The 72,089-nt window shown below is 36.4% G+C and overlaps 5 protein-coding genes across 5 annotated transcripts in view; all 5 read left to right on the forward strand.

The window, feature by feature from the left end:
- Positions 1-10,889: 10,889 nt before the first annotated feature.
- Positions 10,890-11,874, forward strand: LOC126935148 (olfactory receptor 52A5). Its single transcript, XM_050756349.1, has one exon. It carries the CDS (start codon positions 10,924-10,926, stop codon positions 11,872-11,874), a length of 951 nt encoding a protein of 316 aa, XP_050612306.1. The 5' UTR covers positions 10,890-10,923.
- A 15,055-nt stretch (positions 11,875-26,929) lies between these two features.
- On the forward strand, positions 26,930-27,843 carry LOC126935195 (olfactory receptor 52A4-like). Its single transcript, XM_050756396.1, is given in 2 exon segments — positions 26,930-27,704; positions 27,707-27,843. Coding segments are annotated over 2 exon segments (912 nt in total).
- Positions 27,844-41,352: 13,509 nt separating this feature from the next.
- Positions 41,353-42,270, forward strand: LOC126936477 (olfactory receptor 51V1-like). The gene has a single exon (XM_050759252.1). The coding sequence runs from the start codon at positions 41,437-41,439 to the stop codon at positions 42,268-42,270; it is 834 nt and encodes a 277-aa protein (XP_050615209.1). The 5' UTR covers positions 41,353-41,436.
- Positions 42,271-63,117: 20,847 nt separating this feature from the next.
- Positions 63,118-64,071, forward strand: LOC126935145 (olfactory receptor 52P1-like). Its single transcript, XM_050756347.1, has one exon. It carries the CDS (start codon positions 63,118-63,120, stop codon positions 64,069-64,071), a length of 954 nt encoding a protein of 317 aa, XP_050612304.1.
- A 7,007-nt stretch (positions 64,072-71,078) lies between these two features.
- Positions 71,079-72,089, forward strand: part of LOC126936478 (olfactory receptor 52P1-like) — a gene marked incomplete at its 3' end in the record, with an annotated part of 3,618 nt that continues 2,607 nt past the window's right edge. Inside the window, exon 1 of the mRNA XM_050759254.1 lies at positions 71,079-71,106. Coding sequence (XP_050615211.1) covers positions 71,079-71,106 — 28 coding nt within the window. The remainder of the gene's footprint in view (positions 71,107-72,089) is intronic.

The following is a 72,089-nucleotide window of genomic DNA, read 5'->3' on the forward strand; positions in this document are numbered from 1 at the left end:
ATATAAGCTGGCTATCCATATATTCTACATTTTAAAATATTGTTTTCTTTTTAATATTGATGTATAGTGTGAAAAAAGTACAAGTATGGGCAAATGTAGTATAAAGGACAGCAGACAGATGCCTCAAACAGCTTCCTTTCTGTAGAAAATGAAAGAAGCGTAGGGCTCTCTGAAAAACAAAACGTAATACATGAAGATGACTAGATGTTAACGTTACAATGCTAACTCTAGTGACTTTCTGAAACATGTCATATAAAAATTACCATATGTATATTGGAAATTTTAACTACTTGTCATTTGCATTACAAATATTTTTTGGTTTGTCTTGAGTTTGTTCATGGTCCACATCAGTTAGAACTTTTTATTTTGCAAATAAGAGCAACAACAAAAAACAGCTTAGAAAAGAGGATTGACTGAAAGTTCGAAGGTAGTTCATGGTCAGTTTGATTCAACCTTCAAACATTTTAGCCATTAATAAAAACATATTGGATAAAGCAATTAGAAAGTAAAGACATTTAAAATCTTTAACAATGTGCATGAGAGTTAATTGTTGCACTTGAATTGTGTACTTTTTTTTTTTTTTGAGATGGAGTCTCACTCTGCCACCAGGTTGGAGTTCAGTGGAGTGATCTCGGTTCACTGCAAACTCCGCCTCCCAGGTTCAAGCAAGTACCCTGCCTCAGCCTCCTGAGTAGCTGGGACTACAGGCACATACCACCAGGCCTGGCTAATTGTTTGTATTTAAGTAGAGACGGGGTTTCCCCTTGTTAGCCAGGATGGTCTCCATCTCCTGACCTCATGATCCGCCCGCCTCAGCTTCCCAAAGTGCTGGGATTAATCGGAAGGACACATGAATTAAGAGGTGTTCCAGACTAAAATAAATTAGTTACATAATATTTTATTACCGTAGGATAAAGATTTTTCTGGAGGGTGCGGTGGCTCACAGCTGTAATCCCAGCACTTTGGGAGGCTGAGGCAGGCGGATCATGAGGTCAGGAGTTTGAGATCAGCTTAGCCAACATGATGAAACCCCATCTCTACTAAAAATACAAAAATTACCTGGGCGTGGTGGTGGACACCTGTAATCCCAGCTACTCGGGAGGCTGAGGCAGGAGAATAGTTTGACCCTGGGAGGCGGAGGTTGCAGTTAGCTGAGATTGCACCATTGCACTCCAGCCTGGGAAACAGGGCGAGACTCTGCCTCAAAAAAAAAAAAAAATTTTTTTTCTATTATTTTATTGTTTTTTCATTAATATACTTTGGTTTTTGGATAAAATTTAGGTTTACAGAAAAGCTGAGTAGAAAGTACAAAAGATTTCCATATATCCCTTCTACCCAGAATAAAGATTTTGCATTTACATTTGAAGCTATGCTTCCTCCTTGTTTATCAAATTACATCACCATATTTATTTATCAGATCCTAATATTTCAAAACATATATCTAGTGTTTTTTTTGTATAGTATGTGTATACCATGCTAAGCCAATTATTATTTTTTAATTGTGATATAATTCGTATACCAAATAATTAACCTGCTAAAGGTGTACAAGTCAGTGGATTTTAGTACAGTTAGAAAATAATACAACTATCACCATCCTGTAATTTCAGAACTTTTTTTTTTTTTCTTATTGAGATGGAGTCTCACTGTGTCACCCAGGCTGGAGTGCAGTGGCATGATCTCGGCTCACTGTAACCTCCAGGTTCAAGCAATTTTCCTGCCTCAGCATCCCAAGGAGCTGGGACTACAGCCATGTGCCACTATGCTGAACTAATTTTTGTATTATTTTTTGTTTGTTTGCTTTATGTAGAGACAGGATTTCTCCATGTTGGCTAGGCTACTCTCAAACTAATGATCTCTGGTTATCTGCCCACTTCGACCTCCCAAAGCATTGAGATTATAGGCATAAGCCACCAAGCCCAGCCTCAGAACACTTTAATCACACCAATAATGGAATTCCATACCCACTGGCAGTCACTCTCCATTTCTTCCTGCTTCCAAATTCTGGTCATCACTCATCTACTTTCTGTCCCTATGGATTTGTGTATTCTGGATACTTCATATAAGCGAGTTTATACAACATGTTGCCTTTTATGTCTGGCTTCTTCCACTTAACATAATCTTTTCAATGTTCATCGATGTTTTAACATAAGTCAGAACTTCATTTCTCTTTATGATTAACAGTCCATCATATAGATGAGTCTACTCTTGAACTTAGTAGGCAATTCTCTGGCCAATATAAACTTCCATGATCCCTTCTTTTTCTGGGTGGTAAAGACATCCATCTTAATTCGTAAAATTCTACACATCATATACATATGGCCAGGCCTTTCTATTTTAAATTTTCATATTTCATTAAAACTTATTTCTTTTCACTAGATGAATTTTATCAACGATCCATAGTAAAAGCTATTCAAATTTTGTTTCTGTTATATTTTAACTCAAATGCTTTGTTTCTGCTTTTCTCTGGAAAATATGTGCAGATAGGAGTCTTTTTAAAAAAACACTTTTTATTTCCTATTACATTTTTCAGAGGTATACATTTCCATTAAAATGCTTATGCAAACAATTATTTTTATTTATTAGCATGAGTACTAAGGATCCATATCAGTCACCAAAGTAGTGAGTCATCTTGTGCCTAAAACAGAAGTTTACCCCGTGTTAACCAAATAGTATCTAGTAATGGGTTTTAACTAAATAGTATCTAGTAATATTTTTGTCTCCAGTGTTCTATAGCATTGTGATTCCTTGAGGTTCATACATTTTTTTGCATGTTTCCAAAAGTGTCTTTGGAGCCATTCAGTAGGTCTATATTTGTTAGTTACTCTATAAATAATAAAGTAGTATTTAGATTTCAAAAGTGTACAGATTTTACCTGAGCCTGCTTCATATCTATCTGAAAAGTATTTATCTTACTTTTCCCGAAGATGTTTCATTTTATTTGGAGTTCATATGTTGTTATTTGTGTCGGGGATTGTAATCCTTGTTTGCATTGTTTGTTCACTTTCCTGTTGTAAATACTCTGACCACGGCTGATTTCAAGCTACCAACATGAAGTCAGTGAAAGCAAAGCTGGAAAGAGATGCTTGAAACCAGCCCTTACAGGCATGATATGAGCTCGTTCTAGTATATAACTGTTCTTAATTCAATACCATTGGTTTTTCTAGGCTGGGTATAATTTTATGGGAAGTTACTGACAGGATGGAGTCACTTGCTTTTTACATGTAAAAAGAACAGGTCTCCTGAATAAGTCCAGATCCAATAACACAGGAGAAAAGCAGTGTGATTCCTGGTAAGAGCGTATCTCTCAGGCAGAGCAAGAAATACAGTCTTGTACCATGCAGAGAATGGGAATCTTTTCCCTCTATCTACTTTAGGCCAAAGCTATCAATCCCTTTTCCTTTTTCCTTTTTAATTGATGAGTAGAAATTATATAAATCTATGGTGTATAACATGATGCTTGATAAATGTATACATTATGGAATGATTAAATAGAGCTAACTATTAGTGACATGTGCACCTCACATATTTATCTTTTTTATTGTTGTAAGAACACTTAAAAACCTGCTCTCTTAGCAATTTTCAAGTATATATAATGATATGTTGATTAATTATAGTCACCTTGATGTACAATATATCTCTCGAACTGATTTTCTCCATCTAACTGAATTTTTTTTTGTCATTTCACCAACATTTCCCCAATCCCCCCATCTTCCAAAAGTCTGGTAACCATCCTTTATTCTTTGTATTTATGAGTTTAACTTGTAAAATCCATTTTGTAAGGCACAAACTTTTTTCAACTGTAAAATCAAGTTTAGCCTAAAGCTGCCTCCTTACATAATTTAATTTCGGCCCAAGGGTTTCTCTGTATATTGTGAACTATAGCAAGTGGAGGTATAAACAGACTGTAGTCTATACTTGTGCTAATCACTGAGTTTTTGTCAATCAAATATAGACAACCGCTCGAACCATGTTCAAATAAGGCAAATGCCAGCCTGTAATCAATTAAGTTGTTTCCGTACCTCACTTCTCTTTTCTGTTACCTCAGTTTCCTTTTTCTGTCCATAAATCTTCCCCCATGTGGCTGCGCTGGAGTCTCAGAGCCTACTCTAGCGGGGAGGCTGCCCAATTTGCAAACTGCTCAGTTAAACTTTTCTAAATTTAATTTGGCTGAAGTTTTTCTTTTATCACAACTAAGGAAATAAATGTTAAAAAATTCTAGTCTCCAATGCAAAGTTGATACAGATATTATGACTACACTAAAATTTTTGCAAAATACATATCATTGTGTCAGAATTCTGACATGACTGGGACAACTTGAGGAAGGCTGGTTTGTATATAAGAAAGATTTGTGTCACCAAAGCTCATGCACAAGAGGCTCAGAGAGTGACTGTGATTGGGGCCCTGAGGTACACTTTTCAAAGTCAGCCTCTTTCATGAACCTAATGAGAAATAATTGCCTGTCATACTGTAATTAAACTACAAAAATATTCCTTTAATTATCTGTCAGCATTTGTCTACACTTATTAGTCTGAATATTTCAAGACATTTTAATTTCTCTTTATTGGCTCATTATTTTTATAATTAAGTGCTGTGATGACATTGTCATCATGGTACACTGTCATCTCTTGTGAATTTGTAAAAGGGAGTTCATTTTGGTTCCAAGTCCTGAAGAGATTGAGTATTTTTGGTTTTGTTTTTATTTTTAGATACAGAGCACGATTAGTTAATGAATCTTGTGAGTTCTTAACCAAATTCTGTCTCTTGTCCCAAGTGGTCCTCAAGGCTGGCCAGAGATTTGTGAGACCCCAATCCCAAAGGGGCCTTTCATAATACAAAACGCTGAGGGCTCACTGCCTGAAACATAAAAAAAAAAAGAGAGAGAGAGTTCTACTCTATGACTTCTACTTATAAGTCCATTGATATCCCTGGTAAGTCTTTGAGCTTGAGATTCTGCATTGTATTTGGGAACTTGGAGAATTTATTCTAAAGAGAACATATATCTTCTGTGATTCAATATGCCAGAATGATAAAAATGCAACAGAATCTTAAAATAGTTGAGTGTTCAAACTCTAAAATGATGTCTCATGGTATCTCATGGTTTTCAGAATATTTACGGATCAGTTGATGAAATGCTGGGTGACAAATTTTAGAGTGAGATTTAATAATGGGAGGACATCTAGAGAATGATTATCTGGGCTGATAAGCAAATGTTAAAAGCCAAGAAAACTGAACGTGCCTAGACTGGGGAAGATTTAGGAGAAATGCTCACTGTGCCATCAAATATGTGAAGTTATTTCATGGGATAAGAAGGATAAAGTCTTATGGAAAAATAGCTGGTGCCAATTAACACGTTTTTGTTTATTTCTCAATATTTGAAATGGATTATGTCATTAATTTTTACAATCACTCTGTAATGTGTCTCTTTCTATTTTACCAATGAGGAAACTGAGGTAGTTAGAATTTCACGACTGGCTCAAGGGCATACAAAGTCAAGCAATAGCAGGTCTAGGATTTGACCTCTCTTGACTGGCTCCAGGTTCTGTAGAATTCACTGTCATAGACACTATGACTGGTGTCTATTATTAAAATGTAGATTTCAGACCTTCATGAGAAATTAAGAGGGAGGCAGTTTGGGGCTACGTATAAAGACCTAGATGAGGCTGGAAGCTGTACTGCAATGTGGCACACTATCTCAGAAAAAAAAAAAAAAAAGAGGGAGAGAGTTTTCTGTCATGGGAAGGTTTCAGGCAGAGATCAAATTGTGAACTTTAAAGATGATATAAAGGGATGAGATTTCTGATATTGTGGATAGTATGGATTAACTTTAGGAGGGAGTGTAAATTTAGACTCCTAAATCCCTTAGTACTTTTAGATCCTTGGAATTATCTTGTGTCAGAACTGGAGTGGTAGTTATTTAGGGTTTATTCACACATCCAAGATGTAAGTTTCTAGAGTGTTGACTTTAGCCCAGGAATTTCAAGGGGTTCAGGAAGCTTTCTTCTTCCTTTAAACATATGCATACTTGTGCAAACAAAGTTCTTCCCTAGGCTGCCTTTTCTCATCCAGTGCAGTAATTCTCAGTGCAAGAACATGTTTTGCTCCTCTCTCAATTTACCCTTACATCATGTGGGTGAGTCCTCACAGATTTTGATTTGTTGTTAATCCTTCACTATTGTTACATTACTTTATAATATTCCATCTGGACTATCACAAATACATTTCTAGCAAGATCTTACTGTGCCCTAGTTTTCACTCCCTTAAAATCATTTGCTAACTTGCTAGCAGATAAAATTTTTAAAAGGCCAAATTTCTGGCCTATGATCTACAAACTTTTAATTACTTGGCTTAAACTAGTAACTTTACATTTGATCCTTTCCCTTTTACATTTGACCAACTAATATTTCTGCTGATGAACTAATTTATGTAGTAAAATGTTTATGGATATGTATTTTCAGCATATGTTTCATACTTCTGTGATTTTATACAAACTATTTTGTTTTTAAGGAATGTCCTTCTCTGTCTCCTTTATCTGGCCAGTATCTACTGAAGAATTATTTCCCTCAATACCCAGTTTTATTCTGCCCAGTTTGATTTAAAATACATAAACTCATCAATCTTTATTTAATTAAGGGCTTCTTTTCCCCTCTAATATGAAGTATTAGGTGATAACTGCTAACGACCAGTGATATGTCCCTCTCCATGCATCCAAGGGACATCTGGCAATGCTTTAAGGCAGTTTTTATTGTTGCTACAAGGAAGTGCTACTGGCATTCAATGGATAAGAGCCAGAGATGCTTCTAAACCTTTTACAATACAGATGATATCTCCCACAATAAATAATTTATTTGGCTTAAAATGTCAGTGCTGAGATTGAGAAAGCCTGCCCTTGAAAAAGAAATTAGGCCTATTGGAAGGTGGAAGTGGAGGTGGAAATAGAAATGGAAATAAAAAACTATCCAGAAGAAAGGTCATTATTTTCTCAACCTGATCTATGGGCTTTTTGATTGAAGGCTTGCTTTCTATTTCATTTACTTGCTGTTTTGTTCACTTGCTTCATTATCTCTTTTTGCTGTCTTTTCTCTGACTACACAGTACATACTTTGTCAAAGCTCGAATTTGTATGTTACCTTTCAAGGAGTCTCCAGTGCAACTATTACTCAAGTGGCCCTGTTGAATTAATCAAGGCACTATTTCTGATAAAGGCAATACTAAATATTTTTGAGCCAAATTGGAGATTATTGCCCAGTATATGTGTCAACAAAAAGAGTCAAACTCTGTAAAATATTTGAAGAGATTTATTCCGAGCCAAATATGAGTGACCATGGCCTGGGACACAGTGCTCAGGAGGTCCTAAGAACATGTGCCAAGGTAGTCTGGGTGCAGCTTGGTTTTATGCATTTTAGGGAGAAATGAGACTTCAATAAAATACATTTAAGAAATACGTTGATTATGTCCAGGAATCAGGGGTGGTTCCAGGTTTGTAGGTAGGTTTAAAATTTTTCTAATTGGCAATTAGAAGGGAATATCTGAGTTACAATAAGAGGTTATGGAGATCAAAGTTTTATCATGCAGATGAAGTCTCTGAGTAGCAAGCTTGAGAGAGAACAGATTGTAAATGTTTCTTATTAGACTTAAGGTCTGTGTTGATGTTAATGCTGGAGAGATATAATGAGGCATGTCTCACCCCTACTTCCCTTCATGGCCTGAACCAGCCTTTCAGGTTAAATTTTAGAGTGCCCTGGATCAGTAGAAAGTCCATTCAAATGGTTGAAGGGACTTAAACTTTTATTTTTTATTTACATTCGGATGGTATGTTTTCAAGAAGTGGACATATATCAAACAGGTAGCATATAATAAACATGTTCTATACTGTGTGTCCTATACCTATGTGGTAAATTAAAGTGACTGAGGAGTAATGTCCATCAGAATCTTAACAAGTTCACTGATGAAAATAGTTGGTATATTTTTACATCACCCAGCCTGATGTAATTATACTCTGATACCCAGATCTTTTAATCCTTATTTATAGAATTATATTTATAAAATCTCAGAGGACACAAATTTGCATATTTTATTCTTTCTGGGTAAATACAGCATAAAATTTTGATCCAAGTATATTTACTTATAACAAGAAGTCCTAGGCTTTCATTAATATAATCAACTATATTAATATTAACATTAATATATTAATATAATCAATGGTAATTTCGTAAGTTAAGAATGGTAAAACAATGTAAAGTGTTTAAAGATATTAATTAAGTGATATTTAACACATATTTAATAAATGGTACATGTTACTTTTTGAAGTCCAAGCATTCAGCAAAATGTAGATAATTAATAAATATGGAATAAATAAAATTATCTTTGTTTCTCAATTGCTTCAAACAGTATTTGGATCATAGCGGATACTTAATAAATCTTTGTTAATTAAAATCATTAAATAATAAACATCTAATTTATTTCTTGGATAAGTTTTATGGAAAGAAAGAAAGAGATATTTCTGCAATTACTGGAGATAGCTTATATGTGCTCTTTCACTTCCCGGAAACAATTAAGTATATCAGTGGAAAAGGAAAAAATTAAACAAACAGACAAATGAAAGGTGATGAGGCTGGCAGATTGGTGGGATTTTTCCTTGTTGGCCTTCCACTACTATCTCTATCTATTTTGCAGTCTACTTAAATTACTTCAGAAAGTGAGTTTTGCAATTACTAAAAGAAAATACAGGTAATATATAAATTATTTAATATTTTACATATTTTGTGGTGCAAATATTTTCTTGAAATAGAGATTAATTCAGACAATAAAAAGCCATTGAGCTTTGGATGATGAAAAGGCAAAGCCACTCTACACTGAAACTTGTCCCCTGGTAACAGAGATAGGAGGCTCTGAAAGCCTAGAGTGTTACATGTTGGAGTTACCAGTGAAGGGCAGAGACAGAAAATGTGTTGAAATACTCCTATGCAAAATAATGTGCCAAAGAAAATTTTCACCTCTACAGAAATAATTGTATTTGAGTGGATAGAAGATGTATAGATATATAAAGCTTTATGTAAAGAAAAAAAATAACATTTTTCATGTAATTTCAAGTTGTTAAGAAGAGATGATGGTTCAGGCTTTGGGAGGTAACAATGCCTATTTCCAGGTAATGAAAATTAAAATGTATATGTTGGCAATTGATATTAAATACAAGAGATGTGCACATGGCAGAGCATGGTAGGTGAGAACAAGCTTTCATAGGAAGTGCTGAAGAAAAGACCCATGAATTCAAAAATAAGGAATTAATTTTGTTAGAGAATGCACAGGACTAGGTATACGACATATGTTTGGGTTTTGAGAAGACACTGAAAGTTTGAAAAATTAAGTTGAAAGAATTTTGAGTCTATATGAGAAGAATCAGACTATGAAAAAAACTAACCTGGAAAAAAAAAAAAAGGCAGTCAATGATTTTCAAAACTAAAAAACATTTCATTCAAACTTGTCTTCTGAATGTGACCAGAATGGTCTACCAGCACTGTGGATCCTTTCTTTTCTTCTTTTTTTTTTTCAAGACAGAGTCTAGCTCTATAGCCCAGGCTGGAGTGCAGTGGCACGATCTCAGCTCACTGCAAGCTCCGCCTCCCAGGTTCACGCCATTCTCCTGCCTCAGCCTCCCGAGTAGCTGGGACTACAGGCGCCGGCCACCTTGCCCGGCTAGTTTTTTGTGTCGCCCGGATAGTTTTTTGTATTTTTTAGTAGAGACGGGGTTTCACCGGGTTAGCCAGGATGGTCTTGATCTCCTGACCTCATGATCCACCTGCCTCGGCCTCCCAAAGTGCTGGGATTAGAGGCGTGAGCCACTGTGCCTGGCCTGTACTTTCTTAATAGTGTGTCTGATGACTAGAAATGTTCTTAATTTTAATTAAGTCCAATGCATAAATTGGCCTCCCAAAGCGCTGGGATTACCTGCATGAGTCACCAAGCCTGGCCATGGTGCAACTATTTTTCAATGTGTATGTCTTCATTATACCATGTGATTGAGAGATATTTTATATTTATAAACATTTAAATATAGTACACCGTGTGGTTGAGAGATGGTTCATGTTTATATATATTTAAATGCAGTCTCCACTGTATGCAGCTGTTTAATATATGTTTACTGAACACACACACTGATTATAGTAAATTTTTTTTTTTTTTTTTTTTTGAGACAGAGTCTTGCTCTGTCGCCCAGGCTGGAGTGCAGTGGTGCGGTCTCGGGTCACTGCAAGCTCCACCTCCCGAGTAGTTCACGACATTCTCCTGCCTCAGCCTCCCGAGTAGCTGGGACTACAGGCGCCTGCCACCATGCCCGGCTAAGTTTTTGTATTTTTAGTAGAGACGGAGTTTCACGGAGTTAACCAGGATGGTCTCATCTCCTGACCTCGTGATCTGCCGGCCTTGACATCCCAAAGTGCTGGAATTACAGGCGTGAACCACCGCGCCCGGCCTGTGGATCTTTTCTTTATGGCTAATGTAGGTGAAGTCTCATTTTAAAATTCTTTGCTTTGCATTAATTTTTTTTTTTTTTTTTTTTTTTTTTTACAATTTCAATTGGTAAGTCACAGAAAAAGCACATATGCTGAGTAACAAACATAAAATACTGTTGATCCAGTAGTCATGAATCAGAAAGAAGCGATCTAATCCACTTAATTTTGCCCACTGAAAATGATTAAGACATGGAGAAATAGAACCTGATGTTCATCTTTCAGTGACTTTGGTAAAGGAGAGAGAAAATTCGAGAAGATTAGTTAGAATAGAAAATATAACATGATACACTCCTAAAATAACTAAAGTATATTTTCCTAAAATAAATTAACATATTTTTAATTTTAATTCATCAAGGCTCAACAGAGAATAGAAGATGAAACAGCAAATCTACTACTTGATTCTGCTGAACAAATCATGCCGACATTCAATGGCTCAGTCTTCATGCCCTCTGCGTTTATACTAATTGGGATTCCCGGTCTGGAGTCAGTACAGTGTTGGATTGGGATTCCCTTCTCTGCCATGTATCTTATTGGTGTGATTGGAAATTCCCTAATTTTAGTTATAATCAAACATGAAAACAGCCTCCATATACCCATGTACATTTTTTTGGCCATGTTGGCAGGCACAGACATTGCACTTAACACCTGCATTCTTCCCAAAATGTTAGGCATCTTCTGGTTCCATTTGCCAGAGATTTCTTTTGATGCCTGTCTTTTGCAAATGTGGCTTATTCATTCATTCCAGGCAATTGAATCAGGTATCCTTCTGGCAATGGCCCTGGATCGCTATGTGGCCATCTGTATCCCCTTGAAACATGCCTCCATCTTTTCCCAGCAGTTCTTAACTCATATTGGACTTGGGGTGACACTCAGGGCTGCCATTCTTATAATACCTTCCTTAGGGCTCATCAAATGCTGTCTTAAACATTATCGAACTACAGTCGTCTCTCACTCTTATTGTGAGCACATGGCCATTGTGAAGCTGGCTATTGAAGATATCCGAGTCAACAAGATATATGGCCTATTTGTTGCCTTCGCAATCCTAGGGTTTGACATAATCTTTATTACCTTGTCCTATGTCCAAATTTTTATCACTGTCTTTCAGCTGCCCCAGAAGGAGGCACGATTCAAGGCCTTCAATACATGCATTGCCCACATTTGTGTCTTCCTACAGTTCTACCTTCTTGCCTTCTTCTCTTTCTTCACACACAGGTTTGGTTCACACATACCACCATATGTTCATATCCTCTTGTCAAATCTTTACCTGTTAGTTCCACCTTTTCTCAACCCTATTGTCTATGGAGTGAAGACCAAGCAAATTCGTGACCATGTTCTGAAAGTGTTTTTCTTCAAAAAAGTAACTTGATCATTAGTGACTCCTATAGAGATTTAGGGTTGGTTCTAAGTAAAAACCTAAATGTAATGAAAGTCACAGATCAATATTCTCAAACTACTAGCTCAACACATACCTGTAATTCTAAAGTACACCTCACTTTTTAGTATTTGCTTTGAATCTATATTTTGATAAATTTGGAATCATTTATGTGTCTTATCTACTTTATCTGAAATACTTATCAATATAAAAATAATATGAAATCAGTAATACCAACATCTGCAACATGAAACTTATGTAATTCAACCAATGACTATAAACACCAAGGAATGTACAAGGAGAGAATGCAAAAAAATTGAAAAATATTAAACATATTCACAAATATCATTTTTAGAAAAATAAAATCAGGGATCTGGGTTTACATATTAAATATCCTTCTAGAACCACACAATTTTATTGATTTTTACCTAATTTGAGTTTTACTCACGTTTGGAAGTTTAAGTTCAATAATTGAACATACAAATTCTGTTACCCACTGAAAGCATCTTGAGTACAGAAACTGTATCTTATTTACCCTTTAGAATCTTACTTAGAATCTAAGTAAAAATGACATTGAATAATGAACAGAGTAAACATTTTATTTGTGTCAATTAATGGTATTCAAAAGCCACAAATTTGGAGACTCTAAGGTAATATGCAATCTTACCATACAGAAAACCTGCATACTAGAGATTTTATTTCCATATTATCAGGGTAAAAGAAAGGTGAAGACTTGAAATAATCGTTATGCAAACCTGAAATAATATATTGGCTAAACACAGAACTGACATATAAGAAACCACCTCCTGAATAAGGACTTTAGTCAAGACAGAACCAAACAATTTTTTTTTCCTAAGAATCAAGTTGACAGAGAGAGTCATCTGAATCACTAATTTTGAAAAGATGCATGGTCGAAGGAATAAATAATACAGTAAAACGTTCTGATGTAAAAAATCATATCATTCAAGAGGCAGATATAGATTCATGTAATTTTGGGGAAAAATCTTGTCAATAATGTAGAAATAACTTTGAGTCATAATATGTTTGTTTGTTAAATAAAGTTTATGTAAACATTAACTGTATTTAGAAAGAATCAAAAATACAATGACAAAAGATAAAACAACATGTTAGTTGATAGGCAGACATGTTAAAAATTGTTGAATTATATAAGCAAAACTTAATCATGAAATAACCATTTTAATTCTGGATTAGAGCATTAAATATTTCAGTAGTTATGCCATTAATAATCCAGAAAGAATAATTAATGAGGAGTTATTCTCCCAAAATAAAAAAAAATCATAAATATATGAATTCTTTCAGAAAAGTTAGTATGCATGAAGGATAAAGAATAAAGATAATAAGCATGTGATATTCCTAAATAAGAAACCAAAACAAACAATATGATGATAACTACAGATTAATCACGAGTGAATGAAAAAACTGTATTTCAAAGTATCTGGTATAAAAATGCACCAAATTATATAAATGAAAATAGACAAAACACCCATATTGGAAAATATCAACAGAAAATAAAAATTCAACATAAGTCTATCAGAAAAAACACATTAAATATCCTAAAAAACACATGTTGTTTTTCCTTCTCTGGAGTATGAGGGAACACAAACAACAAAGATCATAAAAACGCACATTATCTAATGGAAAAAATTAAATGAAAAATTTGTGTCATAATTAGACTGTGGGTTGGCATTTCAAGTCATTTAAATCTGTAATTAATAAAAAGAACAATTACAGCGCATAATAATATTACTAGTTTCTGTAACAATGTTGTCCCTGTCCAGTGTTCTCTGCTAAAGAAACCCCAGCCAGTCTGCTGAAGCAATCTCCACATGGAGTACGGCATCTGGTCCAGCTGGTTTCAGCTAGGTGCCAGTCAGCACACAGATCTGTTTGACCTCTTGATTGCCTTTTGGTCTTCTTTACAGGTCAAATTTGTTCCGTGCTGAAGATCTGGGTTCATATTACCTTTTTTTAAGGTGTAAAAAAAGAGACCTGGCCTCAAAATGAGGTTGTGCACATATTTTCTGGGAGTCCGCTCCATTGCTCTTCAATTGAGGGCTCTGGCTAATTGGATGCAGAGTCTGAGGTAATGGACAGCCACTTATAGCAGCTAGAGGGCTGAGATATGAGTCAGACTCATATGCCCTGACTATGATGCAACGAACATCTTAAAAAGAGACATTTATTCCAAGAGTGAATTGTTTGAGGGCTCGAAGGGATTGCCTTAAGTTAAAGATGGATAAACAGGTATCAAAGCTAGGAATCAAAAAGGTCTGTGATTCTCCATTATCCTTCCTTTAACATTCTACCTACCCCTGGGCATGTTATTTCCTCTTCTCTACAATGGGGCTAACAATACAAGCCTCAGAGACTTGTGAGGAATATGTGAGAAAAGGGTCTTCAAGCATGTAGCACAGATCTAGGCTAAAACACACCTTAAACATGTAGGCCCAGGTGTACATACTCTGAGAATTAAGACTCAGAGAAAAATGATTTCAGGTTTAAGTGCAAAGAGACAGAAATGAATGGAGCAGAGTCCAGGATAGCTGTGTGGCTGACGATCCTCTAGCTGGAGCTAGGTCAATGTCTTTGGGCAGAGTGTGTGTGTAACATGCTCAGAAACATGCCAACTGAGACAACAGAATACCTTGGTGATCTTTATTCAACTGTTTATTTTTACTGAGATAGAATTCACATGCCATAATATTAGTAATTTTAAAGTATGCAATTTGATGATTTTTAGTGTATTATAAAGGCTGTGCAACCATCATCACTACCTAATTCCAAAATATTTTTGTCGTCCTAAAAAAAAATCTATACACATTAGTAGCCACACCGGATTACTTCTGTTCCCCCCATTTCCAGTCTTAGCAATCTCTAATCTCTTTTCTGTTTCAATGGATTTTCCTGTCTGGATGTTTTATATAAATAAAGCATTTCATATGTGAACTCTTCTATTGACTTTTTTCAATTCTTTTCAATTAATTCTTATATTAATGTAATATTTTAAAGGTTAATCCATGTACAATATATCAGTAATGCATTTCTTTTTAAGGTTGAGTGATATTCCATTATATGGGTATGCCACATTTTATTCATTTAGCCATCAGTTGATAGACATTTACAATGCTTTCACTTTTTGGCTATCATTAGCTTTCATTAAAAAACATCACTAAGAGACCCATTTGATGTTATTTGTCATACATTTAAAACCAGTCTCATCAACATTTTTCTTCAGTAAAATTCATTTTCAGGGAAGAAGGAATAGACAAAGTATATGTTTAAATTCAAAGATGAGATTAGATATGATGAGACCAGATGAGATAAACTAGTTGAATGGAAAGCAAAGAATGAAAGCAAGATCGTAGATGAACTGTGAAAGAAATGAAGCACAGCAGAAATAAGGTGAAATCAACAGATTTAATGTGTCTCATTCTGTCAAAGTGTTGTTGAAGTCAGACTGAGGAGAGTGAACTGGTAAAAATACAAAGAATAACATTAGAAATAATACTCTCCAGTTGTAGGATATTAATTATCTCTGGAAGGAGGGTGGGAAATATTGTGGAAGTGCAGAAGAAGTATGATTCAATTGTATTGAACCTTCCCTCAAGAAACAGTGTGATGGGTTACATGGGATTTTTAGTTATGCTTTATTTATTTTTTATATATTTTTATTGTATATATTTGGTGAAAAAAGATAAGTGAATATATTCCTGATGTAGTACTTGGCAAACCACTGAGTTTAACAGAAGATAAACAATATTTTTATATTCATAGTAAAAATATCTCCTAATGTGTTTTAGTTTCTTTAGCAAATATTTATTAAGATTATTCCATGCTTTAAGAACTATGATTAGAATTTAGGATAAAGGAATGTTCATGAAGGCAATGAACATAAAGGTGCAGCCCCGTTTCTTACATTGAAGTATATATTCTATGTGTCAATATGATGTTTGTAGAATTTTTAAAGCTTAATTATTGCCTTGTTTTTTCAGTTACAAAGAGAACTATGTTAAATTTTCCTATACTGTAGATTTTTCTTTTTTCCTTGGGGATGAATCAATGTTCTCTTTTCTTTTCTTTTTTTTTTTTTTTTAAACTTTATTTTTGGTTCAGGTGGTACAGGTGTAGGTTTTTTACATGGAAAATTTCATACCACTGGGGTTTGATGTACAAACGATTTCATCAAACAGATAGTGAATGTAATACCCAGTAAGTAGTTTTTCAGCCCTCACCCTTTTCCCACCCTCTGACCTCAAGTAGATGCTGGTGTCTCTTGTTCCCTTCTTTGTGGCCATGTGTACTCAAAATTTATCTTCCACTTATAAGTGAGAACATGTGTTATTTTGTTTTCTGTTCCTGCATTAATTCACTTAGGATTATGGCCTCCAGCTGCATCCATGTTGCTGCAAAGGATATAGTCCCTTTCTTTTTTATGGCTGTATAGTATTCCATGGTGTACATGTACTACATTTTCTTTATGCAGTCCACCACTGATGAGCATCTAGGTTGATTCCATGTCTTCACTACTGTGAATAGCATTGTGATGAACACAGAAGTGTATGTGTTTTTTCGGTAGAATAATTTACATTCCTTTAGGTATATATCCAGGGATGGGCTTGCTGGGTCGAATGGTAGTTCTGTTGCAAGTTCTTTGAGAAATCTCCAAACTGCGTTCTACATTGGCTAGACTAATCTACATTCTCACTGGCAGTGTATAAGCATCCTTTTTTCTCTACAACCTCACCAGCATCTGTTACTTTTTGACCTTTTAATAATAACTATTCAGACTGATGTGAGGTAATATCTTATTGTGCTTTTGATTAGTATTTCTCTAATGATTAGTGATGAGCATTTTTTCATATGCTTGATGGCCCCATGAATATCTTCTTTTGAGAAATATCTGTTCATGTTCTTTGCCTACTTTTTAATGGGGTCGGTAGACCTTTCTTGGATGCATATTTTGCAAATATTTTCTCCTATTCTATAGCTTGTCTACTTACTCTGTTAATAGTTTTTCTTGCTGTGCAGAAGGTCCAGAATAGTATTTCCTAGATTTTCTTCTTGAGTTTTTATAGATGGAGGTCTTATATTTAAGACATTAATTAATCTTGAATTGATTTTTATATATGGTAAAAGATGTTCAATTCAATAAATGGTGCTGGGATTACTGGCTAGCCAATACAATCTTCTGTAACAGATGCAGAAGATTGCATATGGCTAGCCAGTTATCCCAGCACCATTTATTGAATAGGACATCCTTTACCAATTACTCATATTGTCAACTTTGTTAAAGATCAAATAGTTGTAGGCATGCAGCTTTATTTCTGAATTCTCTAAACTGTTCCATTGGTTTATGTGTCTAATTCTGTACCAGTACCATGCTGCTTTAGTTTCTGTAGCCTTCAGTTGTTTAGCAGTTCTAGCAACCTCTGAGCAGAGACTATGGGGTTTCCTAGGTATAGAATCATATTGCAGGTGAAGAGAGATAGTTTAACTTCCCCTTTTCTTACTTGGATCCCTTTTGCTTCTTGTTTCTTTTTACTGTCAAATTGTTCTGGCTGGAACTTCCAGTACTTTGTTGAATAGTAGTGGTGAGAGTGGGCATCCTTGTCTTGTTCCATTTCTCAGGGGGAATGCTTGCACCTTTTGCCCATTTAATATGATGGGTGTAGGTTTGTAATACACAGCTTTTATTATTTTGAGGTATGTTCCTTTAATGCCTACCTTGTTGAGGACTTTTAACATGAAGGGATGTTGAATTTTATGAAAAACTTTTCTGTGCCTATTGAGATAATCATGCGGTTTCGTTTATAGTTCTGTCTATGTGATGAATTACATTTATTGTTATGTGTATGCTGAACCAACCTTGCATCCCAGGAATAAAACCTACTTGATCTTGGAGGATTAGTTTTTTGAAGTGCTGCTGGATTTGGTTTGCTAGTATTTTGTTGAGGATTTTTGACTCTATGTTCATCAGAGATATTAGCCTAAAGGTTTCTTTTCTTCTTGTGTCTCTCCCAGGTTTTGGTATCAGAACAAATCTGGCCTCACAGAATGAGTTAGAGATTAGTCCCTTTTCCTCAACTTTTTGGAATCATTTTAGTAGGATGGGTACTAGCTCTTTTCTATACTTCTTTGTAGAATTTAGCTGTTTATCTGGTCCAGGGCTTTTAATGGTCGGTAGGTTTTTTATTAGTGATTCAATTTTGGAACTTGTTATTGGTCTGCTTAAAATTTCAATTTCTTTCTGGCTCAACATTGACGGGTTGTATGTTTCCAGGAATTAGTCCATTTTGTTTAGGTTCTCTACTTTGTGTCGTTCTGCATTAATTAATTTTACATAAGGAAAAACTAAAAGCCAAAACATATATGCATTTTAAATTAAACTCTCTATTAAAGATATTTAAGAGTAGGGAACTTCTTGGGATCAACAGATTAAAAAAAAAGAAAGAAAGAAAAAAAAGGCCTGTAATTTACTTTTCTAGGAAGGACTGTTCTAATTTTCTGTCTCTTAAAATAGGACCAAAAATCATCTGTGCATAATTGATTTTCTTCCCTTTCTCTTAGCAAGTCTTAGTTCTTACAGGGATTACTGTATTCTAAACCCTGTTCTGCCTACCACTTCCAAACATACTCCTTCCTTCTATCACTGAAATGCCTTCTGGAAGTCCTTTGATGGTCAAGAGTAAATATAAGATACAATATTTGTTTTGTTTTCTACTCCTTTTCCTTAGCAAGCATACAATAACGCTGTCCAATTTGTTCAGAAATGAAATGGAGTCTCAATCGATGCATTGCCTTATTTTAGCGTCCTTTTTCTTTGTCACAAGTGAGGAGATAAACCCTATCTCTGGGGCTCTGAGAGACAGGAATGTGTTTTACTAACAGAAGATGGTTCAACACTGCCATCTCCTGGCCATACTAGATATGCCAGGCCCCCAGGGAATTGAGCAAGACGCTAACCCTTAGAAGTGGCATCTGTTCCTCTGGCTTTAAACTTCCATCTTTGCCCTAGGAAAAAAACAATATCTCTCAGGATTTGAGAGAGGCTAATAAAATTTTGGTAATCAGGGAAAATTATGTTACAAACCACAAATATTCCACAGCTGGGACCAGCAAAGAGCAACATTCCTCTGTGCTAGTCACTTCTCACTGCTGCTTCTGGATATTGAGTAAATTATAGTTAGGAATGTGTACAGCTCAAGTGGAGGTAAAACAGTACATCTTGAAGTATGAGTACAAGTGCAGCTAATGAATGTAGACTCCAGAAAAAATCCAAATCATAAACATGAAGAGTATAAGTATATTTTTGTTAGGGTCTGACTTTGAAATTCTATGAACTACAATTAAAGAAAAATAATGATAAGTTGAAGAATCTGCTTTGGAAGATTGAGATGTTAAGGGCAGTTAGGATCCTGCTATTGGAGAAGTAATTTAGACCTGCAGATGTTTTACCTGAAAGAGAGAAGGATCATGAGTGTATAGGGAAGTTCAAACTGTCCCTCTGAAGGTTCAAGTCTATGTCTGTTAAAATGAATTGACAAAAGACAAATTAACAGGAAAAAGACATAGAATTTTATTAACATGCATAAGCATGGAGAAATCTAAGGAGAATGATCACCTGATAGCTAAATTAAGGATAGATGCTTATATTTCCTCCTTTATAGAGGAGGGGAGAGATTGAATGGGACCTGAGAAGAGACAATAGTTTGAGATGAAGTTCATCTGGGTTCCAGGTGTGGTGTTTAGTTTTCAGTGTCGTCCTCTGTAATATGAGTTTTAATCTTCTCTGGTTAATGGAATTTCAGGGAAGGGATGGGAGGCAATCATGTTCCTCTTTAGGGGTCTGGTGTCTAGGTAGATAAGCGAACTTCAGATAATAGCCTCATCCCATGCTTTGGGAAAGACAAAGAAGTGAAAGACAGGAAGGCCTGGGGGATGTCAGAGAAACCTTGCGGTTGCTTCTTTAGTTCAGAATGTTAAAGTGCTATATTCAGGGATATTAGTTTTCTGGGCTCTAACAATATAATGATCTCCAAAACATTACAGAGTTTAAATCTGTGATAATTATGGTGATGGGGGCCAGGGAAGAACACAGAATAATATTTGGATGTGATGACTTGAGTTCTGGAGAGACATTAGAAATGCTTAGCACTCCACTTATAAAATTTATAGATCACGGGGGGCGGAGCAAGATGGCCGAATAGAAACAGCTCCAGTCTCCAACTCCCAGCGCGAGCGACACAGAAGACCGGTGATTTCTGCATTTTCAACTGAGGTACTGGGTTCATCTCACTAGGGAGTGCCGGAAGATCGGTGCTGGTCAGCTGCTGCAGCCCGACCAGCGAGAGCTGAAGCAGGGCGAGGCATTGCCTCACCTGGGAAGCACAAGGGGAAAGGGAATCCCTTTTCCTAGCCAGGGGAACTGAGACACACAACACCTGGAAAATCGGGTAACTCCCACCCCAATACTGCGCTTTAAGCAAACAGGCACACCAGGAGATCATATCCCACACCTGGCCGGGAGGGTCCCACACCCACGGAGCCTCCCTCATTGCTAGCACAGCAGTCTGTGATCTACCAGCAAGGCAGCAGCGAGGCTGCAGGAGGGCAGCCCGCCATTGCTGAGGCTTAAGTAGGTAAACAAAGCTGCTGGGAAGCTCGAACTGGGTGGAGCTCACAGCAGCTCAAAGAAACCTGCCTGTCTCTGTAGACTCCACCTCTGGGGACAGGGCAATAACAAACACAGCCGAAACCTCTGCAGACGCAAACGACTCTGTCTGACAGCTTTGAAGAGAGCAGTGGATCTCCCAACACAGAGGTTGAGATCTGAGAAGGGACAGACTCCCTGCTCAAGTGGGTCCCTGACCCCTGAGCAGCCTAACTGGGAGACATCCCCCACTAGGGGCAGTCTGACACCCCACACCTCACAGGGTGGAGTACACCCCTGAGAGGAAGCTTCCAAAGCAAGAATCAGACAGGTACACTCGCTGTTCAGAAATATTCTATCTTCTGCAGCCTCTGCTGCTGATACCCAGGCAAACAGAGTCTGGAGTGGACCTCAAGCAATCTCCAACAGACCTACAGCTGAGGGTCCTGACTGTTAGAAGGAAAACTATCAAACAGGAAGGACACCTACACAAAACCCCATCAGTACATCACCATCATCAAAGACCAGAGGCAGATAAAACCACAAAGATGGGGAAAAAGCAGGGCAGAAAAGCTGGAAATTCAAAAAATAAGAGCGCATCTCCCCCGGCAAAGGAGCGCAGCTCATCGCCAGCAACGGATCAAAGCTGGACGGAGAATGACTTTGACGAGATGAGAGAAGAAGGCTTCAGTCCATCACACTTCTCAGAGCTAAAGGAGGAATTACGTACCCAGCGCAAAGAAACTAAAAATCTTGAAAAAAAAGTGGAAGAATTGATGGCTAGAGTAATTAATGCAGAGAAGGTCATAAACGAAATGAAAGAAATGAAAACCATGACACGAGAAATACGTGACAAATGCACAAGCTTCAGTAACCGACTTGATCAACTGGAAGAAAGAGTATCTGCGATTGAGGATCAAATGAATGAAATGAAGCGAGAAGAGAAACCAAAAGAAAAAAGAAGAAAAAGAAATGAACAAAGTCTGCAAGAAGTATGGGATTATGTAAAAAGACCAAATCTACGTCTGATTGGGGTGCCTGTAAGTGAGGGGGAAAATGGAACCAAGTTGGAAAACACTCTTCAGGATATCATCCAGGAGAACTTCCCCAACCTAGTAGGGCAGGCCAACATTCAAATCCAGGAAATACAGAGAACGCCACAAAGATACTCCTTGAGAAGAGCAACTCCAAGACACATAATTGCCAGATTCACCAAAGTTGAAATGAAGGAAAAAATCTTAAGGGCAGCCAGAGAGAAAGGTCGGGTTACCCACAAAGGGAAGCCCATCAGACTAACAGCAGATCTCTCGGCAGAAACTCTCCAAGCCAGAAGAGAGTGGGGGCCAATATTCAACATTCTTAAAGAAAAGAATTTTAAACCCAGAATTTCATATCCAGCCAAACTAAGTTTCATAAGTGAAGGAGAAATAAAATCCTTTACAGATAAGCAGATGCTTAGAGATTTTGTCACCACTAGGCCTGCCTTACAAGAGACCCTGAAGGAAGCACTCAACATGGAAAGGAACAACCGGTACCAGCCATTGCAAAAACATGCCAAAATGTAAAGACCATCGAGGCTAGGAAGAAACTGCATCAACTAATGAGCAAAATAACCAGTTAATATCATAATGGCAGGATCAAGTTCACACATAACAATCTTAACCTTAAATGTAAATGGACTAAATGCTCCAATTAAAAGACACAGACTGGCAAACTGGATAAAGAGTCAAGACCCATCAGTCTGCTGTATTCAGGAAACCCATCTCACATGCAGAGACATACATAAGCTCAAAATAAAGGGATGGAGGAAGATCTACCAAGCAAATGGAGAACAAAAAAAAGCGGGGGTTGCAATGCTAGTCTCTGATAAAACAGACTTTAAACCATCAAAGATCAAAAGAGACAAAGAAGGCCATTACATAAAGGTAAAGGGATCAATTCAACAGGAAGAGCTAACTATCCTAAATATATATGCACCCAATACAGGAGCACCCAGATTCATAAAGCAAGTCCTTAGAGACTTACAAAGAGACTTAGACTCCCATACAATAATAATGGGAGACTTCAACACTTCACTGTCAACATTAGACAGATCAACGAGACAGAAAGTTAACAAGGATATCCAGGAATTGAACTCATCTCTGCAGCAAGCAGACCTAATAGACATCTATAGAACTCTCCATCCCAAATCAACAGATTATACATTCTTCTCAGCACCACATCGTACTTACTCAAAAATCGACCACGTAATTGGAAGTAAAGCACTCCTCAGCAAATGTACAAGAACAGAAATTATAACAAACTGTGTCTCAGACCACAGTGCAATCAAACTAGAACTCAGGACTAAGAAACTCAATCAAAACCGCTCAACTACATGGAAACTGAACAACCTGCTCCTGAATGACTACTGGGTACATAACGAAATGAAGGCAGAAATAAAGATGTTCTTTGAAACCAATGAGAACAAAGATACAACATACCAGAATCTCTGGGACACATTTAAAGCAGTGTGTAGAGGGAAATTTATAGCACTAAATGCCCACAAGAGAAAGCAGGAAAGATCTAAAATTGACACTCCAACATCGCAATTAAAAGATCTAGAGAAGCAAGAGCAAACACATTCGAAAGCTAGCAGAAGGCAAGAAATAACTAAGATCAGAGCAGAACTGAAGGAGATAGAGACACAAAAAACTCTCCAAAAAATCAATGAATCCAGGAGTTGGTTTTTTGAAAAGATCAACAAAATTGACAGACCACTAGCAAGACTAATAAAGAAGAAAAGAGAGAAGATAAAAAATGATAAAGGGGATATCACCACGTACCCCACAGAAATACAAACTACCATCAGAGAATACTATAAACACCTCTACACAAATAAACTGGAAAATCTAGAAGAAATGGATAATTTCCTGGACACTTACACTCTTCCAAGACTAAACCAGGAAGAAGTTGAATCCCTGAATAGACCAATAGCAGGCTCTGAAATTGAGGCAATAATTAATAGCCTACCAACCAAAAAAAGTCCAGGACCAGATGGATTCACAGCTGAATTCTACCAGAGGTACAAGGAGGAGTTGGTACCATTCCTTCTGAAACTATTCCAATCAAGAGAAAAAGAGGGAATCCTCCCTAACTCATTTTATGAGGCCAACATCATCCTGATACCAAAGCCTGGCAGAGACACAACAAAAAAAGAGAATTTTAGACCAATATCCCTGATGAACATAGATGCAAAAAGCCTCAATAAAATACTGGCAAACCGGATTCAGCAACACATCAAAAAGCTTATCCACCATGATCAAGTGGGCTTCATCCCTGGGATGCAAGGCTGGTTCAACATTCACAAATCAATAAACATAATCCAGCATATAAACAGAACCAAAGACAAGAACCACTTGATTATCTCAATAGATGCAGAAAAGGCTTTTGACAAAATTCAACACCCCTTCATGCTAAAAACGCTCAATAAATTCGGTATTGATGGAACGTACCTCAAAATAATAAGAGCTATTTATGACAAACCCACAGCCAATATCATACTGAATGGACAAAAACTGGAAAAATTCCCTTTGAAAACTGGCACAAGACAGGAATGCCCTCTCTCACCACTCCTATTCAACATAGTGTTGGAAATTCTGGCTAGGGCAATCAGGCAAGAGAAAGAAATCAAGGGTATTCAGTTAGGAAAAGAAGAAGTCAAATTGTCCCTGTTTGCAGATGACATGATTGTATATTTAGAAAACCCCATTGTCTCAGCCCAAAATCTCCTTAAGCTGATAAGCAACTTCAGCAAAGTCTCAGGATACAAAATTAATGTGCAAAAATCACAAGCATTCTTATACACCAGTAACAGACAAACAGAGAGCCAAATCAGGAATGATCTTCCATTCACAATTGCTTCAAAGAGAATAAAATACCTAGGAATCCAACTGACAAGGGATGTAAAGGACCTCTTCAAGGAGAACTACAAACCACTGCTCAGTGAAATCAAAGAGGACACAAACAAATGGAAGAACATACCATGCTCATGGATAGGAAGAATCAATATAGTGAAAATGGCCATACTGCCCAAGGTAATTTATAGATTCAATGCCATCCCCATCAAGCTACCAATGAGTTTCTTCACAGAATTGGAAAAAACTGCTTTAAAGTTCATATGGAACCAAAAAAGAGCCCGCATTGCCAAGACAATCCTACGTCAAAAGAACAAAGCTGGAGGCATCACGCTATCTGACTTCAAACTATACTACAAGGCTACAGTAACCAAACAGCATGGTACTGGTACCAAAACAGAGATATAGACCAATGGAACACAACAGAGTCCTCAGAAATAATACCACACATCTACAGCCATCTGATCTTTGACAAACCTGAGAGAAACAAGAAATGGGGAAAGGATTCCCTATTTAATAAATGGTGCTGGGAAAATTGGCTAGCCATAAGTAAAGCTGAAACTGGATCCTTTCTTTACTCCTTATACGAAAATTAATTCAAGATGGATTAGAGACTTAAATTTTAGACCTAATACCATAAAAATCCTAGAGGAAAACCTAGGTAGTACCATTTAGGACATAGGCATGGGCAAAGACTTCATGTCTAAAACACCAAAAGCAATGGCAGCAAAAGCCAAAATTGACAAATGGGATCTCATTAAACTAAAGAGCTTCTGCACAGCAAAAGAAACTACCATCAGAGTGAACAGGCAACCTACAGAATGGGAGAAAATTTTTGCAATCTACTCATCTGACAAAGGGCTAATATCCAGAACCTACAAAGAACTGAAACAAATTTACAAGAAAAAAACAAACAACCCCATCCAAAAGTGGGCAAAGGATATGAACAGACATTTCTCAAAAGAAGACATTCATACAGCCAACAGACACATGAAAAAATGCTCATTATCACTGGCCATCAGAGAAATGCAAATCAAAACCACAATGAGATACCATCTCATACCAGTTAGAATGGCGATCATTAAAAAGTCAGGAAACAACAGGTGCTGGAGAGGATGTGGAGAAATAGGAACACTTTTACACTGTTGGTGGCATTGTAAACTAGTTCAACCATTATGGAAAACAGTATGGCGATTCCTCAAGGATCTAGAACTAGATGTACCATATGACCCAGCCATCCCATTACTGGGTATATACCCAAAGGATTATAAATTATGCTGCTATAAAGACACATGCACACGTATGTTTATTGCAGCACTATTCACAATAGCAAAGACTTGGAATCAACCCAAATGTCCATCAGTGACAGATTGGATTAAGAAAATGTGGCACATATACACCATGGAATACTATGCAGCCATCAAAAAGGATGAGTTTGTGTCCTTTGTAGGGACATGGATGCAGCTGGAAACCATCATTCTTAGCAAACTATCACAAGAACAGAAAACCAAACACCGCATGTTCTCACTCATAGGTGGGAACTGAACAATGAGATCACTTGGACTCAGGAAGGGGAACATCACACACCGGGGCCTATCATGGGGAGGGGGGAGGGGGAAGGGGGGAGGGGGGAGGGATTGCATTGGGAGTTATACCTGATGTAAATGACGAGTTGATGGGTGCAGCACACCAACATGGCACAAGTATACATATGTAACAAACCTGCACGTTATGCACATGTATCCTACAACTTAAAGTATAATAATAATAAATAAATTTAAAAAAAAAGAAAACTGCTTAATCTCACTGAAAAAAAAATATATATAGATAGATCACCTTGATTTAGACCTAGACAACTCATCACTTGCATAACCTCTCTGCTCTCACTTTAAAGAAAAAAAATCACTGATGCATAATATTGTGTTATCAGCCCTGCAACTGAACCATAGTTATTTGCTGGTATATGGTTACTAGAAATCGTTAAGCGTCCCAGCCACAGCCTTTATATTGCAACCAGAATTTTGTTTTGGATGTTTCTCTATTTCTGCGGCTTCCCAAGGCACTTCGACCTCAACATGTTTGTCAATTATTTCCTATGGAATTTCTTGAAGAATTCTCAAATAGTCACATCCCATCATATTTTTCTTATGTCAACTTTCCCAGAAGATAAAAAAATAAAGCTTTCGACTTTCCTTCAGCAGTTAAGTATTTAAGTTAAGTATTTTAAGACTTTAAAAGTCTTCACACTGTGGATATCACTGAATGTGGCTGGATGATTTTGCTAAAGTGTAAACTGGTGAACCTTTCTATGGGTCTCTATATTGGCATTTTTTTCATTCATTTAAAAAAAGATAAGTAAACTGATGGTGTTGGTTCTCTTACTCTTGCTATTCAACAACTTTGTGATTGGATAAGCATAAAATATATAAAAGTACAGAGAATCACAGCTTGGCAAACTCTCTCCCCTTTCTAAGAAGACCCCTGAATGGCTCTGCCTATTACAAATGGTACCTTGTTCATGCCCTTTGTGCTGACATTTATTGGGATCCCTGGTTTGAAATCTGTACAGTGTTGGATTGGGATTCCATTCTGTGCTATGTACATCATTGCTCTGATTGGAAATTCTCTGGTTTTGATCATCATCAAATCTGAGCCAAGCCTCCAGGAACCCATGTATATCTTCCTGGCCATGCTAGGAGCCACAGACATTTCACTTAGCACCAGCATTGTGCCCAAGATGCTTGGTATTTTTTGGTTCCATTTGCCAGAGATATATTTTGATGCTTGCCTCTTTCAGATGTGGCTCATCCACACATTTCAAGGCATCGAATCAGGAATCCTGCTAGCCATGGCTCTGGGCTGCTATGTAGTGATCTGTTATCCTCTGAGGCATGCTATGGTATTCACTCGACAGCTAGTCACTTATATTGTAGTTGGAGTGACATTGCAGCCTGCCATTCTGGTAATTCCACGTCTATTGCTTATAAAATGCCGTCTGAAAATCTACCGAACCAAGTTAATATCCCACACTTACTGTGAACACATGGCCCTTGTGAAGCTTGCCACTGAGGATGTTTACATTAATAAGTTCTATGGCATCCTTGGAGCATTTATTGTTGGTGGGCTTGACTTCATTTTCATCACCCTCACCTATATTCAAGTATTTATCACTGTCTTTCACTTGCCTCTGAAAGAGGCATGACTTAAGGTATTTAATACATGTATTCCCCATATATGTGTCTTCTTCCAATTCTATCTCCTTACTTTTTTTTCATTTTGTACTCACAGATTTGGATCTTATATCCTATCATATGTACACATCACCTTGTCCAGTATTTACCTACTAGTCCCACCAATCCTCAACCCCTTTATCTATGGGATAAATACCAAGCACATTAGAGATGAGATAGTAAAAATATTCTGTTCCAAAGACGAGGCTTGAAATTTGATTGAAATAGTTTCTTCGAAAAGGTAACAGCTCATCTGTTACTAGACCTATGAGATCCAGTCAATGGTTTGGGGTATCATTATGATTGATGAATAAATTAATGTGTCTGTATACACACACACACACATATACACACACATATATATATTCATATCTGTGCAAGCATTTTTCTAGGTATATTAATAGAAATGAAACTGCAGTATAAAAAGTTTGTTCTGTTAATTTTTGATAAGTATTGTCATTTCATTTTAGACAATTTCAGTAGCTCATACTTCCATAAGCAAAATTCAAGTACTTGTTTCCCCGTGTTATATTATTAAAATTTAACCAAAAAATAAAAAAAAAGAGTCCATAATTTTGTTACTGAAAGTCACATGGTTTTATTTTGAGTTTATTTTTAATTCACACTGGATTTTGTTTTTGTGCAAAAAGTGAATTACACAGCTTAATGGAGGAAGCTTAATAGAAGAAACTCTATTTTGCTAAATAGCGTTTGTATTAAGCAATTTATTATCTTTCCATGTTATTCTGTGTTTTTTCGTTTAATATATTACCATAACTTTGTGTATTTTTCCTGTCCTTATTTTCTGACTGTCCTCATACCACCATGCTTTACTAGTTTAATTATTAAAGTTCTAGAATACTTTGATGTCGTAAAGAACAAGTATTTTTTTTTTTTTGACATTTTTGATTGCAGATATCAATTCTGGAGCCAAACCTAATTGTTTGTTTACTGATATCTTATTTTCCTGGAATTTTCCCTGAAGAAAAATTAGATAATAAGATAGAAATTAGTACTCCCTGAGATGTTTCTTTAGCCCTTGTAAGATTTATAAACAAATGTATGGGATACTAAAGTACTAATTTTAAACCTTATTAGACAGCTTTAGTGAAATTTCCTGCAACAAGCTTCTGTTAAGAAAAGCCTATCCTCCTTTCTCAACTTTTCTTTAATGATATGCCTACACCATCATGTTGTGACTTTGTTTTACTCAGTTCAAAGTTATCCAAGCAGCACAACACACAAAAATCAACTGGAACAAAAAAAGTAAATTTAGGCTGCCATTATTATTTACCTAACAGAACTTGCTACATTTATTTTCTTTTTCTTTTTCTTTTTCTTTTTTCTTTTTCTTTTTTCTTTTTTTTTTTCTTTTTTTTGAGACAGAGTCTCCCTCTGTAGCCCAGACCGGAGTACTATGGTGTGATCTCTGCTCACTGCAAGCTCCGCCTCCCGGATTCACGCCTTTCTCCTGCCTCAGCCTCCAGAGTAGCCGGGACTGCAGGTGCCCGCCACCACACCCGGCTAATTTTTTTGTAGTTTTTAGTAGAGACGGGATTTCACCGTGTTAGCCAGGATAGTCTCTATCTCCTGACCTCGTGATCTGCCCACCTTGGCCTCCCAGAGTGCTGGGATTACAGGTGTGAGCCACCACGCCTAGCTTATTTATTTTCTTAAAACAGAAATTACACCTTTTCTTTCCACTTGCCTTCCACAAACACCCACCATTAGACCCACTCACCCACAATAGTGTAGCTGGATGCTGCCAAAAGAGATAAGTGAAAGCACATTATAACCTGCAAACTATGATTCAGAGATTTCTCCTATCTAAATCCATTATTCAATGAAACCAGCTTCCATTTGCATGCTTAGGGTCTAGAACAATAAAACAAACAATAATTTCACACTAAACTAAGTAGTGTTATATGATATGTCTATATTTAAATCCTCCATCTAATTATTGGCTTCTAATTTTTCCATATCTCTTATCTCTCTTTTTCTTTAATTTTTAACTTATTTCAAATTATTATTTTTAAACGTTTCATTGAAGTATATCATACAATTAGAAAGGTGCACCAGTCCTAATACTACATGTTTCTTTTCTTTTCTTTTCCTTGAGCTCTACTCTCACTCAATTGTCCAGGCTGGAGTGCAGTGGCGCAATCATGGTTCACAGCAACCTGAACTGCCTGAGCTCAAGCAATTCTACTCAGCCTCTGGTGTAGCTGGAACTACAGGTGCATGCCACTAGACCCACCTAATTTATTTTTATTTTTATTTGTATAGAGAAGCTCTCTCTATGTTGCTCAGGCTTGTATAGACCTTCTGGGCCCAAGCTATCCTCCCACTTCCACCTTGCAAAGTGCTGGGATTACAGATGTAAGCCACTGCACCTGGCCACAAATTTTCATAGAATGGGCAGACTGAGCCAAAAAAAGCATCCAGATCAAGAAACACAACATGACTGTCAAAGCAGAAATTCTCCTTCACTTGTTTCCTTGTCCCTACCCACGCTGGATAACCACTGTCCCGATTGCTATTACCAAGACAACTTTGGCTTCTTGAGAAATGTACATAAATGAAATATTGAAGCAAATACTCATTTGTTTGCTTCAACTTTATGTTTTTAAGATTTATCTGTATTGTTGCACATAAAAATGAGCTATTTCTTCTCATTATGTTATAAAATTCAATTTTATGAATATACTACAATTTCTTTACATGTTATATACTTTTTTTGTGGGGGTGCTAGGTAATACACAATATTTTTCTATCAAAAGTAGTGTTGCTGTGAGCATTACTTTACATAGTATTGATAATATATCGCTGTATTAAAAGGAGTATATGTATAGAATTAGAATTGCGAGATAATATGATATTCCTAAGCTTAATATTAACAGATCTTGATAAAATTTTTTTTTGAAAACTGATTTTGCAAAAAAGTAATTGTAGCAACTTGTAAGATTACAGTGGATTTTTTTGCAGTTTTTATTGACAAATCATATTTATAGATATTTAGGTAGTAGATGAGATATTTTATTTTGATTTTGATTTTTTGAGACAAAGTCTCATTCTGTCACCCAGGCTGGAGTGCAGTGGTGTAATCTTGGCTCACTGCAAGCTCTGCCTCCCTGGTTCACGCCATTCTCCTGCCTCAGCCTCCCAAGCAGCTGGGACTATAGGCGCCCACCTCCAAGCCTGGCTAATTTTTTTGTATTTTTAGTAGAGACGGGGTTTCACTGTGTTAGCCAGGATGGTCTTGATCTCCTGACCTTGTGAACCACTCATCTCAGCCTCCCAAAGTGCTGGGATTACAGGCGTGAGCCACTGTGCCCAGCCTAATAGATATTTTCATACATGCATACAACATGTAATGATCAAGTAAGGATATTTGGGATATCCACAGCTTAAAACATTTTTCATTTCTTTGTGTTGGAAAGATTTCAAATCTTCTCTTCTAGCTGTTTTTTAAGTATGCAATATATTGTTGTTAACCATTGTCACCCTACTATAATATTGAACATCAGAACTTAAGGTGTCAAGATAAAGAAAGGTTGGGTAATGAGAACAACATACACCTAAGTCCTAGGCAAGCAATTTTTAAGTGTTCTAGTTGCTTCACATCTTTGCTAGCATTTTGTGTCATCAATCTTTCATTTTCTTGCATGTGTACAGTAGCATCATATTGTGAATTTAATTCAAATATTTTTATTTATGTCAAAGGAGTCATATGCATCATTTCTCACATTCCTTTGGCCTAAACCCAACCACATGGTCACAACCAGGGACAGGAGTGAAAAAAATGCAGTCTCTAGATGAGTGGCTATGAGATGAGCTTAAACTACAGGCTGGTGGAGGTGGAGAGGACTCTGTTACTGGGACAGAGACAGAATCCATACTGGGGGATTGTTAAAGTCTCTTCCACAGTGCAATGCTTTTGATACGAAATGCAAAAAGAGCAAGACATACTATATATTATGAAGAAACGTTGGTACTTTTGAAAATGTATTACACATCAAAATAACAGGAGTGTAAAATATGACTTTAATACATGTTATCAGAACTGTATGTACAAAATACCAAGGAGTTTAAAAGAAGAGAAAGGTCACATTGAATGCTAAGGTCAAGGATTTTGGGGAAAGACATGGTTAATGACGAAATATTTGAAACGTTCTTTGGAAGATAGATTGTGTGTGTGTGTGTGTGTGTGTGTGTGTGTGTGTGTGCGCGCGCGCGTGTGTGTGTTTTAAGTGAAGGTATTTCTTTAAAGGATAGTTCTGAAATAACTCAAGGAAAGACACCCAAGAATAAGAAAGGGATACATGCTGTTAAATTAAAAGCAATGAAGTTTAGAACTCAGTATGAGTAAGAGAGCATATATTGATGTAAAAACAAAGGTTAGAATGTAGAATGTTTGATTAAGAGGAAGAATTACAGTGGAAAGCAAATCAGCTTTGAAGTCAAGCATACCTGGGTTTGACTGTCAGCGCTTCCATGGACTAGTTTGATACTGTGAAAGTTACTAATTTCCACAAACCTCAATTTCTGCATTGGACATTTGAAGCAATTAAATCAAATGAGGCACTTAGCAGAGGCTGATAACAAATTTTATGCTTTTATCCATCCTTTTCTGCTGTCTCTTTTGTGTTCTTAAAATTCTGTGGCCCACAGGAAATTTCTTATTTTGTATGAATTTATTTTGATAATTTATTCATTTAATGTACCAAAGTAGGTATTCTAAGTGCAAGAGTATGGAGAGATCTGTAAATAATTGCTGGCATAATTTGTACCCTACCATTCAAGAAAGTGTTTCATGAGCAAGGCGAATTTATTATGTATATGGTTCTCATTCATTAATAGTAACACTTTCTACTGACAATTTTCGATAAATAATGATAAATAACTACAAGGCTGTGGGATCTGTAATAAGTTCTGATGAAGATATGTAGATGATTGGATATACCCTCTAGACTCAATAACCTTTTACTAAATATCAAAAGATCACTCAGATGAATAAGGTCTGGAGTGCACTCCCAGCAAACTGCAGCAGGCCTGTAGAAGAGGGGCCTGACTATTAAAAGAAAAACAAATAAACGGAAAGCAACAGCAGCAGCATCAACAAACATGTCCCCACAAAAACCCCATCCAAAGGTCAGCAGCCTTAACAGTTGAAGCTAGATGAACTAAATAAGATGAGACAGAATCAATGAAAAAATGCCAAAAACTCAAAAACCAGAGTGCCTTTTCTCCAAATAATTGCAACACCTCTCCTGCAATGGCACAGAGCTGGGTGGAGGCCGAGATGGCTGAATTGACAGAAGTAGGCTTCAAAAGGTGGGTAATAACAAACTTTGCTGAGCTAAAGCAGCATGTTTTAACCCAATGCAAAGAAGCTTAGAACCGTGATAAAACTTTACAGGAGTGATTAACCAGAATAACCAGTTTAGACAGGAACATAAATGACTTAATGGAGTTGAAAAACACAACAAAAGAACTTAGCAATGCAACTACAAGTATCAATAACAATAGACCAAGCAGAGGAAAGAATTTCAGAGCTCGAAGACTATCTTGCTGAAATAAAACAGGCAGACAAGATTCGAAAAAAATAGAATGAAAACAAACAAACAAACTTTCTGAGGACTATGGGATTATGTAAAAAGACCAAAACTACAACTGATTAGGGTACATGAAAGAGACGGGGAAAATGGAACCAAGTTGAGAAACATACTTCTGGATATCATCCAGGACACTTCCCTAACCTAACAAAACAGACCAGCATTGACATTCAGGAAATAAAGAGAACCCTAGTAAGATATTCCATGAAAAGATTGAACCTAAAACCATAATCAGCAGATTCTCCAATGTCAAAATGAAGGAAAAAATGTTAAGGGCAGCTAGAGAGAAAGGCCTTGTCACATATAAAGGGAAGTCCATCAGACTAACAGTGGACCTCTCAGCAGAAACTCTACAAGCCAAAAGAGATAGGGGGCCAATATTCAACATTCTTAAAGAAAGGAATTTTCAACCCAGAATTTCATATCCAGACAAACTAAGCTTCGTAGCAGAAGGAGAAATAAAATCCTTTTCAGATAAGCAAATGCTGAGAGAATTCATCACCACCAGGCCTGCCTTGCAAGAGACTTTGAAGGAAGCACTAAATATGAAAAAGAAAAACTGTTGGCCGGGTACGGTGGCTCACGCCTGTAATCCCAGCACTTTGGAAGGCTGAGGCAGGTGGATCATCTGAAGTCGGGTGTTCAAGACCAGTCTGACCAGCATGAAGAAACCCCACCTCTATAAAAATACAAAAAAATTAGCCAGGCATGGTGGCACATGCCTGTAATCCCAGCTACTTGGGAGGCTGAGGTAGGAGAATCACTTGTACCCAGGAGACAGAGGTTGCAGTGAGCCGAGATCATGCCATTGCACTCCAGTTTGGGCCACAAGAGCAAAACTCTGTCTCAAAAATAAACAAACAAACAACAACAGCAAAAACTACTACCAGCCACTACAAAAACACACTGAAGTACACAGACCAATGACACTATAAAGCAACTACATCAACAAGTCTGCAAAATAACCAGTTAGCATCATGATGACAAGATCAAATTCACACATTACAATATTAACCTTAAATGTAAGTGGGCTAAATGCCCCAATTAAAAGACACAGAATGGAAAGCTGAATGAAGAGTCAAGACCCATTGGTGTGCTGTATTTGAGACACCCATCTCACGTGCAAAGATACACATAGGCTTAAAATAAAGGGATAGAGGAAAATTTATCAAGTAAATAAAAAGCATAAAAAAGCGTGGGCTGCAATGCTAGTTTCTGACAAAACAGATTTTATACCAACAAAGATCAAAAAAGACAAAGAAGGGCATTAAATAATAGTAAAAGCTTCAATTTTACAAGAAGAGCTATCTATCCTAAATATATATGTACCCAATACAGGAGCACCCGTATTCATAAAACAAGTTCTTAGAGACCTACAAAGAGACTTAGGCTCCCACACGATAGTAGTGGGAGAATTTAACAGCCTGCTGTCCGTATTAGACAGATAATCGAGAAGAAAATTACCAAAATTACCAAGGATATTCAGAACTTGAACTCACCTCTGGATCAAGCGGACCTGATAGATATCTACAGAATTCTCCACCCTAAAACAATGGAATACACATTTTTCTCATCACCATATGGCCCTTACTCTAAAAGCAATTACATAATTAGAAGTAAAACAGTCCTCAGCAAATGCAAAAAAAAAAAAAAAAAAAAAAAAAAAAACCAAACTGAAATCATAACAGCATCTCAGACCACAACACAATCAAATTAGAACTCAAGATTAAGAAAACTCATCCAAAACCACACAACTACAGGGAAATTGGACAATGTGCCCCTGAATGATGACTCCTGGGTAAATAATGAGATTAAGGCAGAAATCAAGAAGTTCTTTGAAACTAATGAGAACAGAGACAATTTACCAGTATCTCTGGGACGCAGCTAGAGCAGTGTTAAGAGAAAAATGTGTGGCACTAAATGCCTGCATCAAAAAACTAGAAAGATCTAAAATCGACACCTTAACATCACAACTAAAAGAACTAGAGAAACAATACCAGACAAACCTTAAAGCTAGTAGAAGACAAGAAACAACCAAGACCAGAGTGGAACTGACAGAGGTAGAGACACAAAAAAACACTTCAAAAAATCAATGAGTCTAGAAGCTGATTTTTTGAAAAACTTATAAAATTATTAGATAGATCACTAGCTAGACAAATAAAGAAGAAAACAGAGAAGAATCAAATAGACACAATCAGAAATGATAAGAGAAATATCACTATTGACCCCACAGAAATACAGACAACTACCAGAGATAAACACCTTTATGCACATAAACTAGAAAATCTAGAAGACATGGATAAATTCCTAGAGGCACACACCCTCTCAAGACTGAATCAGGAAGAATTCGTATCCCTGAATAGACCAATAAAAACTTCTGAAATTGATACAATAATAAATAGCCAAAAAAAAAAAAAAAAAAAAAAAAAAAAAAAAAAAAAAAAAAGCTCAGGAGCAGATGGATTAGCAGCTATGTTCAAATGGCTGAATGTTGCTTTACTGGAAAATAATTATATTTGATCTGTGTGCCATACAGAGGACAAACCTAGAACCAGCAAGTAGGAGCCTATGAGATAGCACTTGTAAGAAACCCTGCTGTAATGCACAGCATGAGCCAGAAATGGAGCAGTGGTGAGTTTCCAATGCTACATGACAAAACAGTCACTTTAATCCAAGCACGGTACTGAAAATCAGACAGATATATTCAGTAATTCAGCAAATAGGTACTGTACATCTACTGTGGACAAGGCACAGAGTCTCACTCTTGTTGCCCAAGCTGGAGTGGGCACAATCTCGGCTCACTGAAACCTCTGCTTCCAGGGATCAAGCGATTCTCCTGCCTCAGTCTCCTGAGTAGCTGGGATTACAAGTGCCCACCATCATGCCCAGCTAATTTTTTGTATTTTTAGTAGAGATGAGGTTTCACTACGTTGGCCAGGCTGGTCTCGAACTCCTGACCTCGTGATCTGCCTGCCTTGGCCTCCGAAAGTGCTGGGACATGAGCCACCGCCCCCAGCCCCAAAATATTATTTCTTTATATATCCTTCTGCTGTGACTTTCCTGCCTATGACCACTGGTTTTTAATATTAACTTTCTTGGTCGTTTATTTTATTTAAATTAAATGAGTTTAAATTTCTATTGATGATTCTAGTCATAAGTGCATTATTATTTTTTATTATAACTTTATTCTTCTAATATGTATAACTGTTAAAGTGTTCTTCTAAAATTATCTGATGAATAAGGATCTTATTTTTATTTTTTATATTAACTTTGAAATGATGTCAGGAAACTGAATGATAAACTGATTTTATTTTAGTTAATATACTCTTCCGTCAAATATGCAGTTAATGGAACAATAATCACTTCATAATCAGCAATTATAATTCCATACCTATTATAATCCATACCTGAAATTTTCTATATGAGACTTTTTCCATAATATTTCATATATTTAGGATATTAAGTAATGCCCATAAGCTTATTGTTGTGACATTTTTAACTGCAAGTATATTGAATAAAAAAAATGGAGATTATAAAATTCAGCCTTTCTTACTATTAACATTAAAGTCAAGACCAAAGACATATGGCTATTTTGTGGCTGATTCAAAACTGAGCAGCCTTTGATGAAAAATATGCTGGGTTCTCAGCAACCTATAAGAGCAGGAGTAACAGCTAAGACTGGACAGCAGTAGTAGCTAGAGATTAAAAAAAAAAAAAAAAAAAAGGTAGTCAACAGTACAACATGCAGTCCCAAGAGGCATCATAAAGTAAGATTTGGAGATAGAATGTTTCACTAGTGAAGAAGGTAAAATTGTGTGGCTATAACACAGCTGCGTGAGTATATTCTCCATATCAATGGTTGGAGTCATCATAGTTCTGAATGTCCATGAATGATCAGTGGGATTCTAGCCAATGCCTAGGTCTATGAGAAAAGTCCCCAATCTTCTTGCGGTCAAGAAGAACAAAACATTAATATTCAGTGCACTATCAGACTGGCTTAGTGAGGGTCTTAGCAAGATTTTCCAGTATTAAGAGTCCCAGATGACAAGAGTAAAGTCAAAATGGAAAAGAAGAAAGGAAAGAGAAGAAATTCATCTGGTACCGCACATGTATAGCAATAAGACTCATTTCAGATGAGTCTTATATCTAATCAATCCAATTAACATATAAATCAACTCATATACTTATTTTTTGTGGTAATAACATTTGAAATTTATTTTCTTAGCAGTTATGATATACACAATACATTATCATTGACTATAGTCAAGATACTGTACAATAGATCTCAAAAACTTGCCCCTCTGGTCTAACTAAAACTCTGTACCCTTTTGCCAGTATCTCCCCATCACTGCCTACCTTCCTCAGCTCTGGTAACTACCATTCTACTATCTACTCCTATGAGTTCAGCTTTTTTGTGTTCCACATATAAGTGATATCATGCAGTATTTGTCTTTGCATGCCTGACTTATTTCATTTAACATGATGTCTTTCAGTTTTATCTCTGTTGTTGCAAATGACAAGATTTTCTTCCTTGTTAAAGCTGAATAGTATTCCATTGTGTATACATAGAATATCATATTTTCTTTATCTTTTCTGGATAGGTTGATTTCTTAGCTGTTGTGAATAGTGCTGCAGTGAGCATGGGAGTACAGATATCTCTTTGACATCCTGATTTTAATTCCTTTTGATGTATACACTGTAATGAGATTGCTGCCTCATATGGTAGTTCTATTTTTAGATTTTTCAGAAACCTCCATTCTGTTTTTCATAATAGCAATACCAATTAACATTCCCACAAACAGCATATAGGAGTTCATTTTTCTCCACATTCCCTCCAACATTTTTTCTAAAGACTTTATCGTTTTATCTTTTATATTATGATTTAAAATTCCTCTGGGATTAATTTTAGTATATAGTGCCATTGAGGGATTGAGATTCATTTTGTTTTTTTAATATACATGAGCTATTTTCATCACCATTCCTTTAAAAAATCATTTTCTCAAAGTAGCACACTGTCTTTGTGTGCTATATTAGTGGTTTGATTTTACATTGTCTATTTTGATTCATTAGCCTACTTGCTTATCCTTGAGTCAAACTACAGCAAATATGGTTCTGACATCTATTTAGTATCAATTTTGTATCTGGTTGTGTTTATCCCTCAGTGTTTTTGTTTTACAGGAAAACCTTCAGTATTTCAGGACCTTTACATCTCATATAAACTTTCAATGCTATTTGAAAATTTCCACAAAATGACTTTCAGAAATTTTTATTGAGATTGCATTGAATCTGAATATCTTTATAGGGAAAATCATATTATTTACAATATTGTGTCTTTAAATTCAATCATAAGTGTGAGTCTACCATTTATCTGAGTCTTCTTAACTTATCACACAGATTTCAAGGTAGATATCTTACATAATTCATTAAAGAGATTCATAGATGTTTGCATATTTAGTTGCTTGATTTTTAATTACAACGTTGATTTGTAAAGGATGTTCCCAACTAAAAAATAAAATGAAGTACATGATTATAAAAATAAATATTAGAATTTTTTCTAGTTTTATTACTTTGAACATGCTTTTATTTTTCACTGAGAATGTGTTAATAGGAGAGAATGAAGTTGTATAATAGATAACTTGCAGGACAGCAAAAGATAAAGCACATATGGTATCTGTTGTTCTGCTTTTCATGATTTCAGTATCCATGGCCAATCATGGCCAGAAAATAGGTGAGTAGAGTACAATAAAGATACTAATATTTTAAGAGAGAGAGAGAGAAAGAACATTCATATAACTTTTATTATATTGTCGTTAAGTGTTCTATTTTATCACTAGTTATTGTCAGTCTTTTTCTAATGCATTAATTAAACTTTATAATAACTATGCTATAGGAAAAATATAGAATATATATACAGGATATATGGGGCTAAATACTATTAGCAGTTCCAGACATCCACTGAAGGTTTTGAAACATATTCATTGTGGATAATGGGGGAATACTGTGTACCTTACTTGAGATAAACTGCATATGAATTATAGAGCTGTTGTATAAATTTGATTATAAATTTTATGTGCTGAAAATTATAACAAATAAATTAAAATAATGTCAATTTTTATTATTATTAGAAATGCTGCTAATTGGTAAAAATTAATTGTTGTCTCTGTTACTTATACCAATTAGCCGAATTTGGAATCTGATATTTTGCAATAATTTTATTATGCTTTAATAATAATAAAATTGATAATAGGCAATCATAATTGTTAATGTTTATTTAGTGTTTTTAAGAGTATAGAATAAAGACAGTAGATTGAATTAGGGCTATCTATATTATTTCTTTCGAACAGGATTATATTTATTGTCTTTGATGGTGTGCGCATCTTTTGAGGGTGTACACTAAAATCAAGAAGAAAAACAATCCTTTCTTCTCCTTCTCCTTCCCCTTCTTCTCCTTCTTCTCCTTCCCCTTCTTCTCCTTCTTCTCCTTCCCCTTCTTCTCCTTCTTTTCCTTCCCCTTCTTCTCCTTCTTCCCCTTCCTCTTCTTCTTATTCTTCCTCCTCCTCCTCCTCCTCCTTTTCTTATTCTTCTTTTAGATAATGTCTCACTCTGTCATGCAGTCCCACGATTTTGGCTCACTGCAGCCTCAAACTTTAGGGTACAAGAGATTCTCCCACCTCAGTCTCCTAAGTAGCTGGGACTACAGGCGTATGCCACCACACCTGGCTATTGTTTTTGTTTTTTGTAGAGATAAAGTCTCACTATGTTGCCCAGGCTGATGTCTAACTCTTGGGCTCAAGCGATCTGCAAACCAGAGCCTCCCAAAGTGCTAGGATTACAGGTGTGAGTCATCATTTCCAGACCCCATTACTCTCTTTCATGATTGGGAAAATACCAGTTTTCTTAAGGGAAATAAGACATAACATTAGAGTTACAAATCTAGTAATGATTATCTGGATAAAGTGACTATTTATTCTGTTTATAGCATTCTATAGTCTATAATAATTAACCACAATCTGTTATCCACAACAGATAGGCCCATCACGTAAGTGTTAACATAGGTTTGAGGTTCGGGCAAGGAAAATGCCATTTCAAATGAATATTGGAAGAATATGCAGCTCAATATGCATGGACTAAATGTGAACTCAGGAAGTCCTAGTGAATACAATAACCTAAAACAGTAGAGTAGTAAAGAACACGGGCACAGAATCAGACTTGCTGAATTGAATTCAAATACTGACTATTTATTAGCTTCATAATGTTGGCAAACTACTTAAGCCTGATTTGAACTCACATTACTAACTGTAAAGCCTGGATGGGCTTAGCACATCAGATGAGTTATGTGTTTGTCACATACTACAAATGCGCTGTCTGTAAATAATTCCCAACTGCAGTCAGATGATGTTTACTTTCATCTTTTGCTTTAAGAAGTAACAGAATGTCTCTGGGGACATGGAATAATGTTATGCCCAATAGTCTCTTCTCTGATAATATAAATCACAGCCCTAGAGTTCTCTCTTGATGCAAGAACTTAAAAAGATATAACCTATCTTTGTGAGACTAGAGAAGCAAATATGTCTTAGAGTTGAGATTTGCGCAACTGAGTTGAGATTTGAGCAACTGAGTTAAGATTTGAACAAGGATAAAAGAAACAGACTGAATTTCAGCGTACATGAAAAGGTGATAGGTAACTAGTTTTTCCAATGAAAATAGAAGTTTAATATGAATTTTAGAATCAAATTCTATCATAATCTTAAATTACTTGAGAAAAGGGAAAATTTGTTTAGATCACATTTAACTTTCTTTACTTTCCTTCTTTGCTAGACAGAAAGAGAGTAAGATTCTTAATATGGAGTTGTCCTTGGGTAGAGGATGTGAACATCAGTAAATGTGGCTTTGTAAACTAATCTAGAGAACTTCATATTATATGATCCCTCATCTTTGCTCAAATCTGTCCTGTAAGAAGAAAAAGGAGTTGTATGAAAGTGATCTACCAAATGGAAATAATTTTCGAGCCATAGAAATAACACTTTGAATTTGAAATGCATGCTTTTTCTGCTCACAATACCAACTCCTCAACCTTTCTCCTAACAGGCTTCCCCGGCCTAGAAGGAGAATATCCCTGGCTCTCTGTTCCCTTCTCCTGTATTTACATGATGGTACTTTCAGGGAACTGCCTGGTGCTGCGTGTGATTCATACAGAGCCGAGCCTGTGTGAGCCCATGTTCTACTTCCTGGCCATGCTGGGTCTCACTGACCTGTGCATGGGGCTGTGTACAGTACACACAGTATTGGGAATTTTATGGGGTCTCAGCCAGGAGATTAGTCTGGATGCCTGTATTGCTCAAACCTTCTTCATTCATGGTCTATCAATTATGGAGTCTGGAATCCTCCTCGCCATGGCCTTTGATCGTTTTACAGCTATCTGTAACCCTCTAAGGTATACATCTATACTCACCAATGTCAGGATCATCAAAATTGGGCTGGGAATTTTATTTAGGAGTTTTGCGTTCATCATGGCACCCATAATCCGCCTAAAGCTTTTTCATTACTGCCATTCCCATGTCCTCTCTCACTCTTTCTGCCTTCACCAAGATCTGCTGAGACTAGCCTGCTCTGACATCCGCTTCAACAGCTTCTATGCCTTGGCTCTGGTGATTTGTACGCTTTTGTTTGATTCTGTGTTAATTATCATATCGTACATGCTGATCCTGCAATCTGTCTTGGCTATTGCATCCCGAGAAGAGCGACTGAAGCCCTTGCAGACCTGTGTTTCTCATGTCTGTGCTGTCCTGGTCTTCTACATCCCAATCATTGGCCTCACCATGGTGCATCACTTTGGGAAGCACCTCTCTCCTGTGGTCCAGGTCCTCATGGGCAACATCTACATCATCTTCCCACCTCTCATGAACCCCATCATCTATAGTGTGAAGACACAACAGATCCGTGTCAGAATTCAGAGGTGGTTCTTCTTGAAGAGAAAGTAAAACACTTTAAATCAAATAGGGGTAAGTGTCTTCGATATGGAACAGTATGGCAGGTTAGGGAAAGAAATACGTTTATATAAGGAAGGTAAAAATAAGACAACAAAGAAATAAGACTTTATACAATATGGCATTGACTGTAAGAATTATATGGATCAAGCCTGGTTTTATTTCCCATGTTTTTGCCTTCACATATAGTGTTGAAATTTCTAATAGTAGAGTTATGCATCACATGTGCCTACAATTTCTGTGCAGGAAAAGATAATATTTCAATTGTCCATATGCATTTATCTTGTAAGAAATATCTACAAAGAAATCATCTAAACACAGAGTTTATATCCATCAAAGGAAGCACAATTTAATCACTTGATATTGTCTTGATCAACATGGATTAATTGATCCACAATTGGTCTCTAACCTCAAATGGATATCATCAGACTCTATGTTCATAGTTCACTCATGAACCATTCCAAAACATTATCACTCTTCTCACTAACCCGTGAACAGATGACTCTGTTACTTGCTTTGCAGAGGACCTTTTATCATCATCGTTTTAGAAATGAATTTTATTGTGTATATTTAAAGTATACAACATGATATTATACCATATATGTGTAGTAAATAACTACTGTATTAGAACAAATACACATACACATAATCTCATATAGTTACCCATCTGCAATAGCCCATGATGAGAGCAGATATACTTTATGCATTCAGCAAAAACCATGAATACAATACATTATTATTAACTATAGTGCTCATGTTGTACATTGAATATGTTATCTTGCTGATCCTACATATTTACTACTTTGCATTCTTTGACTTACATCTTTCCATTTCTTCCCCTGACCTTGACCTTTGTTACTATCGGTTTATTCTCTATCTCTATATATTTGACATTTTTTTCCTTTATAGATTCCACATATCAATGAGATTGTATTTTACATTTTACATTTCCATAAATAGTCACTAACATCACAATCTTAATTCTAGTCTTTCAGAAACTGGTATCATTCTACTGTTCAGAGTAAATGATCCACTTATCTGCATAGTTGTTACTGCTCATCTTTTCTGGGTTTGATAAATATCAGCAAGGCAAGACTTTTTCATATGGGAATTTCATGTATTTCTTAATAATCATTGAAAATAACAATGCGGGGATGAACGAGAGCTGAAGCAGGGTGAGGCATTGCCTCACCTGGGAAGCGCAAGGGGGAAGGGAATCCCTTTTCCTAGCCAGGGGAACTGAGACACACAACACCTGGAAAATCGGGTAACTCCCACCACAATACTGCGCTTTTAAGCAAGCGGGCACACCAGGAGATCATATCCCACACCTGGCCGGGAGGGTCCCACACCCACGGAGCCTCCCTCATTGCTAGCACAGCAGTCTGTGATCTACCGGCAAGGCAGCAGCGAGGCTGGGGGAGGGGCGCCCGCCATTGCTGAGGCTTAAGTAGATAAACAAAGCCGATGGGAAGCTCGAACTGGGTGGAGCTCACAGCAGCTCAAGGAAACCTGCCTGTCTCTGTAGACTCCACCTCTGGGGACAGGGCACAGTAAACAATAACAAACGCAGCAGAAACCTCTGCAGACGCAAATGACTCTGTCTGACAGCTTTGAAGAGAGCAGTGGATCTCCCAACACGGAGCTTGAGATCTGAGAAGGGACAGACTGCCTGCTCAAGTAGGTCCCTGACCCCTGAATACCCTAACTGGGAGACATTTCCCACTAGGGGCAGTCTGACACCCCACACTTCACAGGGTGGAGTACACCCCTGAGAGGACGCTTCCAAAGCAAGAATCAGACAGGTACACTCGCTGTTCAGCAATATTCTATCTTCTGCAGCCTCTGCTGCTGATACCCAGGCAAACAGGGTCTGGAGTGGACCTCAAGCAATCTCCAACAGAACTCCAGCTGAGGGTCCTGACTGTTAGAAGGAAAACTATCAAACAGGAAGGACACCTACACCAAAACCCCATCAGTACATCACCATCATCAAATACCAGAGGCAGATAAAACCACAAAGATGGGGAAAAAGCAGGGCAGAAACTGGAAATTCAAAATATAAGAGCACATCTCCCCCGGCAAAGGAGCGCAGCTCATCGCCAGCAATGGATCAAAGCTTGACGGAGAATGACTTTGACGAGATGAGAGAAGAAGGCTTCAGTACATCAAATTTCTCAGAGCTAAAGGAGGAATTATGTAACCAGCGCACAGAAACTAAAAATCTTGAAAAAAAAGTGGAAGAATTGATGGCTAGAATAATTAATGCAGAGAAGGTCATAAACGAAATGAAAGAGATGAAAACCATGACACGAGAAATACGTGACAAATGCACAAGCTTCAGTAACCGACTCGATCAACTGGAAGGAAGAGTATCAGCGATTGAGGATCAAATGAATGAAATGAAGTGAGAAGAGAAACCAAAAGAAAAAAGAAGAAAAAGAAATGAACAAAGTCTGCAAGAGGTATGGGATTATGTAAAAAGACCAAATCTACGTCTGATCGGGGTGCCTGACAGTGAGGGGGAAAATGGAACCAAGTTGGAAAACACTCTTCAGGATATCATCCAGGAGAACATCCCCAACCTAATAGGGCAGGCCAACATTCAAATCCAGGAAATACAGAGAACGCCACAAAGATACTCCTCGAGAAGAGCAACTCCAAGACACATAATTGCCAGATTCACCAAAGTTGAAATGAAGGAAAAAATCTTAAGGGCAGCCAGAGAGAAAGGTCGGGTTACCCACAAAGGGAAGCCCATCAGACTAACAGCAGATCTCTCGGCAGAAACTCTCCAAGCCAGAAGAGAGTGGGGGCCAATATTCAACATTCTTAAAGAAAAGAATTTTCAACCCAGAATTTCATATCCAGCCAAACTAAGTTTCATAAGTGAAGGAGAAATAAAATCCTTTACAGATAAGCAGATGCTTAGAGATTTTGTCACCACTAGGCCTGCCTTACAAGAGACCCTGAAGGAAGCACTCAACATGGAAAGGAACAACCGGTACCAGCCATTGCAAAAACATGCCAAAATGTAAAGACCATTGAGGCTAGGAAGAAACTGCATCAACTAACGAGCAAAATAACCAGTGAATATCATAATGGCAGGATCAAGTTCACACATAACAATCTTAACCTTAAATGTAAATGGACTAAATGCTCCAATTAAAAGACACAGACTGGCAAACTGGATAAAGAGTCAAGACCCATCAGTCTGCTGTATTCAGGAGACCCATCTCACATGCAGAGACACACATAGGCTCAAAATAAAGGGATGGAGGAAGATTTACCAAGCAAATGGAGAACAAAAAAAAGCAGGGGTTGCAATACTAGTCTCTGATAAAACAGACTTTAAACCATCAAAAATCAAAAGAGACAAAGAAGGCCATTACATAAAGGTAAAGGGATCAATTCAACAGGAAGAGCTAACTATCCTAAATATATATGCACCCAATACAGGAGCACCCAGATTCATAAAGCAAGTCCTTAGAGACTTACAAAGAGACTTAGGCTCCCATACAATAATAATGGGAGACTTCAACACTCCGCTGTCAACATTAGACAGATCAACGAGACAGAAAGTTAACAAGGATATCCAGGAATTGAACTCATCTCTGCAGCAAGCAGACCTAATAGACATCTATAGAACTCTCCACCCCAAATCAACAGAATATACATTCTTCTCAGCACCACATCGCACTTACTCCAAAATTGACCACATAATTAGAAGTAAAGCACTCCTCAGTAAATGTACAAGAACAGAAATTATAACAAACTGTGTCTCAGACCACAGTGCAATCAAACTAGAACTCAGGACTAAGAAACTCAATCAAAACCGCTCAACTACATGGAAACTGAACAACCTGCTCCTGAATGACTACTGGGTACATAACGAAATGAAGGCAGAAATAAAGATGTTCTTTGAAACCAATGAGAACAAAGATACAACATACCAGAATCTCTGGGACACATTTAAAGCAGTGTGTAGAGGGAAATTTATAGCACTAAATGCCCACAAGAGAAAGCAGGAAAGATCTAAAATTGACACTCTAATATCGCAATTAAAAGAACTAGAGAAGCAAGAGCAAACACATTCGAAAGCTAGCAGAAGGCAAGAAATAACTAAGATCAGAGCAGAACTGAAGGAGATAGAGACACAAAAAACCCTCCAAAAAATCAATGAATCCAGGAGTTGGTTTTTTGAAAAGATCAACAAAATTGACAGACCGCTATCAAGACTAATAAAGAAGAAAAGAGAGAAGAATCAAATCGACGCAATAAAAAATGATAAAGGGGATACCACCACCGACCCCACAGAAATACAAACTACCATCAGAATACTATAAACACCTCTACGCAAATAAACTGGAAAATCTAGAAGAAATGGATAATTTCCTGGACACTTACACTCTTCCAAGACTAAACCAGGAAGAAGTTGAATCCCTGAATAGACCAATAGCAGGCTCTGAAATTGAGGCAATAATTAATAGCCTACCAACCAAAAAAAGTCCAGGACCAGATGGATTCACAGCTGAATTCTACCAGAGGTACAAGGAGGAGTTGGTACCATTCCTTCTGAAACTATTCCAATCAAGAGAAAAAGAGGGAATACTCCCTAACTCATGTTATGAGGCCAACATCATCCTGATATCAAAGCCTGGCAGAGACACAACAAAAAAAGAGAATTTTAGACCAATATCCCTGATGAACATCGATGCAAAAATCCTCAATAAAATACTGGCAAACCGGATTCAGCAACACATCAAAAAGCTTATCCACCATGATCAAGTGGGCTTCATCCCTGGGATGCAAGGCTGGTTCAACATTCACAAATCAATAAACATAATCCAGCATATAAGCAGAACCAAAGACAAGAACCACTTGATTATCTCAATAGATGCAGAAAAGGCTTTTGACAAAATTCAACAGCCCTTCATGCTAAAAACGCTCAATAAATTCGGTATTGATGGAATGTACCTCAAAATAATAAGAGCTATTTATGACAAACCCACAGCCAATATCATACTGAATGGGCAAAAACTGGAAAAATTCCCTTTGAAAACTGGCACAAGACAGGGATGCCCTCTCTCACCACTCCTATTCAACATAGTGTTGGAAGTTCTGGCTAGGGCAATCAGGCAAGAGAAAGAAATCAAGGGTATTCAGTTAGGAAAAGAAGAAGTCAAATTGTCCCTGTTTGCAGATGACATGATTGTATATTTAGAAAACCCCATTGTCTCAGCCCAAAATCTCCTTAAGCTGATAAGCAACTTCAGCAAAGTCTCAGGATACAAAATTAATGTGCAAAAATCACAAGCATTCTCATACACCAGTAACAGACAAACAGAGAGCCAAATCAGGAATGAACTTCCATTCACAATTGCTTCAAAGAGAATAAAATACCTAGGAATGCAACTTACAAGGGATGTAAAGGACTTCTTCAAGGAGAACTACAAACCACTGCTCAGTGAAATCAAAGAGGACACAAACAAATGGAAGAACATACCATGCTCATGGATAGGAAGAATCAATATAGTGAAAATGGCCATACTGCCCAAGGTAATTTATAGATTCAATGCCATCCCCATCAAGCTACCAATGAGTTTCTTCACAGAATTGGAAAAAACTGCTTTTAAGTTCCTATGGAACCAAAAAAGAGCCTGCATTGCCAAGACAATCCCAAGTCAAAAGAACAAAGCTGGAGGCATCACGCTACCTGACTTCAAACTATACTACAAGGCTACAGTAACCAAAACAGCATGGTACTGGTACCAAAACAGAGATCTAGACCAATGGAATAGAACAGAGTCCTCAGAAATAATACCACACATCTACAGCCATCTGATCTTTGACAAACCTGAGAAAAACAAGAAATGGGGAAAGGATTCCCTATTTAATAAATGGTGCTGGGAAAATTGGCTAGCCGTAAGTAGAAAGCTGAAACTGGATCCTTTCCTTACTCCTTCTATGAAAATTAATTCAAGATGGATTAGAGACTTAAATGTTAGACCTAATACCATAAAAATCCTAGAAGAAAACCTAGGTAGTACCATTCAGCTCATAGTCATGGGCAAAGACTTCATGTCTAAAACACCAAAAGGAACGGCAGCAAAAGCCAAAATTGACAAATGGGATCTCATTAAACTAAAGAGCTTCTGCACAGCAAAAGAAACTACCATCAGAGTGAACAGGCAACCTATAGAATGGGAGAAAATTTTTGCATTCTACTCATCTGACAAAGGGCTAATATCCAGAAACTACAAAGAACTCAAACAAATTTACAAGAAAAAAACAAACAACCCCATCAAAAAGTGGGCAAAGGATATGAAGAGACATTTCTCAAAAGAAGACATTCATACAGCCAACAGACACATGAAAAAATGCTCATCATCACTGGCCATCAGAGAAATGCAAATCAAAACCACAATGAGATACCATGTCACACCAGTTAGAATGGCAATCATTAAAAAGTCAGGAAACCACAGGTGCTGGAGAGGATGTGGAGAAATAGGAACACTTTTACACTGTTGGTGGGATTGTAAAGTAGTTCAACCATTATGGAAAACAGTATGGCGATTCCTCAAAGATCTAGAACTAGATGTACCATATGACTCAGCCATCCCATTACTGGGTATATACCCAAAGGATTATGAATCATGCTGCTATAAAGACACATGCACACGTATGTTCATTGCAGCACTATTCACAATAGCAAAGACTTGCAATCAACCCAAATGTCCATCAGTGACAGACTGGATTAAGAAAATGTGGCACATATACACCATGGAATACTATGCAGCCATCAAAAAGGATGAGTTTGTGTCGTTTGTAGGGACATGGATGCAGCTGGAAACCATCATTCTTAGCAATCTATCACAAGAACAGAAAACCAAACACCGCATGTTCTCACTCATAGGTGGGAACTGAACAATGAGATCACTTGGCCTCGGGAAGGGGAACATCACACACCGGGGCCTATCATGGGGAGGGGGGAGGGGGGAGGGGGGAGGGGTGAGGGATTGCATTGGGAGTTATACCTGATGTAAACGACGAGTTGATGGGTGCTGACGAGTTGATGGGTGCAGCACAGCAACATGGCACAAGTATACATATGTAACAAACCTGCACGTTATGCACATGTACCCTAGAACTTAAAGTATAATAATAATAATAAATAAAAATTAAAAAATAAAAAATAAAAAATAAAAAAAAGAAAATAACAATGCTAGTAATTTGGAAAATAATAAAGCCTCATAAGGACCTTCAAATGGAGAAGGTTTTGTTAACTATTTTATCTCCAGCAAAAAGTAATCTCCAGCATCCTTATCCTGATCCCCCCAAAAAATCCCCAGAAAAAATTAACATATATGCTACTAGATAAAGCGAATCTTGATTCCTTCGTGAAATTGCCATAAATTTCTGAGAAGAAACTTGGTAAACCTCCTGAAAAAATAATTCCAGATATTCTTACTTATATTTGCCTCCCCTTTTCTAAAACATATGTTTTGACTCATTAATCCAATGACTAATCTTCATAGCATTTATCTTGAAGGGGCTGTGCTGGTTTTGACATAAATGTGAAATATATTAAGGCACACAGATGTGTATGAGGTAAGCTGGCTGGCAACAAATACAAAAATACATAAACTGATAACTCTTAAATCCTAATACAAATCAGAAAAATTTACAAGATGGAGATATAAGAAGATTTTATTAACTATTTTACTCAAGGAAAATGTAGGGTTGTTATTAGATTATTTGGGTCCTCACTTATGTTTTGAAAATTTAAGGCTTGAACAAATAATAATTTGTACAGTAGACTGATTTAAAAAATTCCACCTCAAGGGTAATACGGCATTCGGGTTACAACATTAGCACTTTTTCAATTTCTAACTAAAATGCATTTAATTGTTTACCAAAAAGTAAATTGTCCAGAGTAACTTGGAAAGTAAGAAAAATTAGTCAAATGATTAGAAACCTGGAAGCCATTTCCACAATGTAAATAAAGCTATGACATAAATGTGTCTGGCCAAAGATCTATGGTTGATATGCTTATTCAGTTTGTGAAATGAGTAGAACCATCATCCATAATCCAATTAGGGAAATAGTTTTCACTCCATCTAACTTATAGTAAAAGAAGTGGAGTTTAAAACAGCAATGACTGTTTTGTTTATAAAAATGTTTTTCACATACATTTTTGTTTTTATTTTCTATAAGTACAAAAGAATAAAAAATAAGAACAGCATAATACTGTAATATTATACTTATTAATCAATAAAATAAATTAAGAAAATTAAGATATATATTGTAGAAGAATGCAATGGAAGAAATGTAATTATTTACTGAAAACTTACTATAAATGTGTAAAATTTAATAGCTTTTTCTAATAATCTGTTAAAATTATAAGCATTCAGCAAGGAATACATTTTTAAAATAAGATTTTTCTTTACAGTAAAAACACTATTTGAAAGTAAGATAGCATGACACATCCTATGCAAAAATGTAGCAACTGTGAGCACAATTATGTGTAACACATGTAGAAATTGTTAACACCCTTACAGGGGCTGGTAAGAGCAGACACTTGAGAGAACAGAAACACTTTCCTCACTCTAACTAGATTTGCTGTCCTAAAACAACTCCATAGCTGAGCTGTAATTAAACAAATGACAATAGGTTTAACCTAGCCAAATGTTTATAGCTTCCTAGGGAAGGTTAAAAGTCAGAGAAACAAGAAAAATTTTTAAAGCACTTTATAGGTAATACGTTGGACTAGATTTTAAGAATACTAAAACGTATTATAAAGCAATATTATTTTATATAGTAAAGTAGGTGAAAGAAGAATCCACAAATATTTCGCTGTAACAGAACATGAAGTACAGAACAGTAGATACATAGAAGTCATAGTGAAACATTTAGTGATATTAAGTGATATTTTCTATTATTTGGAAAAATATGTATTATGTAATAGCCATCTGGGAAAATTTAAAGCTAAATGTATGCCTAATTTCTTAACCCAAATACAAATATTCCAATATTCCAAAATAACCTGTAACTAGATGAATATTATATGTGTAAAAATTGAACTTTGAAATTAAGGAACTACTGTTGTTTAAAAAAAGTATTTTTGAATAAGCTATGCCTTCTACATGAGGACAGAAAACAGGAATTTATAAAGTGAGGATAAATACATTGACCACATACACTCCAGTTATGAGGAATATCAAACTATTAAAATATTTAAAATTTAACACTTGACAAGAATTAATTTACATAGGGAATGCATTATATAAATCAACATGGTAAGAGAAAAAATAAACCCACTGGAACAATGCAAGATATAAATTGTCTGTACTTAGAAAAGAAATTCAAATTGTTGACATATATTAAAGAGGCTCAACTTCATTTAAAATTGAACAACAAAAACTTTTTAAACATAGGTCAAAATTATTGCATATTTTGTTTACAGTTGGAAAAATATATATAATTATCAATATCCATTATTGCTGAGGTTGTAAGATTCTACAGAGAGGTACTTTTATGTATTTTAATGTGGATATAAATTAATGAAATATTTTTGAAGGTAAGTATGTCATTGCTACCCAAATATTAAATCACACATGTTCACTCTGAAATCCCTTATTTAGGTTAGATGGGGAATCATTAAAATAAATACTATTCTAAATCTTCTATCTCTTTTGAGTTCGTTCCCTAAAATACACTATTATAGCAATAATACAAATATTTTATGGCTTCTCAGAGATTCAGAATGATGCGAAATCTTCTAGTAACTAGAAAAACTTTTGAGTTGTCACCCTAAGTGTTAGTATAACCAGAATATATTTTCCAACCTGTGCTCATTCCAAGTCTAATGAATTAGAATAATGGGCTCATCACCTACATTATCTTAACAATTAACTACAATTCTAGCCTTATGATATTTATTATTTTATATAGAACTTGCATGTATATGTTTCCATATTCATCTATGTTTCCTACAGGGGAAGTGTCATTTTGTTCACTGTTGTATATTTTGCTTCCAGCAATTTTTTGAAACATGGTAGAAATGTGATAGATATTTGTCAAATTAGGTATCAGTTGAAAAAAATTAAAAGTTTTTTCTTTTACTTTTCTGTTGTTCTAAATTTGAATCTTTAATTTTATTAATGTATATGAAATTATAATTTATAATAAACATAAAAACAGTGAAGAAAAGAGTAAAGTCTAGCACTTGTACTTTGTTAAAGAGACAAGGTCTCACTCTGTGGCTAAGGTTGAAGTGCAGTGGAGTAGTCATAGCTCAATGCAGCATTGAATATCTGGGATCAAGAGATATTTCTGTCTCCTGTGGAGACAGAATGTCTCTATATTTCCCAGGCTGATCTCGAACTCCTAGTCTCAAGCAATCCTCCTGCCTCCTCCAGGATTTCCAAAATACTTAGATTTTACTCATGAGCCACTGCACCTGGGTGAGACCCCTGATTTTTAAAGATGAAATTTTTACTTTAAAAGCTTTCCCATGAAGGGACATTAACAGTAGCTTACTTCATAGTATTTTCCCAAATTTTATAAGATATTTGAACTAGATAAACCTAGGAATGTTTTTATTTTCTTCTAAATGTATTCTATATTTCCCTAATAACAAAATGTAACAAGAAAAAGGAATCAACAAATGGCTTAGTAAGTTACAGAAATACTTCCCCAAAAATCTCTTAATCTTATCTGAATGAAGGTTTATAGCTCTGTTTTTCATTTACTCTTTCTCAACAAGATCTCTCAAGGAAATAAGCTTAACTTTAGTTTCAGAAAATAATATGTGGAAAGAAGGCCATGATTTTTCTCTGTACCCCAAGATATCCAAAATTTCACCTGTGGCAGGATGGTCACTGGCAAAGAAATAGTTTTGAAAATTGAGATGATATTTTCTGTCACGGTAAACATCACAGAGGATTTGGATCTGGTTAGCTTATATTCCTTTTGAATCAAACTTTAATCCCTATTTATTTGCTAAAAATGTCTACGTGAGCTAAATGTGGCAAAATTTTTATAGTCGAAATTTCACAAAACTAGTTCTCTGTAGCTCACAACATAACCTGGTAAATTACATGGAATTTATGTGAAACCAAGTGCAGATGTAATGATATCAGAGAAAAGTGTCTTTCAATCAACAGGGTAATTGCCATAAAATATCTTAATTCCTCTCAAACACTAATGCCTCCATATCGCTTATTCAAAATAATGTTAGTGTCATGTGATGTGCATAAAATTAGGTTCTTATATTTATATTACAATCAAATCTATAAAAGAGGCTACAGACTTGTTTCTTTAATTTCAGAGGATATTCACATTATTCCCAGGAAGAATAACTATACCCAAATAAAAGGAGTACAGCATAGTAGAGGACAGTCTCTGACCGATCTAATACCTGGCACCATCACTTACTAGTGTATGTCTTTTGATGGACTCTTAACTGCTAATGTGCAGCAATTTTCTTATTCATAAAATATGGATACAAATAGGACACAATTTAAGGCTACTGTAAAGATTAAGTAGTATACTGCATGTAAAATGTTCAGAATCACTGTAGACAACTATATCAGTTATTTTATTACTACTACTACAAATTATTATTAATATTAATACTATTACATCTTAAAGATGAGAGTGATACCAAATTTTCTCCAACTGCATCTACATTCTCACTTTTAATTTGTTCTATACTTTCTTTCCCAGTGAACCCAACTCAGTTTTAGAACAATAGTGCGTATGTGGTGAATACTGGCACTTTCAAATGGACCATGTAACACTAAGGAAACCGTTGATACATATCAACATGGGTGTGTTTACAAGGAGAATTTCTCTAGAGCAAGTGAAAAAAAATCAGAAAAGCGGGGAATACACAAAATAATGTGCTGAAATAGAATAAAGGTAGGACTTGGAGTAAAGAAGAAAAAGAAGTGCCTGAAACACCTTTACAGTTTCCACTCTGCATCCCCAATCCGGTTTTGTGTCATAAGTGCACTGGTAATCATATAATTCAAGATGGTAATTTCTGTAAATTTACTCAGAGTTCATCTGTCTCTTTTGGATTCCTCACAATATAAATCATCTTTTGTTTTCCAAAAAATTGGTTGACATCTTAATTTCACTGGGCAAGATGGAACTGCCTTTGGAGCACACATTCTCCAAGAAATACAGATAACCCTTTTCACCCAAAGAGTCTGTGGAGTTTGAATCCAGGAGTCACTGATGCTCTTCTGGACCTCACCCTTATCCCAGACTTGTTTCAACTCTTGTATGTATCATCTGTGAGTCAGATCTTCTGAAAAACAAAAAAAAAAAAAAAAAAAAAAACACTTGAAAAACATTCTCTCATTTTAGCTCTAACCACAGACAACTCAGGCTTGAAACCACAAATCTCATATATTTTCACTGTGAGTGCCTGAATGCAGACACTAGTTATGGTAAAAGGGCGTTATGGGATATTTTCAACTCACAGCTCAAACAAAATATATTAGGTAACTTTTACCTCTAATGCATCAGCAAGGAAGTAACAAAATTTATTAATAAAGAAAGAGGGTTATAATGGTAAATGAACATAGCTTTATACCATAAGCAACTATAACATTGAATAAAATACATGAATAATTTTTTTTTTTTGAGGGGCAAGTGATAATAGACAGTTCTGGAATGGAATCCTTTAAATAAAAACACATGAGGAAAGTTTCACATTCACAGATGACTCGAGGAGAGGATCCCTATTCTACTAGGTGGCAGTGTTGACCTTGATATGACATATGCTCTCTGGACCAAGGGCAGAGTGACCTTTACATGCCATGTGCTCTCCAGACCAAGGGCAGTGAGAGACCTGGAAATGCCATGTGCTCTTCAGTCCAAGGGCAGATAGTGACACTCACCGTGGAGGGGGAAATCCTCTGTTTCTATAAAATCACAAAGACGCCTTCCTGTGAGCTATCTCCCCAGTTATTAAGACATTCCCCGATCTTGCCAAACAAGATTACTTCCCTGAATGGTAAAACTTTCTGTACAATGCATACACAGACAGGATAAGAGATATGATGATCACAGACAGGAAAAGAGAAATTTACAATGAGAAAGTTATAGATCCTGTTGCTGACACCCCACTGGGGCAGTCGGAGGCTGGGGTCAGTCCAGAAGCCTTTGGATAACACTGGGGATAGGCCCGGCCAGAAATCCACAGCTGCCCCAAGACTTCTTCCATTCCTACACAATGACTATTTCCTCCATGAAAGGAAGCTGGTTCGAATGTGGCCAATATGCCTAGCAACCCGTGGGTATTGGGGGGATCCTCCATTTTCTCCACAGTAAGCCTGACATCCGAGTCTTTAAGAATGCAACCATGATAATTGTATTTTAAAATGACTTATGGGGGCCCATTATTGATTTCATTTGATACTAAAATGGGGGCCGAGATCTTTGGAATGAAAGGACAGATTTTGAGGTTCACTCAATACTTACCACACCAATGATTCTACCTTCCATTCTCGTCTTGATCCCTGATGAGAACACCCAACTGAAACAGCTACATTGTCTGGGGTATATACCATGGGGTTCGTAGTCTCTTGCCAAGAAAGAATTCATGACATGGACATATGTGGGTAAGTTAAGGAGCGGAAAGTTTAATAGACAGAAAAAAGGAGAGAGGAGAGCAATTCCTTGCAAGAGAGAGACCACCAAAAAGGGGGAGGTGGCAGACTGCAGCAGGTTTATAAGCAGGCTGGAGAAGGCGGTGTCTGATTTACATAGGGCTTACAGATTGGTTCAACAGGTATGACGTTTACATAGTACTTGATGAAGGCTAGTGGCCCCACCCTAATCTTATTATGCAAATGAGCTTTCCAATTGATCAGTGCCATCTTGTCTGGTCTCTACATGTGGCTGACAAAGAGAAGGGAAGATGGAGCCACCATCTTGAACATGTCTAGTCTCTAGTTCCTGCTGGCATTCGCCTGTGCAAACTTCCAGCTTGCTTGTCTATATCTGCAGCTCAACTTTACAGGCTGCTGCTTGTTAGAAAATATTTTAGGGCTGCTTTTCGTTAAAGAGAAAGCCTTACCGAAGACTCCCACATCCTTACTATTTGCCTAAGTGATTTCTTTTTAACTCCTATATCAATATGTAGAGTGCTGATAAGGTTTGGCTCTGTGTCCCCACCCGAATCTCATGTGGAATTGTAATCCTTCTGTGTTGGAGGAGGGGCTTGGTGGGAGGTGACTGAATCATGGGGGCAGGTTTCCCCTTGCTGGTCTCATGATAGTGAGTGAGTTCTCACGAGATCTGGTTGTTTTAAACTGTGTGGCACTTTAAAACCTCTTACTGGCTCCTTCTCCTTCTCTGATATGTGAAGATATGCTCCCTTCCCCTTACCTTCTGCCATGATCGTAAGTTTCCTGAGATCTCTCGAGTATATCTCGATCTTCCTGTATAGCCTGCAGGACTGTGAGGCAATTAAACCTTTTTTTTTTTTTTTGCAAATTATCCAGTCTCAGGTAATTATTCATAGCAATGTCAGAATGGACTACTCCAAGATTGTTTCAGTTTAGCAGCATTTCTGCCTTCACAAGAGTAGTTTCACAGGAGTTGTGCTTTAAAAAAAAAAAAGTCTACCGACTCAGTAGGTAACAGAATAAATGATAGATGAGGAAAGAAAATGGAAAGAAATGTTGGGTGATGAGGAACACAGTGTGATTACAAAAATGGATGGACATTGTAATTGGAACAAGCAAATGGAGAAACTAGGGTGGTAGCATGATGGAAAAAGTTTAATCTGTATACATTTTGTGGACATGAAAAGAATAATAGAAGTTCAAATGGAACTATAGAATGTTTGAACCATGTAACAAAGGCTTTTACAAATTTGTAACTGAGATCCAGAAGGTATGATGGGACAGTATCAAGGAGCATGAGGAGGGTACTATGAGCGTATAACTGGGAAAAGTGCAGAAAAGGACTCCTATGGGAAAAGCAACATAATGGCAAACATTAGCAGCTTTCAGATTAGAGGGATATTAAGATCATGCAATAAGTTTTGGATAAAGAAAAGGAATTTGGGCAAGATTTTTTGTTTTTTGAGAAAAAGTGAGTATTGAATAGTAGTGGTGGTGGTGGTGGTAGTAGTAGCAGCTAGTGTTAGGTAGGGGAGAGAGTTAATGTTTGTACATAGGAAAATATTTTTTGTCATTGTCCTATATTTTTAAGTGCAGTGCCCATGAATAGTTCTTGTTTAATGCATAATGTTAATTTACACAATTTTATCTTCTTTCTATTGTCAAATCTTTATATTTAACTTTCTAACTCAGTTGAAACAGAAGGAAGAAGGTAGTTCATCTCTTTTCATTATTATTGTCTACGCTATCCCCGCATTCATGGTTTTGGAACATTTTTTGTGCCATCTCATTTTACTTATTTGGAATTTTCTATCTTTTTAATTTATATTTAGGATACATAACTTTCGTTAGATATATGTATTAGAAATAGTTTTTAAAGCAATGGATTGTCTTATTACTCTATTAATTATGTTTTTTAAAAAAATTTAGATTTTATTTTGGAGACAGAGGGTACATGTGCAGGTTTGTTGCAAGAGTATATTGTGTGATGCTGAAGTTTGGATTGTAAATTCCATCACTCAAGGAGTGAGTGTAGTGCCCAATAGGTAGTTTTCAACCTGTGTTCCCACCTTCCCCTACCCTCTAGCCATCCACAGTGTCTACTGTTCTCATCTTTATGTCCTTGAATGCCCAATGTTTAGCTCCCACTTATAAAAATGAGATCATGTGGTATTTTATTTTCTGTGCAAGTGTTAATCATGCTTAGGATTATGACCACCAGCTGTATTCATCTTGCTGCAAAGGACATTATTTCATCCCTTTTTATGGCTGTATAGTATTCCATGATGTGTATGTACCACATTTTCTTTATTCAATTTACTGATGATAGGCACCTAGGTTGATTCCATGTCTTTACTGTTATGAATAACGCTGCAGTGAACATATGAGTACATGTGTGTTTTTGGTAGAAAAAATTATTTTTCTGTGGGTATGTACCCAGCAATTGTGCTAGGTTGAATGATAGCTGTGTTTTAAATTCTTTGAGAAATCTCTAAACTACTTTCCACAGGGTCTGAACTAACTTACTTCCCAACAACAATTCATAAGCCTTCCATCTTCTCTGCAGCCTCACCAGCATCTATTATTATTTTACTTTTTAATAGTAGCCGCTCTAACTGGTGTGAGATGTTATCTTATTGGTGTTTTGATGTGCATTTCTTTGATGATTAGTGATGAAGAACACTTTCACATATGTTTGCTGGCTACTTGTATGTCTTGTTTTAAGAAGTGTGTGTTTGGCTGTGTGTCATGGCTCACACTTGTAATCCCAGCACTTTGGGAGCTCAAGTGAGAGGACTGCTTGAGGCTAGCAGTTTGAGATCAGCCTGGTCAATAGAGTGAGATCCAGTCTAAATTTAAAATAGTTGTATGTGGTGGTGCATGCCTTTGTCCCAGCTACCCAGAAGGCTGAGGCAGGAGGATTGCTTGAGCCTGGGAGGTCGAGGCAGCAGTGAGCTGTGTTAGTGCCACTGCACTACAGCCTGGGTGACAGAGCCAGATCCTGTCTCAAAGAAAAATAAAAAGTGTTCTGGTTCGCTACTAACATTTTATTGGGGTTATTTTTTTGGGGCTTGTTGATTTGTTTACTTACCTTAGAGATTCTGGATTTTAGAACTTTGTCAGATGTGAATGTATTCTTCTATTCTGTAGGTTGTCTGTCTACTCTGTTGATAGTTTCTTTTGCTGCAACAAAACTCTTTAGTTTAATTGGGTCCCATTTCTGATTTTTGTTGTTGTTGTTGTTGCTGCTGTTGTAATAGATTTCAGGGACATAGCCATAAATTACTTGCCAAGATCACTGTTGAGAAGGGTATTTCCTAGTTTTTTTCCCCAGGATTTTTATAGTCTTACATTCAAATCTCTAATCTATCTTGAGTTATTTTTTGCATATGGTGAAAGGCAGAGGTCCAGTTCCTTCTTTCGCATGTGGCTAACCAGTTATCCCACCACCATTTACTGAATGGAGAGTTCTTTCCTTAAAACTTGGTTTTCTCAGCTTTGTTAAAGATCAGATGATTGTAGGTCTGCAGCATTGTTTCTGAGTTCTCTATTCTATTCCATTGGTCCATGTATCATTCTGATACACTAATAACATTCACTCTCAGCTCACTATATGCAAGAAAGCCTATTACCAATACATTTATTGAAAACAATCAGAGGCAATTGCTTAATATTACAATTGCCTCATTGTTTAACATCACATTTGTCTGATATTGTAATACTAGTTAACTACACATTTGATTGGCACCTCAGGCATATCATTTGACTGGGCACCATAAGACAGTCTCTGGAGACTCTCGTCTTCATAGGAGAAATGCATGAACACTAAGCACATATAAGCTCCAGGGAGCATACAATGTGAACATGGCTGTGCCAGAGGAACGTTGCTGTATGTTTGTTTCCCTTTTACTTTTGATTTTCTGTCTCCTAAGGGACATAACAGCTTTCCAAACTTGAGGGGACTCCTGAGCATTTGTGTAGCCTATTACAAAGCAACTATAACTACCAACTTGCCAGAGAGACTTTCTGCTTTAATGATAAATGCTGTCATAGTTTTTAACCGTTTCCACATATGGATATCTCCCTAGATGCTGCAGTGAAAAAATGATCATTTGTGATTTTGCAGAAAATAAGTTACAACAGGTTTTTAATTCCAATCTGCACTATATTATGTACTGTAAGATGGTATTCAAGATAAAGCAGGTGGAAGTAAATGAGAAAGGAAAATGTATAAACATGTAAATAATGTTACACATTTCTAAAAGACATGTGGACATTTGAATTAATGTGAATTTCTAGTAGAGGAGTAAATCATCCTAGAAGATACACACACACACACAAATACACACAAACACACACACACATATATACACACACAAAAAGCTGTAGTCAATATGCTACTTTTTAAGGAAAAACATTGAAAAGTTATACTAAAGAGTAGTGTCTGGTTATGCAACTCATGCTAAAAACAATTTTATAGGAAGATATTCTAAGAAGGAAGCTGAAGTGAATGAAGGGTAGGCAAAAACTGTAAATAGACGGACCATCTCTAAAGTCGGAAGCTTCAGGAACAAGAGTAAACATCTGTGAAATTATTAAGAGACTAGAGAAGATCTACAGGAACATCTGATCTCCTCTGGAAATTTATTGCGAGTTTGCTGGAATTCTGCACCTTCTTTTTGGCGCTCACAGTCTGATGAAGGAGGCTGACAGAAAAATAAACAAAATGCAAATAATACGGTAAGAGTTCTATGAGACACTTAATGACTGCTTGTCTGAAGCATTAGAGTTAAATAAAGGAGACAAGGATAATGCTGGGATTTCTTACTTTAATGGCTGGGTGGCTGTTGTTTCCACCAAATAAAATTCAATCAAGTAGAGGAGAATGAAAGAACTCACTGAATTTAGTTTGAGGTATATTTATGTGATGTCACTAAAATGCATTGATATATATAATATGTAGTACTTTCAATAAAGACTGCATAGAAAATACCATGATACTGAAATAGAGTCATCTATGCTGAACTGGCAGGTTCCAGAAAGGGGCTTTGTGGACTGACCCAGAAACAAGCAAACAATCAAAGCCCAGGCTCTCAGAAGGAATCAGGTATTTATCTGGTTCAGAAACAGATAGAATAATGGTGCCAACATGTAGTTACAGAGGTTTGGGAAGATATTCCTATTGCCTTAGCTGACTGTCTGCTGAAGATAATGTCAAGAATGGCCTTATTGAAACAAATGGATGTCTCTAGAGTTTCATTCAAATTAAGCCTGAGAGGAAACAGAGAAGACTTTCTATGAGGGAGGGTTGACTGCACAAGCAGACCACACTTTGGGAGGTATTCTCCATAAATTTCTTGGTGTCTCACTTCGGACACCCAAATAGAAAGCTTCTCTTGGTTAGCAGGAAGTCACTTTACTTCTTTTCTCTTGGTATAGATTAGAAATGTTGCCATCTTATAAGTAAATTCATGAGAAACTAAATGATAATGGTTTTTAAATATTTATATGTATTTACCAAGCACAATTATGCTTGTTTGTAATCTTAAGCAATGTTGCTTCACTAAAATCTATGTATACATTTCTAGGTGGCTTAAGTTGTTTCTTATAACTACAACTCTATGCTTAACATTATAACATTATACCCTATTACTTTCCAGTGGCATCTTGTGTATCTGATTCTCCCAGAAACGAATATATTAATGGTACATGGCAAAGCATAATTACAAATGAAAAACGGCCATTTAAGGAGTTGCAAAGAGCAAAACTTAATAAATACTTTTAAAGCTTTCATGCTTTGAATGTTAAATATTTGCTCATTTTGTGTAAGTTCTTATCTGTGGGGTTACAGGCTTCATCTGTTCCATGACTCTGTGTTCTAGTAGGAGTTGAAGCTCTGAGTGTTTCTAACATGTTTTGTGACACAGTAACTTTTTTCAATTCTTTACTATGAAACACTTCAGTCTCTCACTTACATAGGCCCAGCATAGTATATCTTTAATTGTAGAACGCAGATACCATAAACAAGAAAACGTTCTCCCACACAGGTATTATTTGGACATCGAGGCAAGAAGCATTGTCATTAGAAATACATGTTAATATTTACAACAATATGTGATAAGGATATATTCATCAAGATATCTTAATCTTTTACATCAGTGAAGTTTAGGACCAGAAATTGCCATAATAGGAGAAAATATAAGTGTGTAGCAAGTATTCTACACTCTTGGTAGGAGGTAGACACTGGATTCTAGGAAGAAAGATAGAGAGCTGTTATCAAAATTAAAGGATATGGTCAGAGCAAGAGTCATCAGAAGCTACTCTTGCTGTATATATTTTTTAAAAGGCTGATTTATAGATGCTTTTCTCTTTACTCTCATAATGCAGGTGGATGCAAGAGCCAGAGGCAGAGCTGAGTCTATAGATTAAATCCCTCAATTTGTAGAAAATAAGCTGGACTTATTAACTGATGTTCTTATTTATTGCAATTTTAAACCATTTGCTGGAATTGGGAAATAAAATCTCTCATTACTTTTACATGGTTGTGTTACTCTGTTCATCTTTAAATCTTCTTAAGTAGTTAACCTAAAATACGCATACATTTGCCTTTGATGCATAATAAAGTATATATTGTCATTAATTTTGATTTTTTTATTCTTTAGTGTTAGGAAATCTTATTCTGAATTACTGATTAAGTTATACTTCCTAAGGATAACAGTATTATTTAAAAGTAGTTGCATGTTGAAACACCTGTTAATCATTTTGTGCATGAATGTGTGTGTTCATGTGTCTTTGTCTTCACATTTTATGTAAATTTCCTTGAAAACACAGCTTGCTTTTTGTTCTAAGACTGTTGGTGTCACAGAATCCAACACTTGCTTTGGCACAGGATGAGGTTACATTATTACTATCTACTTTTCTTAGAGGAAATAGAAATTATGTAGTAGAATTAAATGAACTTTCAAAACTCAGAAAAAATAAAATAATAAATACACTAAATCTTCTCATTTTCAGAAGAATATGTGGGAACTCAGAATGGTGAAATGGTTTACCAGGAAATGTATGGCAGCTCTTCAGGTAGGCTATTACACAGTATGCCTGGATTCTCCCACATGCAGAGTCATGGAAAAATCGCATTGTAATCCTGCTTTGCCTGCCTACTTTGAATTAAACATACAACTGCTCAAGTTTTAACATGGGAGACAATGCTACACATTACCACATCTCATCCTTCTTCCTGATTGGTATTCCTGGTTTGCAAGATTTTCACTGCTGGATTGGCATCCCTGTCTTCCTCCTGTTCGTCCTGACCCTGCTGGGGAACAGTGTAATCATTGTTACTGTCAAGCTAGAACCAAGCCTCCAGCAGCCTATGTATTTTTTCCTTTGCATGCTGGCAGTGAATGACATGGCCCTTGCCTCTTCCACAGCACCCAAAATGCTTGGAATCTTCTGGTTTGATGCTCACAGGGTTGTCTTTAATATCTGCCTAGCACAAATGTATTTCATCCACACATTTTGCATTATTGAGTCAGGCCTTCTTGTTGCCATGGCCTTTGACCGCTTTGTAGCTATTTGTATCCCACTGCGTTATACAACCATCCTGACGACACCAGTGGTTGTTAAAGTGGGTGCCATTGGTGTAATTCGAGCTATCCTAATGGTTTTGCCCTCTCCTCTTCTTATTAAGAGGCTACCGTATTACACCACATATGTCATCAATCACGCGTATTGTGAGCACATGGCTGTGGTGAAGTTGGCCAGCGCCAATACCTTCATTAACAGAGCATATGGAATCTCTGTGGCCCTTTCAGTGATGATATTGGACCTAGGGCTCATTGCCACGTCCTATATCAAAATCCTTCAGGCAGTCTTTCGTCTTTCTTCCCAGAATGCCCGCTCTAAAGCACTGGGCACCTGTGCTGCCCATGTCTGCACTATTCTTGTCTTCTATACGCCTGCACTTTTTAGCTTCCTAACTCACCGCATTGGCAAGAAGGTACCTCCAAGTATCCACATAATTTTTGCAAGTTTGTACCTTCTAGTTCCCCCCACAGTCAATCCCCTGGTATATGGTGTCAAGACCAAGCAGATTAGAGACCAAGTGATGGGTCTGTTTTTCTCAAAGAAAAAGATTTCTAGTAAGTAAAACATGGAAATACCAGCCCTAGTTTGTATTCTGGCTCTTAAAGACATGGTTACCCTGTGGAATACCTCAAATCAGATCTCCAAAGTTCTCTTTCTTGCTTCTTATATGCCTTGTAGCAGAAATAGTTGATGTTGTACATTCACTTCATTTAATACTACCTTTTGTCAATTTTTTATGTTTTCCGTTCATATCTATTTGAAATAAAAATAAATCAGAAATTGTCAAAGTTTGCCACATGGAAGACATTTAATATATTTTAATAATTATTTTATTACTTTATATATGATTTAATATTGATAATTTTGTTATTATTTTATATTTCAGCCACAAATGTGAAATAACTAAATAAGTGTTACAAAAAAATTGAAGAATTTCAGTTTGTTTGGTCAGACTTCTTTTTGAAAAATGATGTCACCACTGGGCATGGTATATTTAGGATACATAAGTTTTATTAGCTATATGTATTGGAAATAGTTTTTTAAAACTATGGATTGTCTTATTACTATATTAATTATGTCTTTTTAAAAAATTTAAAATTTTATTTTAGATACAGAGGGTCCCATTTCTGATATTTTGGGGTTTTTTTTTTGGCAATAGATTTCAGGGGCATACCCATAAATTATTTGCCAAGATCACTGTTGAGAAGGGTATTTGCTAGGTTTTTTTTTTTTCTAGGATTTTTATAGTTTGGAATCTTTCATTCAAATCTTTAATCTATCTTGAGTTAATTATGGGTAAATGTAGACGGCCAGTTTCATTCTTTCACATACGGCTAACCAGTTATCCCAGCACTATTTATTAAATGGAGAGTTCTTTCCCTAGTACTTGTTTTCCTCAACTTTGTTAAAGATCAGATGATTGTGGGTCTGCAGCTTTATTTCTGAGTTCTCTATTCTTTGGTCCATGTGTCATTTTGATACACTAATAACATTCAAGGTAAGAGTCAAATCAAGAACACAATCTCATTGATAACAGCCACAAAAATTTTAATACATAGTAATACAACCAACGAAGGAGGTGAAAGACCACCGGTATTTCTGTCAAACCTGCAACGTCTCTATTCACAGAAAAAGAAAAAAAAAACTATTCTAAAATTAATATGGAACCAGGAAAAAGCTTGAAAAGCCAAAACATTCTAACTAAAAAGAAAACAAAACAAAAAACACAAAGCCAGAGGCATCACATTATCCAACTTCAAACTATATTATTAGGCTATCGTAATTAAAATAATACAGTACCAGTACAAAACCAAACACAGAACAATTATGTTTTGATGGTCCAAAGTTCATATTTGAATATAGTTCAACGTAGCATTTTTTTCTTTTATGATTAGTGTCTTTTGTGTCCCATGTGAGAACTATCTGTACACTATAAGTTTTCTTATGTTTTCCCATAAAAACTTTATTTTTTTATTTTACTTTCTATGTTTGCATTAGCACTGCATATGGAACCAATTTAGCATACATTGTGGCAGAAGAATTCTGACTTTTACACACACAGATTCAGCAGACTCAGAAGTATTTATTAAATCAATCATCTTTTTTCCACTACAAAGCCCTGACAATTTTGTCAAAATTACTGTTAGTTATAAATGTGTAAATATATAGGAAATTAATGAAACTAATACGTATTCAGTACACTGTAATTTAAAACATTAGAAACATTGAGATTTAAAATATTTTATTTCTTTGTAAAAGCACACTACTGAGAGTAGTTTAAACAGTGCTTGTCTTAGATGTCTTAGAGCAAGCATCTTTTCTATACGTTGGCAAATTGTTGTACTGTTAAGTTTGGATGATGTTCAACATTTCTTATTGGCACTTGAATGTCATGAAATATCCCCGCGAATTCCTGAATCACAAAGGATTATCATTCAGAGATAAGGAGGCAATACTTTTTGACGTGGCACTGTCTACGTGTGAAGTGAAGAACAGATGTACAGTAAGCCATTATGAAGGACTTTGAAATAAATGATGTGATTTGTCATGGATCATGCACATCTGTTATTTACACAGTATTTTGTAGATTGAAGAAGTAGCATCAAAGACCATGTATAATAAAATTGCTCACAGTTCATACAGCTTTATTACTGAAACTGAAACTATGTTTCTAGGGGTTAGTTGCTATATAACTCAAGTATGATCATTGAAATTCCTATATACTAGAGTCACGGAGAGTAAATAAAATTGAACACAATATAAGAATAAAATGTTTCAGACAATGGGCAATATATATACTTATGCATGTAAAATACTATCCTTCCACAAAGAGAAACCCATGAAGTGACATTTACATTCTCACCAGAATTCTATTTGTAGTTTCCTAACGTAAAAAGAAGCAGAATACACACTGAGACCTTCAGTTGTGCTGGGTGAGGAAGAAAGGATTACAGTATAATGTAACTGTGGTAGCTAGAATCTTCAGGGCAAGGTACTGGAGAGGAAGAAAGTTGCCAGAAAAGAGTTAAGAAATCTGCATATAAATTCCCATAATCTGTAAACTGCACTTGTGCAAAACAAAAGTCTGGGAGAGTAAAGCAACTGGGATGGTGTGAGATACTTAGGGAAGCGAGGAATTACTCAGTGCCAGGAGATGTCACAGTACTGACCAACTAGAGTGAAGAGATCTCTCTGAACATTGCCTGCAGTCAGTTGGAACTGACTATCCTAATGGTTAATCCTTAATAATTAAACCACATTAGCAGTAGATTAATGGCAACTCTAGAATTATGGTACGGAACCTAAAAGGAAACTTGGAAAGAATCAAGGCAATCTTCTAGTATAATTAATTCTCTAGCAGGACAAAATACGAGTTTACCCATATCACAGACTTGCACATGTATGCCCAAACTTAAAATAGAAGTTAATAAATCATTTAAAAATGCAAATATTTCAAGAAGAATTAAAAAATACAAACTTTCATTATTGTAGCACTCATAATGTTAAGCATGAAAAAAATGCTAAGTAGGTAAAGAAAGAGACAAATGACTAACAGCAGATAAATAAATAAATAAATAAATACATGCTTGCAGATATTACAGATATTTAGATGCTAAAATTATAACATAAATACTGGAATTAGCAGATATACTTTTATGAATACATAAAACACTAAAGAAAAAACTGATTATAATAAGCAAATAAATGGAGAACTGCCACAGATAAATAAGTATAACAAAGTACAAAATAATAACTATAGAAATAAAAATACAAATATGAAATAAATACTTTGCTTGGACTTCACTGCATATTATTAGATACTAAAAAAGATTAGAAAAATTAGAGGTATTAAAATTTTAAAAATTCCACCAAAAGTGAATGAAATAAAATATTTTTTAATGAACAAAGCGTTAGGAATCTCTGCAACAATACCAAGCTGTCTACAAAATAATTGGACAACCAGTAAAAGGAGAATAAGATTAAGCAATTGCCTATTTCTTTTTAGTTTTAGCAAAAATACTGACCCAGGTTCAAGAAATTCAGTAAATTCCAGTGAGGATAAACATACAAAAGTGCCACACTTCCATATATGACAGTGAGATAGGTAATTGCTAAATATAATGAGACAGTGAAATAGGTAATGGCTAAAAATAATCTTAATGTACTCAGGGAAAAAAAGGCAAATAATATTCCTGAATTAGTAATAAGGATTACTGATTATTTCCTATTAGAAACATTTCAAATCAGTAAACATAGTAATATATTTTTAAATTTTTAATAAAAATTTATTCTATTAGTCTATATGTTTAAAAGAAAAATGCTTCATAAATTAAGGTGAATGAGGAATGACTTCTGAAAAAGCACTTATATCTTGGTAAATCTACTAATTTATAAAATAATTTAAAAATCACCAGTAACAATATTAAAACCAATATTTTCAGAATCCTGGAACTTAAGCAAAAACTAGCAAAAATTTGAGGACCATTTATTCAAAAGAAAACTGCTAAGCTTTAATAATAAGAGAAGTACTTGCAACATTTTAATTTGTCTTACTTCAATTCCTCTAAGAAATACTGCAATATTCTTGAAAACCATCACTTTCAGAAATATAGTAACTGTAAAAACTTGTAGGCATATGGTCAACAAAAGGGGCAGAGCAGTATTGGAACTCCACAAAAATTCTCCTCATCTCAAGCATTATTACTATTAGACCTCTGTTAGCTCCTCAAACAAACAAAAAAACACTCAGGTGCATTGTCCTTTGATCTGATTCTCAGCTCACTGTGTGCAAGAAAGCCTATCACCAATGCATTTACTAAGAACAATCAGAGGCAATTGCTTAACATCACAGTTGCCCGATTGTTTTGCATCACATTTGTCTGATGTTGTCTGATATTGTAATACTAGTTGGGGCAAACAAGAGTCTGGCTGAAAACTTAAAAGGAAGACTTTAGAAACGAGATCTCCATAGAAAATTTTGAAAAGCTCTGACATATTCCTTGTAGTTTACAAGGCAATGGGCATGTTCAGGGCTGTGCATATAGCCAGGAAAGACCTGCAAGTGTCTCCACCTCTCATGTCTGGGTCATCTTGAGGACATGCACAAGGGGACATGAAGTCTAAGATGAAGTTGTAAGCTGCCAAAATGTTGAAGGAGTGCTATACCACCATACAGGGATTCCCTTGGCAAAGAGTAGAAAAATTATTGGATCAAGATATTTAAGGAGATCTCTGAATAATTACTAGTGAATCACTGAGGTAGCAAAGAGAGAACTGTGAGTCCACACACTATGAGAAATAAATACTTTATGTAATTAATAGAATTAATCTAAGAAGGTCAATAACAGCAACAACAACAAAAAGTAGCAACAACAAAACAACTGAAACATTACTGAGGATAGAAAGGAAGCCAATTTTTACAACTGACACATTATATTATATAAAAATTTTCAGTATTCAAAAAATATACAAGACACACAGGGAAAAGGATAGTATAGTTTATATACAGAGGGGGAAAATTTCAACAGCAGCTTTCCTGAGGGGTAACAGATGTTTGACTAAAGAAGGAAATAAGTAGAACTTAGTCATTTTAAATATCAAGCAATAAAGGAAATGATAGTTGAAGAACCTTTATAAAAGCATGGCAACAATAACTCAAGAAAGAATTAAGTTAGTAAAAATATTTAAAAACTAGAGTTGTAAAAAACAACTAAAGTTAAAAATGATTACATAGGGGTCAACAGCAGATCTGGATATCAGAAGAAAGAAGCAGTAAATTTCATCATAGGTCAATTGAAATTATGCTTTCCGAGGAACAGAAAGAGAAAAGAATGAGAAAAATAATGCTTTAGAAAAAGAGCTTGAAACGTTTTTCTCTTAAATTTCAGATAGCTTGTCTACATTAAATTAATTTTCATTTATCAGTTTTCTTTTTGATTTTGAAAGTAAACTACATATTTTATTGGTATCCCTGGCATCTTATTTGACTGGCCACCATGGGACAGTCTCTGGAGACTATGGTCTTTATAGGAGAAACACAGGAACACTAAGCACATAGAAGCTCCAAGGAGTTTACAGTGTTAACATGGCTGTGCCAGAGGGATATGGCTACTGCTTTGTGTTTAGACTTTTCCCAGTTCCCTTTTTCTTTGATATTAAATCTCCTAAAGAACCTATCAGCCCTCCAGACTGGAGGGGCATGTTGAGCACTCAAATAGCCTGTTATAAAGCAACCATAACTGCCAACTTGACACAGAGAGCTTCCTGATTCAATGGCAAACACTATCATATTTTTTGTTTGTTTGTTTGTTTGTTTTGTTTTGTTTTGTTTTGAGACAGAGTCTCGCTCTGTCTGTCGCCCAGTCGCTCTGTCGCCCAGGCTGGAGTGCAGTGGCGCGATCTCAGCTCACTCCAGGCTCCGCCTCCTGGGTTCAGGCCATTCTCCAGCCTCAGCCTCCCGAGCAGCTGGGACTACAGGCGCCCGCCACCGTGCCCGGTGAATTTCTTTTTGTATTTTTAGTAGAGATGGGGTTTCACCATGTTAGCCAGGATGGTCTGGATCTCCTGACCTCGTGATCCACCCACCTCAGCCTCCCAAAGTGCTGGGATTACAGGCGTGAGCCACCGCGCCTGGCCAACACTATCATATTTTTAACCATTTCCACATGTGCACATTTTCCTGAAGGCTACAGTGAAAAATGATCATTTGAGGATTTATAGAGAGCAGTTATTTTTACTATAATCTGCAATATATTATGAATTGTAAAATAGTATCCAACATAAAGTAAGTGGAAATAAAGGAGAAAGATATGTAAACATGTAAATGATATTAAACATTTCTAAGAGACATGTGGGTATTTGAATTATAATACGACTTGGCAGTGGAGAAGAGTAATCAAATAATCCTGGAGGATACATACACACACATTCACACACACACACACACATGCACATATGTACACAAACGTATGTATTCAACAACCTACCTTTTATGGAATAACCTTGTGAACTTACATTAAAAGTTGGTTTCTGGTTTTATAACTTATGCTAGAAACAATTTTTAAAAAACATATTCTAGCCAGGGGCGGTGGCTCACGCCTGTAATCCCAGCACTTTGGGAGGCCGAGGTGGGCGGATCACAAGGTCAGGAGATCCAGACCATGCTGGCTAACACGGTGAAACCCCGTCTCTACTAAAAATACAAAAAATTAGCCGGGCGTGGTGGTGGGCGCCTGTAGTCCCAGCTACTCGGGAGGCTGAGGCAGGAGAGTGGCATGAACCCGATCACGCCACTGCACTCCAGCCTGGGCGACAGAGCGAGACTCTGTCTCAAAAAAAAAAAAAAGCATATTCTAAGAAGACACAGTTAATTAAAAGTAGACAAAAATATAAATAAATTGAATCTCTAGAGGGTCAGAAGTTTCAGTAACAAGATTACATCTCTATGAAATTCTTAAGAGGCTGGAGAAAACGTACAGGAACATCGGATCTCCCCTGGAAATTTATTGGGGGTTTACAGAAATTCTGGACCTTCCTTTTGGTACTCACAGTCTGATGAAGGAGACTAACATGAAAATAAACAAATACAAAGAATATGGTAAGAGTTCTAACAGAAATAAGAGACTTGATGACTGCTTGACTACTAGAGTTAAATAAAAAAAGTAAGGATAATTGTGAGATTTCTTACTTTAATGGCTGGGTGGCTGTTGTTTTTACCAGATAAAATACAGTCAGCTAGAGGAGAATGAAAGAACTCACTGAATTTATTTTGGGGTATCTTTATGTGTTGTTACTATAATGCATTAACATAAAATATGTAGTATATTCAAAAAAGTGCATAGAAAATACCATGATATTCAAATAGAGTCATCTACTCTGAAGTGGCAGATTACGGACATGAGTCTTTGTGAACTGACCCAAAAACAAGCAAGCTATCAAAGCCCAGGCTTCAGAAGGAATTAGGTATTTATCTGGTTCAGAAACAGATAGAATAATAGTGCCAACAGGTAGTTACTGGACTTACTAACCGATGGGTTTATATGTTGCAGCTTTAATCATTTGCTAAAACTAGGTAGTTACAGAGGTTTGGGCATATATTCCTACTGCCTTGGCCTACTGTCTGCTGAAGATCATGTCAAGAATGGCCTCATTGAAATAAATGGTTTCTCCAGAGTTTCATTCAAACTAAGCCTTAGAGAAAACAGAGAAGGCTTTCTAGAAGGGAGGGGTGACTGCACAAGCAGATCACACTTTGGGGGTATTCTCCATAAATTTCTTAGTGTCTCACTTCTGGCGCCCTAACAGAAAGCTTCTCTTGGTTATTGGGAACTCACTTAAATTCTTTTTTTTAGTATAGATAAGACATGCTGCCATCTCATTAGTAAATTTATTGGAAACTAAATGATAATTGTTAAATGTTTACATGTATTTACCAAGCACAATTATGCTTGTTTGTAAACTTAAGCAATATTTCTTAGCTAAAAACCTATGTGTACATTTCCACGTGGGTTAAGTTGCTCTTATACCACAACTCTGCTTAACGTTATGCCCTGTAATTTTCCACTGGCCTCTTGTGTGTTC

Source organism: Macaca thibetana, chromosome 14, assembly GCF_024542745.1.
Source record: "Macaca thibetana thibetana isolate TM-01 chromosome 14, ASM2454274v1, whole genome shotgun sequence".
Classification (NCBI taxonomy): Eukaryota; Metazoa; Chordata; class Mammalia; order Primates; family Cercopithecidae; genus Macaca; species Macaca thibetana.

Coding starts and splice junctions, on each gene's coding strand:
- LOC126935148 (XM_050756349.1), top strand. CDS start 10,924: ATGCCGACATTCAATGGCTCAGTCTTCATGCCCTCTGCGTTTATACTA.
- LOC126936477 (XM_050759252.1), top strand. CDS start 41,437: ATGATGGTACTTTCAGGGAACTGCCTGGTGCTGCGTGTGATTCATACA.
- LOC126935145 (XM_050756347.1), top strand. CDS start 63,118: ATGGGAGACAATGCTACACATTACCACATCTCATCCTTCTTCCTGATT.